This window comes from Phodopus roborovskii, unplaced genomic scaffold (assembly GCF_943737965.1).
Source record: "Phodopus roborovskii unplaced genomic scaffold, PHOROB, whole genome shotgun sequence".
Taxonomy (NCBI): Eukaryota; Metazoa; Chordata; class Mammalia; order Rodentia; family Cricetidae; genus Phodopus; species Phodopus roborovskii.
This window is the reverse complement of record NW_026126469.1, coordinates 7,985,144-8,047,627: the sequence shown is the minus strand read 5'-3', so window position 1 is coordinate 8,047,627 and position 62,484 is coordinate 7,985,144. Positions and strand designations below refer to the sequence as shown.

Below are 62,484 nucleotides of genomic sequence, written 5' to 3'. Positions count from 1 at the left end.
TCCAGTTATGCTAGCACCATTTGTAGATGTTTTCTTTCTTTCCATTTTATAGTTTTAGCTGATTTGTCAAAAATCAGGTGTTCATAGGTGTGTGGATTGATATCAAGGGTCTTGAATTCCATTGGTCTGCTTATGTTTTTTGCCAATACCAAGCTGTTTTCATCACTGTAGCTCTATAGTAGATATTGTTTTTGTTAAGATTGCCATTTTTACTATATTAATATTATCTATCCAAGAGCATGGGAGCTCTTTCCATTTTCTAAGTCCTCAACTTCTTTATTCAGTGACAAAGTTCTTGTCATGCAGGCCTTCACTTGGTTAGAGATTCCCCAAGGTATTTTGTGTTGTGGTTACTGTGAAGGGGGTGTTTCCCTGATCCTTTTTCAGCCATATATGGTAGGGCTACTAGTTTGTTTTGTTACTGAATGTGTTTATCCAATGTAGGAGTTCCCTGGTAGTATTTTGGAGGTCACTTATGTAAACTATTATATCATCTGCAAATAGTGAAAGTTTGACTTCTTCCCTTCCAATTTGTATCCAATTTATATAGTTTATCAACCTATATGGTTTGAACTATCCCTGCTTTTCAGGGATAATCCCAATTTGGTGGATAATCTTTTTAAAAATGTTTGTATTCTGTTTGGAAGTATTATTTTTGAACCTATGTTTACCAGTGATATTGGCATGTAGTTTCCTTTTTGTGTTACCTGATTTGGGTATCAGAGTAATACTGGCTCCATAGGAGTTTGGAGCACTCTTTTTTGGATGTTTTAAGGATTTCTGAATGTCTAGAATTCTTTGAATCTATCTGATCTTCGACTTTGTTTTTTGAGGCAGGGTTCCTCTGTGTAACAGCTATGGCTGTCCTAGAACTCAAGGCTGGCCTTGAATTCAAGAGATCCACCTGTCTCTGCCTCTCAAGTGCTGGGACTAGAGGCATATGCCACCACTGCCCATCAACTTTAAATTTTATTGCATTGTGGTCAGATTTGATACATGGTGTTATCCCAATTGTTTTGAATTTGTAATGATTTATGTTCTGGGTTGTGGCCTATTTCTAGAAAAGCTTCCATGTGCTGTTGAATAGAACATGTCTTCTTTGATGTTTGGATAGATTATTCTGTAGATAGTTAAATCCACTTGATGTATGATACCAATTAATTTAGATGTTTATTTTTTGTCCAGGTGGCCTATTAGAGAACATGAGCCACTGAAGTCGCCTACTATGAATGGGTTGCTGTATGGTGTGGGTGGTGTAGGCAATGCAAAGTGTCTTGGGGATGGACGAACATAGGGCAGGTCTAGAGGATGACTTCAGAAGGTGGTGGGACTGACTGGCTGTGGGACCCTGGAAGATATGGAAAGTCTGGGTATGGAGTGGGGTGGTAGCTGTAGCCAGGATTTTTATTCTTTACTTTCTATCCATACTTAATTTTCTACTATAAGTACATGTTATTATTAGAGATTATAAAATGCATCAAGTAGTTAGGAATCGCACTTTATGACTGCCATGTTTGACATATGACATGTACTGTGCCTAAGATTGTGTGTGTATTTGTAGCAGGGTGCTAGAGCTTTATATATTTGAAACACATGTCCCCAAGAATTGTATGTTGTTTTGGCAGTCTCCTGTTTCCTGTAAAGTTCCATAGGAGTCAATAGCTACATTTGAAAGATGCTAGGCATTATTAAGCTAGGAATAGTTGTATATGCCTGTGATCCCAGCACTCAGGAGGCTGAGGCAAAAGGATTGCAGTAGGCTTGAGAACAGTCCAGAACCTAGAAGAGGGTATTGGATTCCCTGGAACTAGAATTAAAGGCCATTGTAATGTGGATGCTGGAATTAAACTTTATGGTCCTCTACAAAAACATCAAGTACTCTTAACTGCTGGGCCATTCCTCCAGCCCAAAAAAGCAAATGTTGATTTCACAAAATAATTGTGTACATGTTGTCTATTGATCATAGCATAAAATATTAGTGAGTTTCAATACAAAATCTAAAAGCCACTTAAGAGATTTAGTGGTAAATAGGTAAAATTAATATCTATTCCAACACACCAAAATCATCCTTGTGTATATTAATAAAAATCAGTAAGCCGGCTCTATCTTCACCTTACAATTAAGTCCTAAAAACTTAAGATATGGCAGTCTTCTCGAAATTAGTTCACAAAGTCATTTAAACAATATGGAATTAAATACTACTGTATTTTATGTACTTGGGGTTTGTTTACTGTACCTTCAAGAAGACGCCTCATACCCACATGAGGCCCCAGCACAATGTATAACCTCTCTCAGTGTAGGTGAATACTTACTGTCCCCTTGACAGTCCCCAAGTGTGTTCAGGACTTGGGAAAGAAGGGGGGGGGGGGATGTTCTGCAGAGATGGTTAGACAGCTTTCCCCAACCTCAACCCGAGGTAAAGCACAAAGCATTAGACTGTAGAAAGAGAAGTCACCAACACTATATTTCTTAAAGTTTACACTTTTTCAGGGAGACTATGAGCTAAACAGAACAATGAATGCAACATTTTTTTCAGGCCCCAAAATTGAAATTTCACACAGACACAATCACTGGCTTTAATTTTGCTGACTGGTTACACCAATAGCTGCTTTTAGCACCTATTTTTATTTTTTTCATGTTTGACTGTAACAGTTCTGTTGCCCAAACACTTCCTAATACCAAGGGAAACATGGCAGTGCCTAAAGAACTATGCCCTGTGGTGCCTTAGCTTGGATATAGGAGTGTAGGGAGAGTAGTACAACTGTAGCTTACCATTTGTACTCACCTATTTTACTATGTTCTGTATAGATTTCTCTGCATCTGTGGTGTATGCACATGGGTGGATGTGTGTTAAGAAGGGTCAGTTGGCCTCCATTACTCCTGTTCTCTCAGAATTGGCATCATAGATGTGAGCAGCTTCTGACTTCTGGTCTTAACCGATGACCCACCTCTCTAGTTTGCTGTTCTGTACTAAGAGAGTGGCTCAAGAGCTCACCATGGCAATCTCAAGAGGATGGCCCTGGAGCACCCCATCAAGCACAGTGTCACTCACTGTGCTTGATGGGTGGAGAACGAATCACCATCCAAGAGGGACTTGGCAACACAAACGAACCTTATCCAAGGCCCTTAATTCCTTTAAGATGTACTTACTACTATTACAGCTCACCCCTGAATCACTGAACCACATGCTCTCAGGTCTGGCCAGGCCACTTGGTCTTGGTGGGTAGGCTCAACCATTTCAATCACATCACAGGACCAGCTCCCATACCAAAGCCACTTTCAAGTCTCAGAGAAAACAGGTTTCTGAAGCTACCACCTCTGACCACCACCAGGATTCCAAAGGGCAGGTATGGACTTTTCTAACAAGTGCACAGCTTTTCTAAGTTTACCCTTCTTTTTGTACCAGAACAAGTTTGGAAGGCTGAAGCTGAGGAGAGAGGAGAAATTATCAGCATATTCTAGGTTCTGCCAGACGGTCTTTTATTACATCATAAAAGCAACACTAGGCACTAGATCTTGCAAAATTTGCTCTGACCAACTTTCTGAAATTAAAAATGCATAACCACATCTGTAAGATTTTTAATGAACAAAAAAGTTAAATACAAACTTTCATATGCAAAATAGATGACTGTAAAACAGGCAACCTCAGCCAAGTACTAAATCTTTCTCAGAGGCTCAGTGGAACTGGGATAGGGCATGCTAATGAGCCAAGAACTTAATTTCAGTTATATATATATATATATATATATATATTAAAAAAAAAAAACTCTGAGGAAAAATAGGCTTAAATTGAGGAGCATCTTCTGAAATAGACAGTTCAGGCCAGCCCTTTTACCATTGTGAGGTTCATACTCAACCACACCTAGGATGAAACATTTATGGTCACAGTTACTTTGAATCCAGTTTCGAGAGGAAGCCAAGCTACTTCAGTTCTAGAAAAGAAAGTCTCTAAGATAAGCATGTGCTGTTCTGAGGATGCACAGACCTCGTTCCTTGGACATATTTCCATGAACTGTGCCTGTGTCATAGCATCAGACTCTCTAAAAGGCAGCCGGATCCCTACAACACAGCATCGTCATTTCTTCTGGCGTTTTCAAGTCTCAAAAGAGAGAACCTTAACTTCATGTTGGCAGTTCCTACTCCAGCATTAGAGAAGCTGGTGACACCCCCTCCTCTCCCTGCTGATGTGTCCCTCTGCAGCAGGAAGTGGCAGTTTGATTAACATTCTTCTCAGAAATAAATATTTCAAACAAATTATTTATAGTTAATTATAAAAGAGCAGTGAGAAAAGGGCACTGCCCAATGTTTGCAAATGAGTGAATGAATACATGTGAACAAATATACAGAAAAAACAATTCATAGAACAAATCCTGCATTTCCCACATTCATATGGAAATAACTCTTTAAAACAAAAAACATTAATTAGCATTTGTTCTTGTATGGGATGAACAGTCCAGGGCTCTGAGCAGGCACAGCCTTACAAACAGGGTTGCAAACAGCCCCTCCACACCTCAAGTCAGGGCTACTGTGGAGAGGCCTTCATGCACTCGTGATAGCTAGTACCTGTGAGAGAACAGAAATGACATGGGGACTTTTTAACCCATAATGCATGAGGTATATGGAAACATCCATTAAAGAACCACCAGCAGCAGAAGGCCCAGGTCAGGGCATTGTCACAGCAACTGCTGATGAAGGATTTCCCACACCATCTTCTTACGGAAGAGAGGCATCTGGTGCTGAAAAATATCCCACAAACAACAGTATTATACACTTCTGTGCACACTATTACAGCAGACAGCCGTTCTGTGTCATAACATAAATAACTCAGGATGCACATGTCCACCTGCTTGACCATGTTACATCACATATGGACTTCTGAAGCACAATGGGATCTATTTTTAATTAAGACGACCACCTCATCCTGATCATCCCACCTACACCTCCAGTGCTAAGATGTGTTGCCATATTTGACAAAAGTGTGTGTTTGCTTGAGAAGGTCTTGCTAAATAAACAGCCTAAGTTGACTATGGTCACAAGCTTCCCCTGCCTCAGCCTCCCCAGTTCTAGAACTACAAGTGCCCCACACCCAGTCTACATTCATATATTAGTGTATGATTACATGTGAATACATATGCACTTACAAGTTAAAAAAAACCAAAGCTGAATACAGAATTATATACTACAGGGACAATGATAAAAACAGTTTTAAAAAAAGAAAAAGTACCAAAAAGAGAATATCCGAGCAGCTGCATAGTAAACTTTTCTGCATTCTAAGTGAACGTTTTTTTTTTTTTAAAAATCACTTTTATGTTTTATGTTTAGAAAGTGATCTTAAAGCATGAAGGTAATGGTTTGCTGGTAGAGGTATTGCCTAGTAATTATGAGGCCCTGGTTTCAAAAAAACTAGGCAGTGGCAACACATATATTTAGTTCCAGCACTCAGGAGGCAGAGATAGGTGGATCTCTATAGAGATCCTGATCTCTCTACAGAGTTCCAAGACAGCCAGGGCCACACAGAGAACCCCTCTTGAAAAATCTAAATAAATAAATAATATTTAAGTTCCCACCTTTGACCTATTTGTGGTGCATTGTTATACACAGGTGGAGCTCTATTACACACTACTTAGTTTCCAGAGGATGTGTGTGTCAATAATCTTAATACATGATCACACAATTTTACTTGGGAGGAGCCGGGAGAACAAGGTCTCTTACTGTGTTGTAGTCCTGGTTGGCCTGGCACTCACTATACAAACCAGTCTGACCCAAAACTCACAGAGACCCTCAGAGGTCTTTCTCTGTCTTCCTAGTGCTGAGATTAGAGGCATGTGCCACCATGCACAGCCTTACACATGGTTCTTATGTTATTTTAAATAGTTCAAGACATCCAAGGGCTCAGTAGACTATTTACCTAATATGCACAGTGGCATGCACTTATAATCATAGCAATTAGGAAGCAGAGATAGGAGTAGTACCAAAATCATCCTAGGCTACATAATGATTTCCAGGCCAGCTCCTGTAGAACAGGAGACCTTGTGTCTCTCAAAAACACAATTCTTATAAACCTCAGTAAAGTGTTACTTTTACTCTAATAATCAATAGTGAATGTATTCTCTTAAGATCAGAAAGCTAGGAACTTCATGTTCTTCCAAAGCATTTAGTTGTACTACTCAATCAACAGTTTGCTTAGCATACAGGAGCTATCAAACAAGGGTCCATGGAAGAGAAGTCTTTCTAATTGGGGTTAACTCAAGCAGACATTTAAGCTTCCCAATGCACTTGGATTTCCTCTGTATATGACAATTTTCAGAAAGGAGAGCATCGCTCACTTGTGCTTCTATCTTAGACCTGCCTTCCCCTGGCTGTCATCTATTCTCACATGCTCCCTTTAGCTAAAACAGTTAATACATGAACCAATCAAAAAATGGACTTCAAGGATAAGCAAATTATCCCAGTGGTCATCAAGAATTCTTGACCAAGTCCAAGAATACACCCTATGATGAGCATGTGCACCACTGACTCTGAGTGGGGCCTTACCTAAAGTTCTTAGCAATAGTCTGTCTGTCTGAGCCTGAAGTGTGCCACATACTGCCAAAGTGCAATAACAAGTTAAGTGCAGGACAACAAGCTTGGACTCACCTGAGTAAATGTGATAGGTTTGTCCCTAGAAATATAATCTGCATATTTACAAGTAAACATTCCACAATCACTCCCATTCAACTGTTGAGGAATCTCCTAAAACACAAAGAAAGGGGGAAGAGGTAAAATATTACATATACATTCCTTAGTCTCTTTCTAAACATCATTGTAGATAAATGTGGTGTTGCACAAACACAGATGCACAAACACAATCACCCTTATTCTTTATGGTATAAAAACCCTAATCATAACACAGTATGAGGCCCTACAGAAACATGTCACAGAAGAAAGCAGTAAAGCACATGAGAGTCCTAGGCTAAACAGAGCCCATCTAACATGAGGGATAGGAAAAGGAACAGCATCTGATTCGTTGCAAGACTACTAGTGAGGATTATTTAAGATTACTATAAACTTTAAATATGCTGGAGATACAAGAATCTACTTCAGCACTGCAGAGGTTACATGGTCTTAGTGTTACATAGACAACTGCTTAGGATCCCTAGAGTTTCAAGTGAGATGAGAAAATGATCTCAGGTTTTAACTAACCAGGATCACTCTTTAAGCAGTCATGTTCCTGAGGCAGAAACACAACTAGGAACAAGCGGCTCTAAGAACATCAAAAGGTAAGCCCACATAGAAAAGCTGTGTGTCCAGGCCTGTATCATCCCAATCTTGGCTTGACATGACTGCGGCCATCTTGAACAGTGACCCTAACTAAACCTGAGTTGAACCTGGTCAGTTTTACCAGCATACTCTTTCCTAGAATACTCTGGCAGGTAAAGCCACTGGAGTGATATGTATGGGAGCTGTAGGACCAGACTTTGACACCGTGAATACACAGAACGTGCCTTTAGTCTCGGATATTAGCTTGAGAAAAACTAGATAAATTCTGGCTAGATGAGGTCTTTTCTACTGTGACCTACCCTTCTGAGCCAATCAGAGGTAGCCATTAGGCCTACTGCCATTTTGTGCCATGCTTCTGTCCACAAAGACCATAAGCAATAGTTTGCACAGTCATGGGTCTGCCTGCCTTTGTTCTCACAGTACTCCAGGGCCTATCTTGGTTATACTGATAGCTTTAGGTTCAGAAATAGGCAACTTAAATATAAGCCTCAAAGATTAAGGTTGTATCCACAAGACTGTAAATTCAATCTTTAGTAAGAAACACAGACAAGCATCACTTACATGTGGCTTCATGCTGTAGTGGGTCCACTCTAAGAGATTGAGATCTGTATTTCTTTTGGTCTTACTTTCATCCTGCAAATACTGACTAAAGAAAACAAAAACAAATAATGAATGTATCAATAAAGGCCTAGGAGACTACCCACTGTGATGAAAAAGGGCGGTGATATTCAGGAGGGTTGTCACATTCTCAAATCTGGATCTATTTTTAGAAATGTAATTATATCTTTTATTTTTAGGTTTTCCTTCTAGTGAAAATTTTACATGAAACAGACACTCAATTACCAAATGTGTTTTTTTTAGTTCTTTAGACCAGCTCTACTACACACAATCAAGAATTCACCCTATATTCTATGGAAAAGTACTGCTTGTGGTAGTCTTTAATGCTAGCACTCAGGAGGCTGAGGCAGGAGGAGTCCATGCTTGACTCTGGGTATGTAACAAGACTGTCTCGAAACAAGAGCTCTTTCTTACCCTGAAAGAGACAGCTCTGTAAAGGAACTCACTAAGCCAGGGAGGGCTGGATGGAGAAGCAGATGGGAAAGCTAAGTGGCAGAGCCCAGCTGGAGGCCTCTCCACAAGCATGCTGGTCTGCCTAATGAGCTGCCCAGGAGGGAGCAGCAGAAACTGCAGGGAAGGCCTGCACCAACCTGAAGCACCAGAAAAGGTCACAGTGGGGTACATCAGGCCAAGGGAACTACCAGCAAAGGGCCGGGAACTCTAGTTCCTGACAGGCCAGAGCCCCAAGTACAGTACACTCTTCCACACAGCACCACATGTAACTTTAACTAGAGCCAGCAAAATCTGAGAACTTCACCTTTCAATTCAGTATAGTGGTGAGCAATTCGCTCCAATAGCATTTATTTTACCTCTTTGTTTTCTATGATTTAATTTCAACTCTGGCATGTATGTCTGTATGAGGGTGTCAGAGCTTAGAGTTATAGACAGTTGTGAGCTGCCGTGTGGGTGCTGGGAATTGAGAGTCAATGCTCATAACTACGGAGCCATCTCTCCAGCCCCACCCCCCAAAGGCATTCTGTACTGTTCTTTTCAACTGTGTTTCGTTTACTCCCCCTCTTTTCTTAACCATATTCCCTCCTCTTTTACCTACTACAACACTCCAACACTCCCTTCCATTTTTACTTTACCCACCCTGATTTTCCCCAAGCCCATCTAGTACCCCTTCCTCACCTTACTCCTCTGCCATTAGTCTGATTGACTAAGATCTGAATACACTCCACATTATCCCCAGTTGTTTATCCTGTAAGTTATTAAATCTACAGGTCTATATTGAAGGTGAGCATGACACCTGCACAGTGGCAATACCAAGCAGCTGTGGGTGCTCTCCTAGTTAATATCCCCTGGGGATAACACAGAACTTACTCAGATCAGGCACCTGGTGCTCCCAGGCTGAGGAGCCATTTTCTGAACCACACATTCAACTCTACCACATCCAAGTCCTACCTATATAAACACTGCCAATACTTAACTGAAAGAATACAGCTGATTAAAGAGAAACCAGCTGGGTGTGATGGCGCAGGCCTTTAATCCCAGAATTTGGGAGGTAGAAGCAGGCTGATTTGTGAGTCTGATGCCATCCTAGTTCTAGGGCAGCTGGGACTATGTAGAGAGACTCTTGTTTCAAAAAAACCCAAAAACCAAAAAAACAAAGAACACACCAACAAAAACAAACAAAACAAAATTAAATTAAAAAAAAAATCAAGTAAGCAAGCAAAGGCATAACATCAGATGTGTAAATCCCAAAGCAGTACAAGGAACAGGAAAACACCAAGACAGCCTAGCTCCTCTAGAAATGACTAACCATACAGTAATGGCATGTAGTGAGAGAGAGTGAGTTAGGTGAAACCCTAGAGAACTCAAGATCATGGTTACAAATATGGTCAAGGACACAAACAAAATAAAGGCGATAGATGTTATGAAAGAGTCATAACAAAGACACTGGAGAAAGGCGACCTGAAACGCTGGACATAAGACATGGCAAGTCAAAATGTAAAACTGAAAGTGTCAGGAGAGGAAGTAGAAACAATCCAACAAGGAGAGAGATAAAATGAAAGGTGCTGGTGGGAAGTCCAAGATACACAGCACTCTGAAAAGATCCAATTCACGGTTATTACACAGAAGGACAGATCTCATTCGAAAGGCATAGAAAGCATTTCCAAAAGAATCACAACAAAGTTTCCTAGAGTTAAGAAAACAAATGCCAGCCTAGATACAGGAGGGATTTAGGATCCATAGACCAGGAAAGGCCCTCCCTGGTCATGTCACAGTTAGAATGCTAGACACAACATGAAGTAGACTGACAGTGGGAAGCAAGAGGAACACCAGTCAAAGGGCAGCCTTAATACCACTGACTAATCAACAAACGTTAAAATCCAGAAGGGCTTAGTGATGATGGATTTCAAGTTTTAAAAGTTACCTGCCAATGTGGAGTAATATATATAGGCACAGTTACCTACCATAATTCAAAGAAAAAAATTTTTAAAAACCTGATAATTTATGACCATGCCAAGCCAACTCTGCAGAAGACAGTTAAAGTGATCCCGACTAAAGAGGAAAAAAAAAAAAAAAAAAAAAAAAGAAATCTACCCATAAGGCCGCAGAACAGATGAATCATGCTAGAATTAAATACTAAGAAAGGAAAACCCCAAAAACTACAAACCTAATAAAATGACAGGAATTTGATAACCAAGTTTAGTCTTAACAAATATAGGAAAACTGAGGTAATTGCTTATATTTCATCACAATGGACTATATATACAAATGAACATCAAGAGAGACCCTAATGCATACACTCACTGATGTATGCTACTGAACGGTGAATGGGTCCTAAAGAAAATAAAAACATCCTCAGAACCGAATGACAAAGAAGATAATGTTCCCAAACCTCTGGGACACAATGAAAGCAGCCCTTTAGGGAAGTTTATAGCTCTGAATGCTGATGAAGAAATCAAAGACCTTTCAGGTAACTAACTGAATTCACCTTAAAGGTTTCTTTGGGGGGAAAAAAAGGAGTAAGTCAAACCTCAAGTAAGTAGACAGAAAGAAATCATTATGATCAGTCCAGAAATTAATGATAGAAATGAAAAGAAATACAATGATCATTGAAACAACCATCTGTAATGAGATTTGGTGCCCTCTTCTGCCTGTAGGCAGAACACTGTATACGCAATTTAAAAAAAAAAAAAAAAAAAGAGTTGGTTCTTTGAAAAAGATAAACAAAATTGACAGTCCCTTAACCAAACTAACCAAAACAGAGAAGACACTGCCAGACAGTAGTGGTGCATGTTGGTAATCCCAACACTTGGGAGGCAGAGGCAGGCAGATCTCTGTGAGTTTTAGGCCAGCCTGGTCTACAGAGTGAGTTCTAAGACAGCCAGAGAGAAACCCTGTCTAAGAGACACCAACTCAGATAATTAGAGGTGAAAAGGAGCCATCACACCAGATGCCATTGAAATTAAAAACATCAGATCTGGAGGCTACAGATGGACAGCTCAGTGGGTAAAAGCATTGGCTGCTTTTCCCTAGGACCTGGGTTCAATTCTGAACACCCACATGGCAGCTCCCAACTGTGTCTCAGTCTAATCCCAGGGACCTGAAGCCCTCTTCTGGCCTCCTTGGGTACTGCACAAACATGGTGCACATACATACATTCAGGCAAAACAACCATTCACATCAAACTAAAACAAGAAAATAAAACTTATACAAAACTCCAGGTCTTCTGTTGAAAATCTATATTCCACTAAGCTAGAAAAGCAAAAAGAAAAACGATTTTCTAGATGATATGGCTTATCAAAACTGAACCAAGATGAGATGAATAGTTTAAAAAGATCTGTACCATGCAGTAGGACATAAGTGGCAAGCAATTAAAGCTCTCCAACAAAAAGCAGTCCAGGCCCAGATAGGTCATGGTGACATTTATAAAACCTTCCAATGCTCCTCAAGCCACGCCATACAAAAGAGCACGTCCAAACCAAAGACAGATAAAGACATGGGGGTGGGGTAAGGGGACGAACAAGTTCATTTCTCTGATTAATTTAAACTAAACACTTGCAAACTGAATCCAAGAACAAATCAAAAAATCATTCATCATGATGAACTTGGTGGTGCAACTTGACCACAGATACAGAAATGCAACATGTGTCAACCAGTAAATGTTCTAAGTTACACCAATGGAACCAAGGACAGAAACCCCAAGTACATCCTGATGTAAAAAGCTCTGACAAAACCCAACACTCCTTCATGTTAAAGATTCTGAAAAACTTGGATTAGGGGGAAAAAGATCATAATACAATAAAGTCTACATAAGATAGCCTACACCCAACATGATAGAAAATGAGGAGACACACAAAGCATTCCCACCAAAATAAGGAACAAGACAGAGTGTCAAACTTTTCCACTCCTACTCAGTACTGGAAGCCTTACTGGAGCAAGACAAGGGAAACACATAAAAGGATACAAACAGCAACGGAGGATGCCAAAGGAGGCCCATCCTGCAGATGCTATGATTTTATACATAGGAGTCCCTAAAGACACCACCAGAAAATTTAGAACTGATACACATTCAGTGACAGGATACAAAAGTGACACACAAGTCCTTCCTATACATCAATGACAAAGAAATTGAAATTTTGGAAGCAATCTAATTTGTAACAGTCTCAAAAAAAAGAAAAAAGTACCTTGGAATAAACCTAACCAAGGATATGAAAGATCTCTAAAATGAAAACTTCAAAACACTCAAGAAAAAAATAAATAAAATCAAGACACTAGAAGATGTAAAGCATGGAAGCATGTTCATGGATCCGAAGAATCACTATTATGAAAATAATATCTTATAAAACCCAATATAGACAGGGCAGCGGTGGCACACATCTTTAATCCCAGCATTCAGGAGGCAGAGGCAGGTGGATCTCTGTGACTTCAAGGCCAGCCTGGTCTACAGAGTGAGTTTCAGGACAGCCAGGACTGTCACACAGAAAAACCCTGTCTTGAAAAAACCAAACTCCACCCACCTCACACCACACCAAAAAAAGCAATACTAAAGAAAAACCAAACCTTATTTGAAGTTATATTACAGATCTATACTAATAAAAACAGCATGGTACTGATGGAAAAACAGATTCAGTGACTGAATGGGATACAATAGGGAACCCATGCAACTTCAGACACTTGAGTTTTGACAGAGATGCCCAAAATACACACAATAGACAGCATCTTCAACAAATGGTATTGAGAAAACTGGCTATGTACCCACAAAAAAATGCAACTAAACCCTTCCATCTCTCACCCGCACAAAAATCAATTCCAAGTGGATTTAAGGCTACAACCTAAGACTGGAAACTCTGAAACTGTTAGCAAAGAAAGGAGTATACTGTAAGCTACAGGAATAGGTAAAGACTTACTAAACAGGAGTTGAACTGCTCAGGAAATAAGGTCAAACATCCACAAGAGTGGTCTCATGGAATTAAAAAGCTTTTGTAGAGGAAAGGAAGCTGTCGACTGAGTGAAGAAAGAGCCTACAGAATGAGAGAATAATATTCAGAGGATCTGTTTCTAGAAGATACAAGGAAATCAAGGATCTACACTCTGAGAAAAGCCAATTATTAGAATGAACTGAACAGATTGTTCTCAAAAGAAGACAAATGGTTAGTACGCACCTAAGAAGTGTTCAACATTATTAAAACTATTCTGAGACCTCACCACACTCAGAATGGCTGTGGTAAGAGACAAATGACAACAAATGTTGGTGTGTATGCAAGGAAAGCAGGCATAATCAACTGTTGGTAGAAATGTAAACTGGTATAGCCACTATGGACATGAGTGTGGAGCTTTCTCAAGCTGCTAAAAATAATACTTCCAGCTATATATACCACTCCTGGGAGGTACCCTTCAGGCTTTATGTAGAAAAGCATACTGTGTGATTTTACTAGGAAATCTCTAAGCAGGAGACAACATGTGTTTACAATTTAACATCTTTCATAATAAATACTGTAAGGATACTATAAACTATACTATATACTATAAACTATTTAGTGTCTATTAAATATTTCTCCTCTATACTTTTATCTAAGCTAACCATAAATAAAAGATCTACACTAAATTGTTAAAAGAAAAACTGAGCTTTTGTTAATAACTTCTTTTTATTAGTTTTTTGACAATTTCATACTATTTTGATCATATTTGTAGGAATTAAGACCTTGGCTAAAAATTTCCCCTGCTGCCCTCAGGGCAGGCAGCTATAACCTCAGGAAAAGAAAAAAACAGGCTTACTGAGGCAAGGTGTGCCTTTGTTCTCCGCAACCTTGAGTTGGGGCCCCCTACAAGCGCCCTAACCAGTCCTTGGAACCTGAGATGACTAACCACCCCCCTCCGCTTCCCCCTCCTCCATCTGGTGCCAGGGTATATAAGCCAGCCCCCAGAGTAAAATAAAATTAATAAGAGTCTTCTTAACATCAAGCAAGAGTCCTGTATTATCAATCTCAATACCCTCCGCAGTAGCTAGCCCTCCCCCAACCCCCTGAGCAGGCACAGCAATATTCACTTGCTTCCAGCAAGTTCTCCCAGATCCATCCTCTCTTTTCCTACTCTCCCAACTTTGTGTCCTTTTTTATTAAAATAAACAAAACCATCATACCCAGTTTGTGCTACCGATAAACTTTTGGATATATATGGCTTTCTTCTGGAACATGGTCAAGCTACTGGGGATGGGGTGGGGTGGTACTGTACCTTTAAGACAATGGACTATCTCAATAACAATTCTTTGTAAAATGAATGTAGTATGTCTGTCCATCCTTACTAAAGTTAAAAGCAGGAGTTGCATATGTAGCTGCCAAAAGTTTCAAAGACATCAACTGTAGGTTGTCACTGATGTGACAAAACACCACGAAAAAGCAGCTTGGGGAGGAAAGAGTTCATCTGGCTTACACTTCCACACTGTACTTCATCACTAAAGGAAGCCAGGACAGGAACTCAAAGAGGGCAGGAACTTGGAGGCTGATGCAGAGACCATGGAAGGATGCTGCTTACCAGCTTACTCAGCCTTCATTCTTATAGAACGCAGGACCACCACATCAGGGAAGACACCACCCACAATTGGCTGAACCCTCCCCTATCAATCACTAATCAATACACGCCCTATAGACTTGCCTACAGCCTGATCTTATGGAGGTACTTTCTTAACCAATGCTGACTGAAACACCTCACCTCAGACTGAAGACTACTGTACATTATCAACTCCGTTGCTTTTACTGTAGTTTCCTGCTCCTATAGAAACAAATTTGTCTAATTATAGAAAACAGACTTTTACTGCTTTTCTATCCAGCATAAAAGTTTCAAATGAATATATCTCTGGGTTGTATTATGTTAGGATGTCTGATTTTAAAAACTGCTGTTTGGGCTGGGTGATGCACACCCTCAATCCCAGCACTCAGGAGGCACAGACAGGTAGATCACTGTGAGTTTCAGGCCAGCCTGGTCTACAGAACGAGTTCCAAGACAGCCAAGGCTACACAGAGAAACCTTGTATTGGAAGAGGGAAAAAAAAAAAAACTGCAATCATCAAAATGGCTCAGGGAGTAAAGGTAGGAGGTGCTGCCAACCCTGACCACTTAAGTTCAATCCCCAGGACCCACTTTTTATTAGAAAATGTTTGATGGTATCCTACTTTACATACTTACGTACCTAGGAACACACAGAAATTTCCCAGATGAAAAGAGAAGTGGGGAATGTTTAGAACCCGCTCTATACCATCCATCTATATGTACTTCCTGTCCTATTAGCAGACTATAAGGATAGCAGAATATTTATGTAAAAGTAACAATTGTTTTACTTAATAATGGCCCGTAAAGACAAAAATAACAATGCAAAGGAGGTTCCTGACACATGGGAAAACATAAACTTTCATACTCTGACACAGGTTGGTTCTGTACTGCCTGTAGCTGTAGCTGCTCACGGGAAACATACTCCTGACCACAACAGGAACTACTGTATGTGGAATACTTGCTTTCACAAACCAAACACTTTATAAATTAAATATCCAAGTTCTATGAAATGAGCCCCACTCTCAGAAAATACAGAGACACAAGCTAACTTTAGGATCACAGGCCAAAACTATCTGGCTAACAGTTTAAATTTCATGGAAGTGTAATTCCAGTTAGGATTCTAGAGGATACACCTGACAATGAAATACCTGCAAAGTTGCCTTCCAGGATCTAGCAAACAGAAACTCTCAGCTGAGATCAGTTCCTAGGTTTGTTTTAGACAAAAAGGTGGATTTAACGGAAGTCCTGAAGAGAAACACTTCCTATCATGACATATTACGTCATAATTATGTGTGAAGATAGGATTAAACAGAAGAGAGATTATCCAATGGAGGAAAACAGCACTGCAGTGAGACTTTTGGACTTTACTTACAGAAGAATCTCACAGATCCTGTGGCCTTTCTGTCCCATAGAATCCAGATATTTAAGACACTTTTTTCTTAGGTCCATCACCTATATGGGAAAAGGCAAAAGTCCTTAGACAGACATCCTTTTTTGTTGTTTGAACCCAGCCTGGGTAAACACCAGCTCCTCCTCTCTCAGCTTCCTCCCTAAGTACTAGGATCACAGCATGTGCTTCCATACCAATGCCAGCAACATTGTAAACAGCAATAGTAGCATTTTAAAGATTTTTATCATGTAGCAATATTGAACAGATTTAGGAACTTTTAGTTAAAGTTATAAAATATCCCAGACTGTTTGAGATTCCTATACAAAGGCCTAGAAGCTACCCATCAGGCATCAGTGATCCTCCTGGCATGGGATTCTGCACCTGCACCTTTCCTCCTCAAAGCACGTCTGTAGCTATCAAGCTGAACCCAATGCTTAGAACTCTGCAGAGCTTGCCTCTCACACTGTTGGCCTTTCAGTCACTGGAAGAGTGACAGCCACCTATGTTGTTGAGCAGACATCTACACTAGGGGTATAATTAGAAGTAGAGTCCTTTCTTATGGGTTCAGGGATTGATCTCCCAAGACAAGAAAGGAAAGAAGTGGGGACACAGGAGGGGGGGGGGAGAAAAGGAGAAAGGAAGGAGAAGAGAAGGTCAGGGAAAGAATGGAGGTGAGGAAGGGAGAAGAAAGAAGGGGAAGGAGAGAGGAACAGAATGAGGAGTCTTTACCCAAGCTCCAGCAATTAACCCTCTCACTCACCACCAGGCTCCAATGCACCTTCCGATGAATAGGTACCAGAACAAGTTCTTGTTCAAAGAGATTTACCCCTTTGGTCCATCTTTTCACTGCCTGGTAACCCCCAGACTTTAATTTAGGGTAGAAGAATGTACTGAATGCATGAAGTGCTGGATAGCCTTGCTTCTTACTCCTTTCCACTAAAAGATTCATGTAAAAATTAATGACCTGAAAAATACCAAAAGATTAACATTTGGAACATGGCAAATACATTAAAATATGAAATTCCTACCTAAATCAGAAAGTGAGATGCTTAAAGAAAGGACAGTCCATGAAAAGGTCAGAAAACAACTGCAGTACAAATGAACACACAAAGCAAGATGAAGGCTACAGACTGAGCTCAACAGAAGTGCTTGCCTAGGACATGTAAGATTCAATACTGGATTCACTTCCCAGTACTGGGCCATCCCCATACAAGAGAACCAGCAAGTCATGTGATTATAATTTTGAAGCATATGAATCACATTTCAATGTAATAATGAAAAGGTATGTGCAACCGTTACACAGAAAAATGAACTATTCACTATAGCACTTGCATCCAAAATATACCTTAATTCAGATATATTTCCTGGAAGGAGAAATGCCAAAATATTTATGAAACTTTTGACCAATATAATTTCTTCAAATATAAAGTAGTTTTCAAAAATGTTAAGCATATTTACATTTAAATTACATTTACAAATGACAGTATTTTCATGTAACTAGGCTTGTGACATAGGAAAATGGAGTAAATGAGAAAATTCAAGAACAGAGCAGTTGGGTTAACTGAAAAAGTAGTAAGAACTAAGCCAGTTTTTGCAGAGTAAGTACTGATATAGACAGCAAATGCACATTGAGTGTAGGTTCCCATGGAGGCCAGAGAGATAAGATCCTCTGTAGCTGGAGTCAGGCTGTTAAGTCAAAGGATGTGGGTGCTGGGAACTAAACGAGGGCCTTTGGAAGAGCAGCAGGCACTCTACCTGCTGCATCATCACTGCTGTCCTCTCTCTAAACACTTATACAGGACCCTAATGCTCAAGCACCCTACCCACAGATGAGACCACTCTTATAAAGACACTGAAAGGAGAGAGACGCACTGCCCCCCCTTCCCATGTGAGGGTCCAGCCCCACTCCCCATCATTGTACCAACAGCAGACAGTGATGCTGTAGGCATTGAGGCTAGGCTTTGTAGTCATCAAAACTGTGGGCAATACCTTTTTAGGGGGCTGAGGGAGAGGACGAAGTCTCACTATATAGCTCTGGGTGGCCTAGAACTTGCTATATAGACCAGGCTGGCTTCGAACTCAAGAAATCTCCTTGCCTCTGCCTCCTGAGTTCTCCAGGTAGTAAAAAGTGTGTGCCACCACACCCACCCCAATACATTTTTAATGAGATGTTTTGCCTTACATATTACTAATCAGGTGATGCACAACTCAGTGGGAGAGTGACTGCATAAGGTCCTAGGTTCAATTTCCAGAAAGAAGAAACAACAAACAAAACAAAGAACACCTAGTGCTAGTGGGTTCAAGACCTGTCTTGATTTATGGAAGGAACATAAGGCCAGTTTGGACAACTTAGTGGAAACTTACCTCAAAATAAATAGTAAAGGAAAGACAAAGAGGGCAGAGGATATAGCTATAGCTCAGTGTAGACCACTTGCTTGTCTAATGTGGGAAACCCTTAGTTCAATCCCCGGCACTGAAGAAAAAAGGCAGCAAAACAGAAACTGAAGTTGCTTCCCCAGCCCCTCTTAACTAGGTAGAAGTCACATTGATTCTAGTCAGTAGAATGACAGTCAAAGCAGAAACAGAAGAACTGACCTCATCATTGAGCCACTGATAGTTCTTTAAGGTCTGGATATCTCCCCGAGTAATTCGCAATTTAAAAGCGCTGCTCAGGATCTCATCTGGTGGACCATGGCCGAGGGCATTACTGATCTCCTTTTCCATGTCCTGAATTAGAAGGTCCAGATGGGTTAGCATAGAACCACTATCAGGTAACATAAGCCTCAGACTGATTTCTGAGAAAATCCACTATTCAAGATCTATTACACTGCAGTGTAACAACATTTACATTTACAACTATAAAACAGCCTAAAGCTGAGCGGTGGTAGCACACACCGTTTATCCCAGCACTCAGAAGACATAGGCAGGTGGATCTCTCTGAGGTAGAGGCCAGCCTAGTCTATCTAGTGAGTTCCAGAACAGCCAGAGAAACCATCTCAGAAACAAAACAAAACAGTCTTAATAATGGCTATTTTCCTTGAATTATCTTAATGAATTATACAGTTAAATGTATATAGCTTATGAACCCAATCAAAATTATTTATTATTTTTTCCTCTTCACATAACTTTGTTATTTTATAACTTGATATCTCTACCTCTGTCACAGTTAGCTTAACAGGACCTAGAGAAAAGAATTATAGCCAAGGGTTAACATTTGGCTGCCCTGTGGGCATGTCTGTGAGGGAATTTTAAGTCAACTGATATTTGGGACCCAGAAGAATGAAGATGCACAGCTGAGTACAGGCATATGGTCATACATCTAGTCAGTGTCACTGTCTTTGCTCTGGACTGTCGATGTGACACAGCTAGCTGGAATGCATGCACTCACACCTGAAGTATGAGCTAAAGGGTAACCCTTCCCCCTGAGTCACTTTGTGTCCAGCTATGTCATCATGGCAATAGAGATGAAAACTACAAGAACTGCCTACAAGTGCACTGTAGGCACTACACAGATCTCTGCTAAGCAGACACACCACATGCACCAAAGTAACAAGGGAAGAAGATCCAGTATGAGGAATCCCTTTAAAATAAGAACCTTTAACTACTTTCATTTCCTAGTGTTTTAGTAAACTTTCACTATATTCATGTATGGTAATCAATAAAAAAGGATGTCTTAGAAAAACTGTAATTTTGCTGGGCATTGGTGGTGTACACCATTAATCCCAGAACTTGGGAGGCAGAGGCAGGCAGATCTCTGTGAGTTCAAGACCAGCCTGGTCTACACAGCAAGTTCCAAGACAGCCTCCAAAGCTACACAGAGAAACCCTGTCTCGGGGGAAAAAGAAAAAGAAAAACTTAATTTTACAAATGCACAAATGCTCAATACATTCATTCTCGATACCACATTTTAAAACTCAAAACATGTGTAGGGTAGGAAAACAATCAATTACAGGCAGACGTGACAGCACATGCTCACAATTATAGCAAGACGATTGCCATGAGTTCCAGAACACCCAGCTAAGAACCAGACCCAGTTTCAAAGAGAAAAAAACCCAAAAACCCAAAACCAAGTATACTTGGTTGTCCACCAAGAACCTTCATACAGACTACAAATGGTCAATGTAGCAATGTAAATAGACCTGGAATCCAATTTTGTTTTTGTTTTTTGAGAACTTCACATATTCACTCCTTATGTGGGGAAGAAACTCCTCAAAATGAGTTTAGAGAAACTGGCGGGCCTAAAAGAGGGTAGTGCCTTATTCTGATCCACACAGGAACTATACCTCTGTAAGTTCAAAGAGATCTGTTCTCCTCTCCTTCTCTCGGCTTGGGAAGTTCTTTTCCTTTGCCTCGAGTCCTGATACCTTCCTCCTGAGTAAGCCATTGCTCCCACTTCCAAGGCGAAGCCTGGCAGACACTTCTTCCGATAGATCAGGCTCCAACTGGTGTCCCCTTGTCTGACCAAAAAGAGTTTCAACATTGACATGCTTGACTTGCACATACATACAATACACTCTACACAGATGCTGCACACATTAGAAAAGAAGATATAAAGCTGACTTTTTCCAGTTTTAACTGTCAGATTGTCATTTTGGGTGGTAAATAAGTGCATAAAAACATATTTGGTAGTGAGAATGACAAGGCACTGTGAAGCCACACAGCCTCTATTCCAAGTGCCTTCTAACTGTATGGTTCACCGAGATGCACAGACTTTGGGTCTGCTTATTTTTCATGTATGTGATTTTTTATAATAAGGTTTACAAAATTAAGGAAAATGTCAAATTCTGGCATTAACTTGAGAGAGAGAAAGAGAGAGAGAGAGAGAGAATGTATGAGAATTAGCAACTCTCCCAACCGTAAAACAGAATCAGCCAGTTGTCTGCCCTGGCAAGGGTGAGCGGAAGCTACACAGTTAAACAAAGACCCACAGGGCATATCAATTGCAAACTGAACCACTCACCACCATTCTTCAGGGACTAGGAAGGAAAGCATTTTCAGTTCCTATCCCAATCGAAAGTGTAGTGAAAGCATGTTTGTAAAGTTTAGAAATATAAAAGATAAAAGGATGAAAATACAGCTTAACTCTCTAATGACCACTAAAAGTCTAAAAGTCAGAAATTTAGAAAAAGTCCATCAGCATGTATGTAAAAATCACCCTAGCTGCATGCAAAGCTCAGGAAAAAAAACCACATGAAATAGCTTGATCACGATGACTGGTTTCTGGATGATGATATTATTATTATTATTATTATTCATAATCACCTAGTTTCTGAAGAATGTTGTTATCCACAACAACAGTCTGGGAACTGTTATGGGTCATCCTGTCCACAAAGAAAATTAATAACTAAAAGATGGGACTCATAGCAAGAAGGGAAAGACAGAGAAAACAAGAGCCTCTGCCAATATATATAGATAACTCCCTGACTGGAAAGTACATTCTCCCAGCCGCTCAAGGACAAGGCTACTGAGCCCACTGGTTCTTGAGAAAGAAAACCCCCTAACCTTGCAGGTGTGCTAAATCTCTAACCTAGGAAACCTTACTAACCATCCAAGTTTTAAACTATCCCATGACCTTGCTTTTAGGCCTAGTGAAAGTAACAGGCTAGCTTTGAAACTGGCCTTGTTAGCTTTAATGTAAATCCTATAAAAGCTATCTCAATTCGGCCCTCGAGGTCCTCAGTCCTCTAACCCTGTGTGGCATATGACTGTGGACCCCAGTGCACTTGTAATAAAAACTCCTCATGCTATTTGCATCAAGACTGCTTCTCATGAGTGACTTTCCTGAGTGGGAGCATGAAGGTCCATGCTCTGCAGGTCTTACAAAGGTATAGCCTGCAGTGTGTCATACAGAGCAATCTACTTCTGTTCTTATTCAAAGTCAGCTGTGTTTAGTTAAACCTGCATCAATTTATTTATTCCTTTCTCTGTATTGGGGTTGGAACCTAAGATCTTTAACATGCTAGACAAACTACCACTGAACTATAGTCTAGTCTTCTATTTTACCCTAAATACTCAAAACCCACACCTTACCAAAAAAAAAAAAAAAAAAAAAAAAAAAAAGTAAGTGTATTTAGAAACAGAACTTTGGAGTAGAGCCACAGTAGTCTCAAGATACCAGTGAGCATTCTTCATTCTTGCTGACTGCCAGGTAGTCCTATCTCCTCCTCCTCCATTTTATAGAAAGAACAGCTCTCACATTACTGTCTAGACTTGGTCCTCCCCAAGTGCTAAGATTATGAGCATTCTTTGTTTTAGCTAAACAGATGATAAATGAGAATTAAACACAAAGAGTCAATCTGGAATCACTGGAAACAGAGCATTAGATAAGGGAATATTTTAAGACTTATCACTTTTGTAATCCTATGTAACTAAAATGTGAGTAATATAAACATTCAGTTGCATTTAATTAAGAAATCAATTACTGTGTGGAGTAATTTATTAATCAGGAGACAGAAGCAAGTGGATCTCTACAAGCCTGAGGCCAATCTGGTCTATATAGCAAGCTCCAGGCCAGCCAAAGCTATACAGTGAGACTGTCTCAAAAGGAAGACGGGGGGTGGGGGGTGGGTGGGGGGGGGTGGGGGGTGGGGGGTGTGGGAAATACTTCTGCCAGATACTAAGTGTTTAGCAATATACTTTATTATTAATAAGCTGAATATGGGGGGGGGTGCTAGAGAGATGGCTCAGTGGTTAAGAGCACTTATTGCTCTTCCAAAGGTCCTGGGTTCAATTTCCAGCACCCACATGGCAGCTCATAACTGTCCATAATTCCAGTTCTACCTACATACAGGCAAAACACCAATGCATATAAAAATAAATGAAGTTTAAAAAAAAATGAACTAAATGCCTGAGTATGTTTACAGAGTTCATTGAAACACTGATTCTAATACTTACACTAAAAGTAAGCCAGGCAATGGTGGCACACACCTTTAATCTTAACACTCAAGAGGCAGAGGCAGGTGGATTTCTGAGTTCAAGGTCAGCCTGGTCTACTGAGTTCCAGGACAGCCAGGACTGTTACACAGAGAAACCTTGTCTCCAAAAAACAAAACCTTCTTTGTTTCTTTACAAAAATTTACCAAGGGCTTCTACTTACACCTTCCTTTTCAAATCGGAGTCCCACCACCTTCTCCGGATCAGCTTTTCCCTTTGAGTACCTAGAAAGGAAACCATCAGAGTTGTAGACTTCTGCTGTTTAGCATGGTACATATTAGTTCTAGAAGCAAAATATTAGTGGTGCACATCTGTAATCCCAGAACTCAGGGAACTGGAGGCAGGAAGATAAGTTTCCCAAGGCTACATAATTAGTTGGAGGCTAGGCTGGATTAAATGAGTGCTGTCTCAATTTTTTTTTTTTAATTTTAAAATTAGGATTAACTAATCTCTAAATAAAAGTGGTCTTGCGAGTGCTGACCGTACCCTGTCTGTTTCCTGGCCTGCCATAAATAATCTGTACCATTCTAATGCTTTCCTCACTATGACTGACTTCTCTCTCTACTGTGAGCTAATTAAACCTTCCCTCAAGTTGTGTCTGCCAAGCACTTCAACAGCAATGGAAGGAAGTAGCATGCAGGACTGGGGCCTGAGAAGTGTGCTCCCTGTTGTGACTGAACCTCTCTGTGGACCTTACAGTGTAGAACCAGACTGAAGAATTGGGGAAATGGAGGTCCGGGTGAGAGAGAGATGCTCTAGAAGCTGAAAGAAGAGCTGAATGGGAGACTGAGGGGCTGAGAAGACCACAAAGTCCACAGAAATGCCGACACTAGACTGCGCTCACGAAGGTCAGATGGGGCCATTGGTACTGGAAGGTGAAGAATGGCTCTATTTCTTCTACAACCTGGAACCTTCCCTGAGAGTGATTTTAAAGAGGATAGAATGCAGGAAGAGGTGGTATATCCCTGTAAATCAACACTCAAGGCAGAGGCAGAAGGATCATAAGTTTGAGGTCAGCCTTACACAGTAAGACCCCCATCTCAAAAGACTGGAAGAGGGGGCTGAGGATGTGGATGAGTTGGTAAAATACTGAGTTTGAGTTCAACATCAATGTAAAAGCTGGCTGTAAAAACACATGCTTATAATCCCAACTCTAGGGAGGAGACAGGAGGCCGAGGCTTGCTGGCCAGCCAGTTTAGCCAAATCAACAAGCTCCAGGTTCAGTAAGAGCCCGTGTCTGAAACTATAGAAAACGACTGAGGAAGAAAGACGTCTAATGCCCCCACCTCTGACCCCACATGCATACACACAGACCCCTCCCTGCCCATTCTCAAAAGAGGGGGAGGGGAAGCAGTGACAAGCTAAAGTGACAAAGGAACTTTAAAGGCAGTTTAGCAGTCAGGATGTGTCATGGCTATGGCAAAAGCTTTTAGCCAAGCTTATAGTAAGACTTAAAAGGAAACCTCAGAGCCAAAGGATCAAAGTAATAGACAAGGATGATGCAATTATTCAAAAGATTAGTACTGCAAAAATCACCCCAAGTCACCCATCCCCCAAAAAAACACTCAGGTACTCTTCCCTAGAAAAAACTGGTCACAGGCTTAAAGCATAACTCTGTGACCTCGTCTTATTTACTGCTTTACTGTTAGCAGAGCAGTCTCTTTGTTTTGTGTGTTTTTGGTACTCTTACAATTACTTCACTGGAGGAAGTGGCACAAGTACAAACCCCAGGGCAGCCTCAGGAGGTTGGCTCTCTCTACCATGTGGATTCTGGAAACTAAACTCAGGTCTTTAGACTTGGTGGCAAGCTCCTGAGTCATCTTGCCAGGCCTGCAGAATCATTTTGAAGACTGCCTCAAGAAAGGTGCCCTCCTTGCAGAGTGCTGCCTGTGGTCACCCATCTAAACACTCAGAGGCAACAGCCATTGTGGTCCAAGGGAGCTCAGCTATTGTCAAGTGGTAAAAGACCTAGATATTGTCCATGTGATGAACTTGCGATAGTTAATCACAACTGGATTTAAAACTACTAGTAGAGGGCTAGAGAGATGGCTCAGAGGTTAAAGGCACTGGCTTCTCTTCCAGAGGTCCTGAGTTCAATTCCCAGCAACCATATGGTGGCTGACAACCATCTATAATTCAATCTGATGGCCTCTTCTGGCATGTAGGCAGAACACTGTATACATAATAAATAAATAAATTTAAAAAACAAACAAACAAAAAAGCACTATTATACTGGATGTGTCTGTGAGGGCTTTTTAAGAAGGAATTAACTGAAGGAACAAAGCCCACTCAGAATATGAGTGCCACCATTCCAGAGACTGGAAGCTGGGAGGAGGCTGGTTACAAACCAGCCTTCCCTTTCTTTACTTTCTTATCTACCCTTACCTTGCTATGCTTACCCTATGAAAATGGGCTGAACCCTCAGAGTCAAAATACAACCTTCCTCTATTACAGTGCATCTGTCAGGAACTCTGCTCATGGAATACAACTAACGCCTACTCAATTTATCTGAGATGGTAATACAAATAAGCCTTTTGAAAAGTGTAAACCTCAACAAACGTTGAAAATTTTCCTATAGGATTTCTGTTTGGATACTGATATACCAATTTCTTTTTGTTTGTTTGTTTTGTTTTGTTTTGTTTTTTCAAGACAGGGTTTCTCTCTGTAGCTTTGTAAACCAGGCTGGCCTCAAACACAAAGATCCTACTGCCTTTGCCTCCCAAGTGCTGGGATTAAAGGTGTAAGACACCAATGCCCAGCACCAATTTCTTTCTACTCCTAGGAATATATAAGATTCACAGCCTGTGGATGACATCCACTAACTAAACGTAGTGAATTATGCACAATAATTATCTCATTGTAAGTTCTCTGAGGATATGTTTATGCCTTCCTGAAACCCATCCAGGCACATAATTTATAAATAATAAACACTTCCATTTCCTTAAAATAAATTGAGTTTAAATAGTCCTCTAAACTAATGGTCAGCAGATCTTTCTGAAAAGGACCCAGGAATAAAATTTCAGGTTTTGTGGCTTCATTCACACTTCTTTATCTCTGAGGTTTATGTATAAAAAACAGAAGGACCAGCTTTGGACCCTCTACCAATGCTGGCAAAGTCTGCTATATATAAGGTAACAACCACCCAAAATCCTAGGACAGCAGGACAACATTCACTGTCCCTATGTCTGATGCAGTGCCCACTGGCAATGCCACCCAACCATACTCCTAAGAAGCACCTGCTTCCTCAAGTCCCAATGGCTACCAGATAAGGGCAGCTTGAAGTATCTGACTTACAACTATTTACCTACTCACAGTGCTAATTAGTTAGCAGACCGATCCACAATTCCTCAAGGTTATTCATAAATGTAGCTTGTAAGGAGACTTATTCTAAATGAAATCTTAGAAGTAAATGGGCCACGCACCTCTTCTCACTTCTCACTGAACAGAGAGGTCCCCTTGTTTCAACAACTCTGTCTGTGGGAATGGAAAGAAAGATCCTTTATTAGCCAATCACAAGTTGGAATTTCAACTGTCAGATTCAAAGAATCAGAACATTTGTTTGCACTTATGCGAATGTGAACTCCAAAGACATTGGCTGCCTCACACACAAGCATGTAAAATACATGTGACTTTCTCTTCCTTCAATATAATTTTGAGCAAACTGATACCAGATCATTTGATAAGCAAGTCATTAAATGAACAGTTATTGGAGAAATATAAAAAAGTTAATAGGAAGTAAATAATTTTAGTCTATACTACCATACAGGCATTTCACACATAATCTTAAAGCAACTTTCTTTTTTAAAATAAAATTTTCAGTACTAGATTAAGTGCTAGCCAATGCCTTGAAGCCTGACAGTATTTTACAGCCTAGTCCACCACCTTTGAGTAGTGTGCCAATTTTCAACCGCACATGCATGCTCTCACACAAACTGAGGTCAATGTCTTAAGATAGAGCTAAAGCTGGAACTCACACTGTTTTGGAACAAAGTGGGCTGTTCTGACTCCATGACTCTGCTCTTCCACCCAGCCTTTGGTCTTTAATGTGTCCATCTGGCTTCTCTGAGAACTTAGACAAAAAGATGAAGTAAGTTAAGACCCTAGTCACACAAAAGACGAAACTAACATTCCAACCCACAGCACCAAGATGACAACAAAACCCACAATATGCAATAATCAAAGATAAAACACCCAAATAAAGTTTGCTCTTTCTGCATTCAATAAGCTAGACAATCCTGTGATTCAATTTGATAGTTCTATACTTCACGGACTCTGTATTTGCAATCACTTGTTAAAATACCAGAACTGGATTCCTGAATTTATACCTTCCTGCCCATTCCTCCAGATAATCACTTCCTTTTGCTACTGTTATCTATGTCCAAATCATGGGCATATTTAATTGACAAGCAACCACATAAACAAAGTTCTTATTTCTAAGTAGAGGAAGCTAAAATTCAATCACTAGATGCCTCAGACTCTCGTGTGTGTGTGTGTGTGTGTGTGTGTGTGTGTGTGTGTGTGTGTGTGTGTGTAAGGAGGAGGAGAGGCTGTAAGGAAATAGAAAAAAAAAAGGGGGGGGAGTCAGGTGACAGGAGCAGAAGAAAAGGAGCTGGGACAAAAGCAGAGAGACAGATCCTGTGGGACATGCCTGTATTGAGCTCAGAGGCTGGGCAGTGATCTCTTTCATGCCAGGTGGTGGTGGCACACTCCTGTAATTCCAGCACTTGGTAGGGAGAGACAGTCAAATCTCTGGGAGTTCAGGACCAGCCTAGTCTACAGAGCGAGTTCCAGGATAGGCTCTAAAGCTACATAGAGAAACCCTATCTCAATAAGCAAAAACAAATACCAAAAAGGACACAACAAAGAATTCACGAGAGTTGGATGTGTTTTCCAATGGATATAATTCCACCATGTGGGAAGCTGGGGTTGAAACAAAAACAGGGATGGGGGTGGGGTGTATAGGCAAAGGACACCAAAACAGAAAATTCCATTTTGTAAACTGCCACACTACAGTGTCACACAGCTAGCTATCTTCACACCAGCACCTCTCTAGAAACAGGAGAAACAAATACATGCTAAGGATACACACTACAAACAGTACATGCTATGGATACATGTCAACAAAGGAACCATGCCAAGGATACATGCTAACAAAGGAACCATGCTAAGGCATGCTAACAATGCACTCATCTTGTCAGCTCTTACCTATGGTGTGAAGCTACAGGAGGGAGAGTGTTTCCATGACTACCTTCTTTAAGTCGTTCCAATAACTTTCGATATTTTTCTCTTTCATCCTTTTGGACACCCTGAAGAAAAAAGTATGCATGGTGAGTAGCAGAACATGAAGCCAAACCAAATCAAACCAGACTGGCCAGTGAGATGCAGCCCACAGATGGACATTATTGGGGAACACTGTTCTTTAAGTTGCTTTAATTAAATACCAACTTTATAAAGGAAAAAAATTTAAATCCCAAATCCTGACCTCTTTAGGAAAAAGTGAATCAACAACTTGGAGCTGTCCCCTTTAGGTAGGCCATTCCTTTCCACCCTACTTCACTCGTTTACGCTGTCTGCTAGATCAGTGGTCCCAACCCCTGGAGGGTTAAACAGCCCTTTCCCAGGGGTCACCTAAGACTACCTGCTTATCAGATATTTACATTACAATTCATCAGTAGTAAAATTACAGTTATGAAGTAGCAATGAAAATAATGTTATGGTTGGGGTCACCACAACATGAGGAACTGCATTAAAGGGTCACAGCATTAGGTTAACAACACACTGTGCTAGGTCTTGAAGGCATTTGCGTCTTTAACAGAACTATGTTGAACGAAATTGAGTTGACCAGAAATGAACAGAAATAATCCACTTGGTAATCAGAGTCCACATCCCCATAACCCTGCACGTAACCCTTCAGCACCTCGTCCAGCTGACCTGGCCTGGCCTGGCCTTCCTGAATAGTAAATGCTTCTCAGTCTCCACTGTTGCCTTAAATGCTGATGGCTTTGCCCACATCTCGTCTCACACTACATTCTTCCCCTGAATAATCTTATCAGCTCCCTTGAATTAAATTACATCAATATGCAGAAAATTCAGAAATGTGTCTCTAACCCTGCCTTCTTCTCAAACTTCCCATCACCTATATCCAAGAGTCTACAGGAGAGGTCTTCTTGCGTGTTTCACAGGCACTTTAAACAATGTCCAAAACTGAAGTCAGCATCTTCCCCCTAAACACACAGGGTATCTTGGTCAGTGACATATATTTATCTAGAGCTGAAATCTGGGCCTCAGGTTTTCCCTGTATGCTATGTATTATTATTCTCAATTAGCAAACGTGTCCTTGCTAAGACTGACCATTGTCCTGGATCTGTCTGCTTAGTCATGTCTCAGATCTCCTGAAACACTCAGGCTTTTTTTGGAAATGCACAGAGGGCCTCTGGCCCACTATTCCCTTGGCCTGTCTGCTGAACTATAAGTTATGTAAAACTCCTGAAGGTAGGAGCCAAATCTGGGATTCATATCCCGAATTACTATAAACTAGTGCAGTATCTGGGACCTGAATAAATATTTGATGAACAAACAGCTCCCAAACCATCTACCAAATTAAAATAATGGATGGTATTGGGAAGTGGCAGAGTCAGAAATTATCATCAACATTGCTGGAACAAATGAAGGTCTCAAGAGAGACAGGAAGGCCTATCTCCTCATTATACTATGCACATCATTTACCACCTTTACCCAATCACAGCTACTTTAGGAAGGGCGTGATGGTACATTTGCATCCCAGCACTTTGGAAGCAGAGTCAGGCACATTTCTTTGAGTTAGAGGCCAGCCTAGTCTACATAGTGAGTTACAGAACAGCCAGGACTACGCAGAGAAACCCTATCTTCAAAAACTAAAATTAAAAAGCAATCTCTTTCTAATAAGGCTCTTTCCTTCTTTTCAGTGGACCTAACATCTAAAACTGACTGCATCATGCATGTCTATATGACTCCATTATGCGTGTCTACAGTATCTCTAGGTACCTAACTGTACAGCAACAGTACTTACTGTGAGTCAAAGCAGGCTGGGGAGGCCAGAAAGGGACAGGATGCTGGGACATTTATAGTCACTGTACCCTTTTAGTACCTTTTAAATTGTATGCCATAGTACACAAATTATTACTCAATAGTCATTAAAAACATTTAGGATATCAGGCTAAAAGGGCTTACCTCCTCCACAGTACAATGGGGACGCCTCACACCCTTGCCACCCTCTTCAGAAATCATCTCTGTTACACCCTGCTCCTGAGGTTTCCATGTTAAGGAACTCTCTGGATTGCTTTTGCTATGGCGACGGCCACTTGGTCTTCTATTATAGCCTTCTGATTTCAATGTAAAACTGGAGAATAAGAGAGAGGGGGAAAAAAAAAAAAAAAAAAAAAAAAAAAAAAAAACGGTATCACTGAATTGGGATTTAGGTTCCTAGGTAATCCAATTATTCTGCTGTTCTAGTTTAAGACTGCAAGTTTTTAAACAACCAACCATCATTAGCAAAAGTTAGATATCCCAGCACTCCACTAGGGAATTTCTGTTCTGGTCACTAGAGCTGTCATATGACTGCCCTCCTCCTCATAGCTAGGTTTCCAACCCTAGCCCTAGATTTAGTTCCTTACAACACAAATCTCTCTCCCTAACAGTGTACTTTTCCTTTACTCTATGTGCACCACTGAAATTATCAGCTACATGCTAGCAAATTCTATGCTGGGACAGTACAGCATGCCTATGGTAATAGCCACTCAGATGCTGATGCTTAAAAACTGCTTTAAGCCAAGAATCTAAAACCAATTGGCCAAGGTAACAAGACTCATCTTAATTTTTTAAAAGTGTGTGTCAGGAGTATAGGTCATTGATAGATGTTCAAGGCCCTGGGTTCAATTCCTAAAAGGAAGAAAAGGGGGTGGAAGCGGGAGAGGAAAAGGGAAGGGGGGAGGAGAAAGAGAACAAAATGGAAAGGAGAAAAGGACAAAGAGGGAAGGGGTTAATGATTAATAAAAATAACCCCACTGCTGGTGACAACACCTGCATCCTCTCCTTGGTATTGCCAATGGCACAAACTGATACCATAGCTCTTGGTAAGTGCTTTGAAAGGGATATATCATGCCCATATGCTATTTTCACAAAAACACTGTACTATTTCTAAAAACATCTACTGTCTATGTTAAATTTAAATACTAATGCCATTACAAGGAAAGGTTATGGAGACATGAAGGATTAAAGCAGATTTCTTAAAAGATGAAAACCAAATAGTATACATTCCTGACCTGTATCCTGGTCCTGGATAGGGAAAATTTAAGTAAGACTTACAAAAAAAAAAAAAAAAGCCAAACTTTATAACCTATAATTATCAATATTTCCACCCTTAAGAAATAACTAAGAAAAGAAGCAGGAGTCCAAGTGCTAACTCTCAAATGGTTCAGAAAACACACACACACACACACACACACACACAGAAGAGGGAGATAAAGTGGATGTAGTAGAGCACAAGTCAAAACAACAAAAGGAAACGCTGAGCTAAATTGGCATGCATGGGGGCTGGAGAGATGGCTCAGTGGTTAAGAGCACTGGCTGCTTTTCAAGAGGACCTCAGTTCAATTCCCAGCACCCACATGGCAGCTAACAACTGTCTATAACTCCAAGATCTGACTCTCACACAGACATACATACAGACAAAAACATCAATTAAAATAAAAATAATTAAAAAAAAAAAAACCTAGTATGCATAGAAGGGAAAACGTACAGATCCAAAATTGTAGAAAACATCAACATTCTACATTCAATCAATAAAAATGAAAAGTCAGCTGGACCTAAATGGACATCTATAGGACACTTTATTCAGTAATAGTAGACTACATATTCTGTTCAAGCCAACGAGGGGCACCATCAAAATGAATAATACTGTAGGACAAAAATTGAAATGCTAAGAAACTTAAAAGTGAAATCAATGCTAAGTACAGTCTCTGACTATAAAGAGATAAACCAGAAATCACTATCAGAAAGATATCAGGAATATTCCAGTACTAAGAAATTAAACAATGTACTTTGAAACTTGTAAGTGACTAACAGAAATCAGATCACACTGTAAAGGGAAACAAGCCAGTCTTAAGTTCAGTGGCTGTCCCAATGATGACCACAGGGAAACGGACAGCATACCTAAATGCTTAGAGAATCAAGTTCATTTCTAAGTATGCATGCCTCATGCACAAGAATAGCCTTGAAATAATACAACTGTCAAGCATGCAGCACACACTTTTAACTTCTCCAATGCTACTGAAAGTTTCTTTTACAGCATTCTCCACAGAATCCAAACATCACATCTTGTTGCTGTATATCTTTGGTGTGCTTTCATCTGGTAACTCTTTGTCTTAAAGATAGAGCACAGGCCTGTGGCTTTGTAGACTGTATTTTAATTTAAGAATAAACTATTTTCACAGGTAAGTTCAGATGAACACTTTCTGCAAAAACACTACATTCAGTCATGATGTCCATCTCAGTGCAGCATACCTGGAGGCTATGGTGTCACTGTGCTACTACTAATCACTTCAACTTGATCTTTTCGTTAAGGTAGTATCAGCCACAATACTCTATAAACAGTCACCCACCTTTTATAATTAATGAGGGATTTGGGGGGAGACATTGTATGTGAATATAAGTATCCTAGGCCTTATCAAATCCTACTTTAGCTCAACCATGACTCATCCATAGTCACTATTACTACGATGGTCGCATACAGTAATCGTATACCTTCTGAGCTAACAGCCAGCATTTTCCCATAAAGATCTTCCCTTTCCAAAATACACATCCATCCACTGGTTTTTACATTACAAGCTTTATTCATTTTCATGTTTAAATTGTCCCTATTTGGCCACTGAACGCCTATCAGTTTTTTTCCCCCAAAGTCAGGCTGGCGCATTTCACCAGTTTTTGGGCCCTCCTTCATGTTCTAATACAAGAAAATTTGTATTTTCCCTCCTAGCTTTACAATTTACCTTTTACTCAAATTGAGAGGCACCTGGTTTTTAGCTACCCTCTCTCCCCCCCCCCTCTCTGAGACAGGGTCTCCCTGTGTAGCCCTGGCTAGGTTCGTGATGTAGACCAGGCTGGCCTCAACATCAAGATCTCCTGCCTCTGCCTCCCAAGTCCTGGAATTAAAGATGTATACTACCACAGCTAACTCACTTAAATTTTTTTAATAATTTATTTCATTGTTTCTGTATACATGTTTTGTCTGCAAGTGTGTTTGTGCACCATGTGCCAACAGTACTCGTGGAGGACACACAAGGGTATCAGAACCCTGGAACTTGAAAGCTACCATCTGAGTGCTGGGAACTGAATATGGATGGGTCCTCCCACAAGTGCTCCTAACAGAGTCAGCTCTCCACCCACCTTTCACTCTTTTTGTAAGTTGTTAGCCAAAGATCTCCAGATATGTTTGTATGTGTTCATAATTGTATATGTGCTTGTGCATGTGAAAGCAAGAGGCATCTACCTCAGCTGCTCTCCACCTCATTTTTTGAGGCAGGGTCTCACTGAACCTAGGAGATCATCAATTCTGCTAGACTGATTGGCCAATGAGCTCAGGCATGTGCCTGTTTCTCCAACCTGCAGCACTTGGGGTTACAGAATTTTTTTTTTCCATCTGTGGGATAGCTTTGACATGGATGATAGGAATCTAAATTTAGGTCCCTGTGTTTGTACAGCAAATACTTTACTGACTGAACTATCTCTAGGCCCAGAATTTGTTGTTGTTCGTTCATTTGTCCAGTTTCTCTATGTAGCTTTGGCTGCCCTAGAACTCGCTCTGTAGAGCAGGCTGGTCTCAAACTCACTGAGAGACCTACCTGCCTGTGCCTCCCAGGTGCTGGGATTAAAGGGTTGCACCACCACTGCCTGCTCTGGCCCAGAATTGTTAATAAAGTATTTAACTAAGAGATAGGCAGTGGGCGGACTCAAGGAAAGCTCTGGGGGCTGGGGGAATAAAAAAAGAAGAGTCAAAGAAACTTGAAAACAATAGACAGTTCTTAAGGTAAGAAAAGGCACTGCACATTTACAGTCAGAGCAAGACACTTGAAGAAAAAATTCATACAGAGTAGACAGGACTTTTACAATTTAAAAACTGTAAGAGCTTTAAAAAACCAGGAGGCTACAACAGAAAAACTCAGAGTTCAAAGCCAACCTGGACTACACAGTGAGTTCAGGACAGTCTGAGTTACCTAACAAATTCCAATTTGGTGTGGACTATGGGGTCCAGATCCTATCTCAAAAAATAGAAAAAAAAAAACAAACAAACAAACAAAAAAAAAAAACCCAAACAAAGAACAAACCCACAATAGTTGAGGCAGGGTCTCTTTATGTCCTGGAACTCACTATGTAGACCAGGCTAGTCTGGAACTCAAGATATCCCTGCCTGTCTCTTAGTGCGTGCTGGGATTAAAGATCTCAGTTATCACACCAGACAAAACATGTCTTTAAAAGGCACAAGGCAAAAGAAAAGACTATGAACTTAAGATATCCAAGCAATAGCAATTCTAGAATAAACAATAAACAAGAGGATAACCAACAGGATAGCTCAGTGGGAGGAGGTGCTTGCTGTCATGCCTGATCACCTGAATTTGACCCCTGGAGGCCATATGATGCAAAGAGAGAACCAACTTTCACAAACTATCTTTGAACTTATATACATGACTTAGTGCATAAAAAAATGAAGAAGTTGTTTATAATATTTACAGAGTTGACATGTATGTTCAGTGCACAAAATTTGCCAGGGTAAGCTGGACAGTGGTGGCCCACACCTCTAATCCCAGCACTTGGGAGGTGGAGGCAGGTGGATCTCTGAGTTCAAGGTAAGCCTAAGCTACAGGGCAGCCAGGACTAAACAGAGAAACTGTCTCACCCCCCCCCCCAAAAAACTATATCAGGTTTGTATTTAAGATTTCTGAATATTTCTGTACACAAACACACATACAACACATGTACACATACACATGCACACACACACAGTTTTTTAAAAAGTAAACATTAATTATTTTTAAAATGGTTTCCAGGGGGCTGGAGAGATTGTTTAGTGGGAGTGCACCTGCTATTCACGTAGAGGACCAGAGTTCAGTTCCTAGCACACACAAAGTGTCTGGTAACTATCTTGTAACTCAGGGATTTCAGGGATTCTAATGCCCTCTTCTGGCCTCCAAAGGCACTGCATGCACAGAAACAGGAAGACAAAACACTCATTAAATAAACAAAGATACTGTGTTTCCATTTTCACTTAATTCTAGGATGTTTTTTGTTTCCCTTTTGATTTATCCCTTAACCCAATTGTCATTCAGTAGTAGTATGCTGTGTAGTTTCCATGAGTCTGGGTACTTACTGCTATTCCTACTGTTGTTAATATCCAGCTTTATTCCTTTGTGATCAGATATGGAGCAGGATGTTATTTCAATCTTCCTACGTTTATATTGAGACTTGTTTTGTATTCTAATATGTGGTCAATTTTGGAGGAAGTCACAATAGCACTTGAGATGAAAATGCATTCCCCAACTAGACACCATACACTACCAAATAATATCCCTGGTACTAGGAATGGGCTACCTCTTTTTTGAGTTGTTGGCTAATGGGGTCCCATAGACCAACCATCTAAACATTACAGGCTATTGTCAATGCTCTTAGTTACCCTCTAGAACTTGACAGTAAGACTCTACTGCTGAAAAACACCACATACTTGAGTCCCAGAATACCGAGTAATCTAGCTGGTACTCAACTGAAAGTTTTCATAGTGCTAGAAGGTACTATGTACACCACCAGAGGAAAAGTAGTCATCAAACTCACCCAGCTATGAACTCAGCAAGCTACAATAATGCTGCAATAATAGCACAAAAGGCCAGGCAGTGGTGGCACACGCCTTTGCTCCCAGCACTCGGGAGGCAGAGGCAGGTAGATCTCTGTGAGTTCGAGACCAGCCTGGTCTACAAGAGCTAGTTCTAGCACAGGCTCCAAAACCATAGAGAAACCCTGTCTTTAAAAAAAAAAAAAAAAAAACCAAACAAACAATAGCACAAATGTTATGGGAGTAACCAACCAATTTTGATTGGATTTAGGCCTGTTTCATGAGATGGAACCCATACCTGACACTAAGGCCAAGAACCTGTGGCTGGACAGGGCACGGGCTCTAAGGGGGAAATCTACTCTATTATTCTACTAAATGGATATAGCAATAAAAATGACTTAATGACTCATGTCTATAACCATCAACCAGTGTGTTCCACAATCCTCATCAAACAAGCTTCTTCCAGTGATAGCTATTAACACGGAAACCCACAACGGTCCGGTGTGCAGAGAGTAAAAGACTTTGGAGTGAACAGTCCTCTTCCCTCAAGGCTCAGGGATCTATGCAGAAGAGCAGGAAGATTGAAAGAACCAAAGGTAGTAGATAACTTCCAGTGTTTTCCTTACACAACAGGCAGATGCACTTATGAACTCATGAGACTGTGTGACAACATGCACAAAAGCTGTGTAAGCTCAAGACACAAAATCTTAGTATGGCAGTGGGTAAAAAGTCCTATCCCTGCTTAGGAGCTACTGGTATTGACTGCTACAGGGAAAGAGAATGTCACTTTTCTTCAACAGACTGACACCAGGTCTATCTATCATATTCCAAGGCAGGTCCCATACTCACAAGTAGCTTATAACACAAAAATAAATGACCCAGAAACTGATATTGGGGTTCAAACTTCAAGCTAAAAATCAGAAAAGCAAAGCAGCTGGTCACTAGTTCTTACCACTATCCAGGCTGAATGGGCTGATCTTGCTGCCTCTCCTCAGCGTGGCTAGAGAATCCTGAGACTGAATGTCTTCCTATCCTCAGTGTAGCTGAAGAATGAATGCCTGATATTGAGACTTGTTCCTGTCTTATATTCCTCCCTAATGCTGGAATTAAAGGTGTGTGATCCCAGGTGCTGAGATCATCTTTGTTTGAGCTGTTTCTCTGTAGGCCTGGATCAATCTTGTGTAGATCTGGGTGGCACTGGACTCACAAATATTGTCTACCTCTTAATCCTGAGTCCTGGAATTAAAGGTATGTACAGCCACCTCCTAGCTTCTGGCTGCTGGAATTAAAGGTATGTGCATGGATTCTATGGCTTGTGACTGACTTTGCTTTCTGAATCCTCAGGCAAGCTTTAATAAATCATAAATAATGTATCACCACAATAGCTAGCAACACAAGCTGGATTTGACAGGAAAGCAAGGAGATGGGGGAAAAGACATGAAATTGAGTGGGCATGGAGGAGGGGAAGGAGCTGGAGAAGGGGGATAAACACAATCAAAATAAAATGGGTGAAAATTCTCAAAAAATAAAATAGGGGGCTGTAGAGATGGCTCAGTGATTAAGAATACTGGCTGCTCTTCCAGAGGACCAGGGCTGAGGACAATGCCCTCTTCAGGCCTCCTCATACACCATCTATGAACACATACAGATTATGTATTCAGGCAAAATACACATAGAATTATTAAAATAAAAATCTTAAAAATCACTTACAAAACCAAATCATAGCATGGACATGTAATACAGTTGTAAAGGAAACACTCAAATTCAAGTCCAACTAGTCATGTGATAGAAAGTTACCCTTAGAGTGCCTACTTAATATTAACAAAGGAGAAACTGTGGAGCAACAGTGAGTTCCACTTACAGAGAAGCAGAATTTATCACTTACCCAAAAGAAGGAAGGACTCTACGTGGCTGATCTCGGGTCACTGTCACTCTGATCTTTGGATAGTCACTTATTCCATTAGGAGATTTATTACCTTTGAGAACATATTTGTAATGAGAAACAGCCTACATCAGGACAGAAATTTCACACAGCAGAACTATCTTTTTAAAAGCATAGTACTCCAGCATGAAGGTTACAAAAGCATTAAAGGAAAGCAATGGTGGGCTAGAAATGTAGTTCTGTGATACATTATTACCTCACATGTATGAGACCCTAAGTTCAATTTTCACTACCACAAAGCCACAACTGATATTAGTATTAATATGAGTAAGTCAAATTCAATGTACATAAACCTTAAAAACCATGAGCTTAACCAAACCTTGCTCTTTGCATTGCTCTGTTATTTCAGTCCCAGCAATGGGGCTAACACACGGGTACATGCTTACTCATCTTTGCACTTCTGTTCCCTAACAACAGGTGTGAGGAGTGTAATTATAAAGCATCATTTCTGAGCTTCCTCCACTCTGGCTTCTAAACCTTGTATCCCTATCTTTCACTAGCTTCCACCTTTTCTCTCACTAGTCTACCTACATGGCAGACACTAAACCAAATTTTCACAATTCTGGCTCCTTCTGGCTCCCCACAATACTAGTTTGTACAATATATACAATTAAAATCGCCCTTCAGGGCCTATTGATAATATGGAAGTCTATACAGCTGCAAGAATCAGGAGCTTAGGGTTGCTCATTAAATATATGAACTCCAAGCAAGAACAAGGTCTTCTGTTAATTCTGATGATGTCAAATCAATGCCTGGAACACAGCAAGCTCTCAGGAATATTTATCTTTTCTTCCTTCTTTCTTTTTAGGAATATCTTTCTTAAGATTTGTTTTTAAATTATGTGTGAACGTACGCATGTGTGTATGTATACACACACACACACACCTGTGTGTGAGTTCAGAGAGGGTATCATATCCCACAGAGCTGCCTGATATGGGTGCTGGGACCCAAACACAGTTCCTCTACAAGAGCAGTACATGTTCTTAACCACCCAGCCATCTCTCCAGCCCTTTGTTTTTTAATCAATGAGACTTGATCTGAAGTCACACTCATATGTAACAGAAAACACAATAGTCAACTCAGACAAGAATGTTCCAGGTTGAACATCCTTCATGTGAAAACCTGAGTGCTGATGCTGAAGTTTCCCATTTCAGATTTCAGAGTGTAAATAAGGGATGCTCAACTGGTAGGGTCCATGCAAATATTCCCAAAATCTCAAAAACTGTAAAACCAAAAACATTTCTAGTCCCAAGAATTTAAGATAAAACTTATACTTGGGTTTTTGTTGTCGTTGTTGTTCTTGTTTTGTTTTTTGAGACAAGGTTTCTCTGTGTAGGCCTGGCTGACCTGGAACTCACTCTGTAGACCAGGTTGGCCTCAAACTCAAGAGATGCAGCTGCCTCTGTTTCCTGAGTGCAGGGATTAAAGGCATACGCCATTACCTGAATGGCACCCAAGGAACAACATCCACGGTTGTCCTTCAACTGAAGGACTTTATAAAATACTTTATAAGATTGAACACTTTCAAACACAATGCTCAAGACTTCTGACTTGAGGTTTAATTTTTAAAAAAACAAACAAAAACCTGAGTGCATTATTGTCCCCTTTTCCAGATAAGGAACTGAGACACACTAAAGTTAAGGAATTTTTTTAGAGTCCCATATCTGGTAAAACATACAACTCAGCCCTACTTGTTTTGATGGATAGTACAGAGACTATGCCTTTATTCTTATCCTAATCCAAATTGATGTTTTCCTTTCAGACTCTTCAGACTTAGGGGACACAGGCAGAAGCGCAGGTAAGCAAGAGCATTTTGACCACCTCACCCAGTTTCAGCATGCTGTTGCAGGATCCAGAACCCGTCAGTTCACAAGATGAAGAGTTCGAAAATACCTAAAATAAAGCAGTCACTTCTGTTAACACCCAAGCTTGCACTTTAAAAGTGTTTCTAGTATAAAGTTCACTCTATTCATGATTATTTTCAAGCTAGCACACAGAATTAAGTTGTCAAAACTGACAAAACAGTGTTACAAAGATAATTACATTTTCCCAACAAATACTGTAAAAAACAAATTTCCAGTCAGGAGGTGGTGGTGCACGCCATTAGTCCCAGCACTCAGGAGACAGAGGCAGGCAGATCTCTGTGAGTTCAAGGCCAGCCTGGTCTACAGAGCAAGTTCCAGAACAGGCTCCAAAGCTACAAAGACAAACTCTGTCTCCAAAACAAAACAAAATTTCCTTTTCAAGACAGAGACTCACTGTAAGAATCAGGTTGACCTCACATTCATTCTACTGTTTTTTGAAAGACTTCTTTATCATATACACACACTAGAAGAGGGCACCAGATCTCACTATAGACAGTTGAGAGCCACCACATGGTTGCTGGGAATTGAACTCTAGACCTCTGGAAGAACAGCAGGTGTGCTTAACCCCTCAGCCATCTCTCCAGCTCCCTGTTCTTTTGTTTTTAAGACAGTGCTTAAACTCTGTAGCCTGGGCTGGCCTGGAATTCACTAAGGAGCTAGGCTGGTCTCAAGCTCATGATTCTTCTGCCTCACCTCCTAATGATTATAGGCATTAGCCACTACACCTGGCTTCTTCTTTTTGTTTTTTAGGCAAGGGTCTCACTAGGTTGTTGCAAATGGTCCTGAATGCCCAAGATCAGCAAACTATCCCACAGCAGCATTCTGAACACTAGGATCACAAGAGTATACCATCAGGATAAGGGAGCCAATGCTCTTTCTAAAACGTATTGCATTCCTCTGAGTGATTCTGTGAGTGTGTGTGTGTGTCCATCCATGTGAGTGCACATACGGAGGTCAGAGAACAACTTGTAGGAACTAGCTCTCTACAGTGTGGGTTCTGTGGTTGAACTAAGTTCAGTAAGTCTGAGTTTGCTTTAGTCTTTACTCACTGAGCCATCTTGCTGCCCCCTAATATTCTTTATAAATATTTTTAAATATTTTTAAAACACTGCAAATTTTTTTTAATTCAATTTATAAATATCACAGTGTGTAGGGCTGAAGGTGTAACTCAGTATTAAACTAGTGCTTATTATATACAGGATCCATACCAGGCATGCCTTTAATGCCAGCACTCAAGAGACAAAGGCAGGGAGATCCCTCCAAGTTTAAAATCATCCTAGTCTAAATCTATATAGAGAATTCTAGGACACCCAGAGCTACAAAAAGAGACCCTGTCTCAAAAACAAACAAACAATGTATGCGGTCCTGGATTCCATCTCCACACAAAAATCAAAAAGGGAAAGGAAAAAGACCAGCATCCAAGCCCCATCCCCACTGACCTCTCCTGAAGGGGCCACATTCCGTGTTCCATTACAAGCAGAAGACACCATGGGTTTTGTGGTCAGCTGGAATGGCAGTCCAAATAAACTTGCAGCATTGTACAGACTGTTTTTCACTTGGTGAATGAAGCAATCTAAAAAATATCAACAAATCATAAACAGAGCATTAACTTGCAGAAGAAAAAAAAAACCTCTTAATTTTTTTCTTTTTATTTTTTTCCTCAGTTAGTTTTTAATAAAGTCTTACTTTTAAACACTGAAATAAAAATGTATCTATAACATAAAAGTATTTTGGGACCATCGAGGTGGCTGCCTGGTAACCTAAGATTGACTCCCAGAACCCATGTAAAGATAGAACAGACTCCACAAAGTTGCCCTCTGACCTCCACAGGCATTTTTGGTACAACTACACTCACGCATGTGCATCATACACACATGAATAAACTGAATAAATGGATTCTAACATGTGAAATTTGTTTTAATCAACTATCACAGCTGCTACAAAAACATTAAACTATTACTTTAGTAAGCCACAAACTGATTCACCAAGAAATTATCTGAAATAGCATCTTCTAAGCAGTAACCTTTGTAGAATACATAAAATGAAACCACAGAGCTGAAGGATAAATGAACAAGAAACATGCATACTGCTAGGAATGGAAAATGCACAGAGAGCACTGACATTTACTGTTTGCCTTTTCTTCCCAGGCTGGTGACAACACAATTATCTTAACCATCTACAAAGCCCTTAATAAATCTTGACTGAGTGAAGTATAAAACACACATTTCTTAAGGATCTGTGACAAAGAAAAACTATCCCACTACTGAACAAGATGCACTGGCCAATCTCTAGTTCACTTCCTCCTGGTACCAAAGATTACAAAATAGAGAAGTAAACAAATGGGGGTGTGTTTCAGTGTTCCTCCACTTCCTTCTTTTATAGTATTACCTCCTCACTTCCTGCACCTCTTTCCTGCAGTTTCCTTTGTACTCACTAATTAATTATAAAGAACTATTTTCTGCTTTAGAGAAAAATAGTCTAAAATGGTGGCTTTAAAGCAACAGAGTTCCAATATAGATAAAACACAAAATAAATACTCTCTAGAAAAGGGAATGGCTCCAATAATCAAGAAAATGTGTTGGTTAGGTGGAGCAGAATCCAAACTGGAAGTAATTTACTTGTTTGCTGACTACGCTGGTGCATATGTTGTAATTCCAACATAAAGGAGGCTGAAGCATCCTGTCTTGGTTAGGGTTAGTATTACTATGATGAAATACCATAACCAAAGCTACTTGGAGAGGAAAGGGTTAATTTGGCTTCAGCTCTATCATTGGTTCTTCTTCAAAGGAAGTCAGGGCAGGAGCTCAACAGGGAAGGAAGGGATCTATAGGCAGCAGGTGGTGCAGAGGCCATGGAGGAGTGCTGCCTACTGGCTTGCTCCACCTGCTTTCTTAAAGAACCCAGGACCACCAAGCCAGTGGGATCACAATGGCTGGGGCCTCCCACATCAGTCACTCATTAACAAAATATCCTACAAGCCTGCTTGCAGCCAGATCTTATACGGTTTCTCAACTTAGGCTCCTTCTCCAATGACTTTAGCTTGAGTCAAGTTGGCATAAAAATAGCAATCATACATGCCAAGTTAAGAGGCCAGCCTTGGCAACACAGTGAGCTTAAAGGTAACCTGTGCTACACATGGGGACCATGTCTCAAAAAGGAGGAGTTCTAATTTATCAAATTAGTTGTTTTTCATTTCAGGAATTGGGAGACAATTTCAGGCTATTCCTACAATATGTTGAAGGACCATTTCTTCTCCAATCATACTTCTTGATAAGAGTAATAGTAGTCACTAAGTATTGGAATGTTTTATTTCCTCACAAATTTTATCAAAAAATGGGTCTATCCTAACACTGTGTTAACTTATTCCCTGAACTCTCACAAAGGAAGGTCTTACCTGTAAGAGATTCAGACTACACGGTGTTCTGAGACTCTGGCTTTCACTGTAAAATCATGGGTCTGCTATGATGAGGTCCTCCCTCCCTCCCTCCCTCCCTTCAACTCTGCTGTTTCTTCTACCCAAAGCTACCCAATGTGAAAGCCAGAAGCCAGGTGGGGCTGCCTAGCAATTTAGTTTAAATGAGTGGAAAGTGAAAGTTCAGTTCTTTATTGAGGTGTGATAGCTCATACCTGTACTCCAGAACTTGGGAGTCTGAGGAACAAAGAATTGAGACCAATTTGGATTCCTCAGACACAAACACACACACAATTTAAAAAATTAAAACCCTTCATTTCTTTGAGTTAACCTAGCCATATTTCCAGTACTCAACAGTCATCAGAACAGAGATATGCTGTGCTACCCAGCTTCATCTCCAGTTCAGATTACTTTCTGCTGTTTGCAGTAAGGAAATCAACCTCTGCATTCAACAGAAATGAAAGAGTGGGGTGATTCTTAGGCCAGAAGTAGATGATTATCATATGCAACCAACCCAGGAACCTTCTCTAACACCACCAAAGTTTTATCTTGTTTGTAGTTCTAGGGACTGAATTTTGGCTGCTGAATGTATCAATCACTGAACTTATTCCTACCCTCTTACTACTTTACTTTCAAACAGGTCTCATTAAACTGTCCAAGCAGGCTTTGAACTTCTCATCTGCCTGCTTCAACATCCTCAGTAGATCACAGGCCTGTGTTAATCAGGCCCTAGGAAGCCCCCCAGTTGTTTTTTGTTTCTGGATTTTTTGTTTGGTGGTTGGTTGGTTTTTTGTTTTCTGGGGTTTTTTTTGTTTGTTTGTTTTTTTTGTTTTTTTTTTTGGTCATGTTACTTCATTCAAGTACAAGCTAATATTTATTTAGATTTATTTTTTAAAAGGAGCTCATTTTTTTCTTAGTTATTAAAAATGTTTATAGATAGACCTAGTATTCATTTTTTTTATTTCCTGTAATTGTGCAAAATCAAGACCTACTCAGTATTTACTGATGGATTTAAATGAAATATCAATATCCACAGCAATATATCTGGAATAAACCCAAATTCATGATCAGGTTGAGAAAAGGGAACATACTATAGTATTCTACTGTGCCTTGTCCTTTAATCTGCTTTTATTCTCTTCTACCAGTGAGATAAAAGAAAGTAGATTTGAGACAACAAATTAAATTGGTTCAGCCAGATGAGTCTGATCAGTCAGCAGATGAGTCTGGTCAGTCAGTAGATGAGTCTGATCAGTCAGTCTGAACTGGCTTCTCCTCAAAAATAAAGAAAAACTAACTTTTTTTTTTAATAGAAGACTTTAGAAGTTTAAACACATTCAATGCACGTATTTGAAACACACAGTCATCTCCAGGAAGGACAATGGCACAGGGAAGGGCAGGAAAGAGACAACTTTTCATTGTCTCAACTTTTTACCTTTTGAACTTTGTTCCATGCATGTATTTTTCCTACTAAAAGAAATAAATTCTTTGCCAGGCAATGGCGCACACCTTTAATCCCAGCACTTGGAAGGCAGAGGCAGGTGGATCTCAGTGAGTTCAAGGCCAGCCTACTCTACAAAATAAGCTCCATGACAGCCAGGACTGTCCCACAGGGAAACCCTGTCTCCAAATACAAGCATGTTTGTTAACCAAAAAAAAAAAAAAAAAGAAAGAAAGAAAGAAAATTTAAAATGTAGTACCTAATCTTGGTCTTTTAGCTGGGATTTCATCAGTGTCCACTGTAGTAGAAAACAGAGCGCTGTAAAGAAAGGAAAAGAAGTACATATATACATATGTAACACATGTATTTCTATAAATAAACTACTCAGAGATGGAGATGTGACTAAGTTGTACAATATGTATTTAGCATGTAAAAGACCCTGGGTTCAACACCTAGCATCAAAACAAAAACTTCAAACCACACAATTCTTTCATTTACTAGTCATAAAATGAGATGAAATGTGTAAAACAGAATGCTATTTCCATATCTTAAGACCCAACACTCCCTACTATGGAATGATGTATCATCTAGTCAAATTGAACCAATAAATCATTTGTTTCTGAAACAATGACCTCAGAGACAGCCATTTTTTACTTCAAGGGGCAATATTAGCAGTCATAACAGGTTATTGGGGGCGCCTTTGGGAAGAGAGTGCTTAACTGCCCCATCTCACCCCTACCCCAGTGGGGGGGGGGGAACTGAAGACAGGACAGGCACGATAGACAAGCACTCTACCACTAAGGCACCCCGCTAATCCCTAAAATGAGTTGTTTCATAAGGACAGGTGTCAGGCAGCTAGAATTCAAGGCACTGAATGACTCTGAGGGACTATGAAAGAGAATAATTGTGAGATTAACAATCCCCATTCAATAAAATATACACCAGATCCAGCATAAAACACTGTCTGCCCTTACATAGTAAACGAAACATCACTCTAGGAACTTTACAACACCTTAAATGATCCTCTCTCTCTGGAATACGTGCTACAGTTTAGCTAACAATCAATTCCATCAGTGACCTACATTCCTAGAATCATCTATGAACCATTTTGTTCTACTTCCCCTAAACCCATCTTTTGTCCACTTTTCTTGACCTGAAAAAACACAAAAATCATCATCATCATCATCATCATTACAAATGAAGCAGACACATAAAAGTAAGAAAAGGAAGGAAGGGTGGGAGAGACTTTTGGGGAATCCAGAATTTGCATAGACTGTAAAAAAAAAAAAAAAGTAAAGGAGTAGATGCTAAGTAATAGCATTTCTAATTTCCCTCTAATTTTAACCAAGTCTTGGAGTGTGGTACCTACTTTCTTTCTGCCTCTTACACCGATGTTAAAGAACAGAACCATTCTCCTCCCCTCTAGCCCAACACTGACACAGCTGCTGTAAAACAAGACGACTGCTGTTCCTTGGTGCGAAGAGAACAGTACTGGCAGTCAAACTCCTAACCTACTGACTTGTCCCTGCACTGCCCGCCCGCGATGACACCGGGCGACCGGAGCTGTATCGGGCGAGCAGCACAGCGTCGGCCTCCCACTCCCCTTCCGCTCACTGCCAGAGGGGCGGACTCGCCCCAGGCCTCCGCGGTCCCGGAGCCGCCGGTTCCCACAGGCCCGCGGCGCCCAACGCCAGCGCGGGGGAGGGGACCGGCGCGCGGCCGCCTTACCTGCTCGAGCGCCGCCTCTTGAGCAGGGCGCGGGCCCCGGGCGCGGGCCGCTCGCACAAGCGGAGAATGGTGCCGAGAACCCTAGCCAGCCATCTGTACATTCCAGGCCTGAGCAGCAGCGGCGGCCGACACACCCCGAGACGCGAACCCCAGAGCTGTCGCCGCCGCCGCCGCCGCCGCCGCCGCCGCCGCCGCTGCTGCTGCCGCCTTCGCTGCTTCGGCCGGAGCCAGGTTCAGGCGCGGACTTGTGACGCCGTCAGAGGGCCCACAGATTCAACGTTCCCCGGGCTATGGGAGGATCCTCTCCGCGCCGCCGACGTCACCTCCTTCCGCCCAACGGGAAAGCGGCCTCCTGAATCTGCGCACGCGCAGCCTGCCCCCTGCTCCTTATAAGCCTAGCAACAGGAAGCCGCCGGACCCAGAGGCCTTAGTGAAGACCTGATTGGCAGGCAGGTGGGCGGGGCTTTCTCTTTGGCGAAGCCAGTCAGGAATCGGCCTCGGGACAAGGCCCACAGACCCAGACCACGTGTACCGCTGCTAAGTGGTGAGAGCTACCTGAGCAACGCAATTGTGGGGCTTTGTAGAAGAGTGCAAATAGATCAAGTTAGCTAACAAGTGTTTAACGTTTTTCTCTTTATTGGTCTCTTTATTTGTCTCCTACTTTACGCGGATTGCCGTCGTGTCCACAGCAACCGAAAGTAATAGGGAAGAAGTCTTCTGTCTGTCATAAAAACCAAAGGTATGTAGCATTAAATCATGTACCTAAGATAATAAAGTTATCTGCCAGCATTTGAATAAGAGTCTAAGTAGTAGGGTCCATTCTGCAATCTTAAGGTCAAGCCAACTGGGAGAGACATTTTCACAGATAATTATACATTAGAATACAAGATAATTAGCTGCTGTGAGGAAGAAGGGTGCAAAGTGCAATGGAGCTACAGAAAGTAAAGTTACATAATTGGGAGTGGGTAGGGCAGAAGGACACAAGTCCTTAGGAAAATGTTGTGGGATATTTGTGGAGATGTATTGCTGTGATTGGTGTAATAAAGAGCTAAATGGCCAATATCTAGGCAGGAGGTTAGGCAGGATTTTGGAAGAGAGGAAGAGCAGTAGGAATCGAGGCTTGTGAATTAATTATGTGAGAGAGAAGCCAACGATACACGGAGGGAGTCAGACATGTAGAATGAAAGATAAAAAGCCACACGGTGAAATGTAGATTAATAGAAACAGGTTAATTTAAGTTATAAAAGCTAGTACCATAAGGTTCTCTTGGATCACTCGGTAGGATCAGCTGCAGCGCCTTTAAGAGGCCCTGCTGTGCAGCTGAAGACTTGAGCAGCCTGCACTAAGTACAAAAGCCTGCAACTTCCCAGAGCTGGGAAAGTAAACTGATCCAGGCCAGTCACAGGCATGAGGTTAGGCTCCTCCAACTGGAGAGGGAAAGGGGTAAAGAGCCTGCTGTCAGAGCTACATGGTGGTACCCTAATCATTCAAGGTTTGGTTTACATGGTCAGAGAAAGCTACGGAGGTACAAGACCACCTCTGAAATGTGCTTATATAAGCCAGGCAATGTTGATGCCAACATAACCACCACCAGGTTGTTACTGAGAGTTTTTAAAGGGAAATTACAATAGATTCTTTTCCCTCTGAAGACTTGATAATTTTAGTCTGTGTAATATAATCATAGAAATAACCAAAAAGGAGGGGAAAAAAACCCAATAAATTTCTTAATATGAGAGCACAGGCACCACAAAGAATTAAGATAGAATTGAGTTTAGAGCTAACCGAAAGAAAGAGAACTCGAGCTTCTAGAAGAAGGAAAAGTACAGAAAGGAGTGTTATTACATTTTATTTTATTATTTATTTTAACAATAATTATTATTTCATACAACATATTTGATCAATTCACCTCCCCAAATCTTTAGATTCACCCCTTTCTGTACTCACACAATTTTGTGTTCTTTTTCTGTTTTTCTTTCTTTTCTTTTTTTTTTTTTTTTTTTTTTTTTTTTTTTTTTTTTTTTTTTTTTTTGCTTCCATCAAGTCCAATTTGTGCTGCCCGTATATGGCCTTTCACTGGAGTGTTCACCTCCCCTGGCCCTCATGCCCTTTCCATCCTAACTTCCACAATGGTCCTAGAGCCCTCAGAAGGGAATGCAAGATATAAGCGATGGTGCAGAGAAACTACCTGGCTATATAGCTCTATAGGTAGAAAGAAAGGTTTATTGAGGATCAAACCACCAAGGCCGTCTGGGGGTGGGGTGGGGTGGGGAGGGAGGCAGACTGGCAGAAAAGCAAGCAAATTTTGTGACAATCAGTAGGGTGAGGATCTGAGCTGATCACACTGTGTGGATTGCCTGATTGCTCTTTGGGGGAGGTTTTAGGGAGTCTCCAGGGAGGTGGGGGCCCCTTTAGAGTTAACATCCCAACCTTTTGTTGAGAAGGATGATGAGTCCTCTGGATACTTCCTGCTGGTTGGGAGCTTGAGAAGAGGAGCAGATCTGGGAGGAACATTGCTCCAAACCAGCGGCCCAAGCTGATGGACGATGGTAGGAGACCTGAGAACACCCCATGGGAAGCATCTTATTTACTGACCCTTGGATGATTTCACTAATTCTCCCAAAGGAACCTGAAGAGATAAGGGGAATCCATTATGAGAAAGAAAGAGATCAGTGAACCTAGGAGGGGTAGAACCAGATCCAGAGAGGACTGTAGTGGGGATCTAGAATTGCAGTCAATCCCCAGAGGCCAAAGTTTATGAGCCACTTTGTGTAAGTTTTTAATCCTCTCTTCTACTTGATACTAACAACACTGTTCACTGAAAGAAAACCAAGTGCCCCCCCTACTAGATAGTTAGCAAGTCCAGGGCTCTTCAGGAGCACCAAGGCCAGAGAAGTGAGCTGGTTCTGGAGTAGATTCAGGGATGAGGTTTATTTCTTTACAGAATATCAGTCTTGTGTGGCTCGCTTTATCCAATTAGCTAAAGGCTAACAAAATAAGCAGAGACAAAGAGGCTAAAGATACACCTTCAAGTCAGCATTTTCTGCTCTTCTGCCTGAGCCTCTCCCAACCCCTCTTGGGTCTGCTTCTGGAGATGTCTCTTTCCTGCTTACTCTCAGCTCACCCCTAGAATTTGCTCCTGTCTCTAACCATGGGCTCTTATTAAACTCATTGACCCCTCACCTACCTTCTCTAATCACTTTCCTGCTCAGACCCAGATTTTATTAAAGCTTCTGTCTTACTGAAAATGACTAAGTCTCAGAGAAAAACTAGATCACCAGTGTCAGTGTGAGGGAGTCCCCAAGTGGACTGACAGACTTGCCAGAGACACGTGCAGGATCAGTGGAAGGACACCCCTCCTCTGTGTGATGGGGTGCCCAAAAGGTTGTAGGGAGGCTGCCTGATACACTGACGTGATTTTGTAGTAGTAGTAGTAGTAGTAGGTAGCTCCAGGAGCCAAGAGAGATGATGAGACACATTCCAGTGAGCCAACAAAAGAGAAACAAACAGCAAACAGCTCCAAGGCATTACTTACCAGAATAGACAAGGAGAGACAAGTGGTTAGAGCTGGTGGAGGAGAAGCAGCTGAAGAAATGGACTCTAATACTTAGAGTCTGATATGATTGGGGGGGAGGGAGTGGCAGGAGCCAGCATAAACAAGTGATCTGCACCCAGGAGAGGCAAAAATTAGCAGTTTGGTTCCATTAGGTGTGACTGTGGGTATTTTGCTCCTTAAAGAGATGTTTTGAGTATTCTTTGTATCATGGGAAAAAAGGGTCTTTTGCCCTCCCCTTTGACTTGGAGTATAAAAGACTCTGAAAAATAAACTTGAGGCTGATTCAGTATTCACTGGAATGCCCTCCCAAACCTGTTCTGTGTCTCTGTCTTCTTATTATCTTTAATTTTTTATCTACCATTTCTCAATCCATACATTTCTCTCCAGAAAAGGACCAAATGTATAAACTGGGCAGGACTGGGCTATTGTGGTCTTCTGGACACAGAACACTACAGGTCGTGGCTTCATTAAGTACTTTGGAAGACCAGCTTGAATGGGGAGGAGGTAGAAATGGAAGGAAGTAAAGTTTCCTTGCATTGGTAGCCCTTGGGCAAGAAGGGGGCTTTGGGGCTCCTCACTCTCAAAACCCCACACCAATGCCACATTGATAGGTGTTTAAAGAGTTAAGAGGAAATAATGGAACAGAAAGGGTTAAACTGAGGTTGGAGGAGTGGAGGGCAGGGTAGAAAAGGGAGTTTGGGGAGGAATAAATAACACGATGACCTTTTGAAAAAGTCATAAGAGGAACCTAGTATTATAGGAGCTTCCTAACACACACACACACACACACACACACACACACACACCTCCCTCAGAGTTAAAATGCAGTTGCTCTACAACAGTACCCCAACTAGAGACCATGCACTACCAAATAGAAAACCCAATGTCAGGAATGGTTATTTCTTTTGGAGATTTTGGCCCCATCGAGGTTCCACAAATTAGCAAATATAGGCCAATGCTCTTGGTTACCCTCCAGAACTTGATGGCAAGACTATTGCTAATAACACCATGTGCTTAAGCCACAGAATACGGGAATATTAAGCAGGTACTAACCTAGAAGTTTCATCCCCACTTGTCAGCTTTCATGGCTTCGAGTAGGAAGGCACTATACATGCTACTGGAGGAGAAAGGAAACCATCAGTCCTTCCCAGCCTTGAACCTTGCAAGCTACAATAATGCCCAACCTAGCACGTCACGCCCACTGACGAATAGTGGCATGAGCATCATGGGGGTGAACAATTACTTTTTTAGGCTAAATGTCCTGTTAAAGTAAGATACCCATTGGTTACTTCTTAGGCCAAACATTCTGTTTGACCTTGAAAGAATGAAAATGGCCTTGAACTCTCTAACCTTATGTCAAGGTGAAGTGAAGCTATTTCTCTGGGCCCCAGCAAAGACCCTGAAAGACAACATGCCTGGATGGTCAGTGAGACTTGGTCTTTGCTGTTGGCAAAATTACAACCTCATTAAGTGCTGGGTATCTCCAAAGGGAAAGAGCAGCTTTCATTCAAATAAACCATATATTTGCAAGCTGCTTTTGAATAAGAGCCCATCTCACTCAAGGCAAGTGGCAGGAGTAAGGAACTCAGGATGAAGTCTCATGGGACTATCACAGCACTGCCATTCTTTCTTCGTTGTTTCAGTAACACAAACTCAAATGCAGTGTTGAATGCTAGGCGGCACATGCCTGTGATCCCAGGCAGGAGGATCACAAGTTCCAGACCAGCCTGGTCTATATAAGGAAAACGAATCCTGGACTCAGCTATTAAAGGGTAAGCTTATAACCAAAAATATTAAGAAACAGTATTCTGCTTGAAAAAGATCTCAATCCAAAACACAACTGTCACCTGAAAGGGGATAAAATACAGTTTGACCTGGCACCAAATATGACTATGGCTCAGAAACAGACTCATGTTGACCCAAAGTCCATGGTTCAGTGTCTCAAGATTTTTATAGTAACAGAACAAGGAAAATTACAAATCAGGGCACTTTTAAAAATATATTGGTGGAACCCTTATGTAGGCAGTTCACAAAAGACCAGGAAAATCTCAACTATAGGCTTCAGATGTTATCTGATAGCATTCTTAGCTTTTCGATTGGTGAACACTAGGGGGCTGTTTGGATACTTTAAAGGATTTACTTAGTGGTAACAAACATGTTAGGTCACATATAGAAGAAGGCAATAAATAATAGTAATTATGTTAAATATAATTAATTATATTTCGTATATATAATATAATATATTTCAAAACAGGATTTTTCTGTGTAATAGCCCAAAAGGTCCAGGAACTCAGTTTATGGACCAGGCTTGAACTCACAGAGATCCACCTGCTTCTGCCTCCCAAGCACTAAGATTAAAGGTATGCACCACCTCTCTCTCTCTCTCTCTGTTTTTTGAGACAGCATTTCTCTGTGTAGCTTTGGAGCCTGTCCTGGCATTGAGCCAGGCTGGCCACAAACTACCTGCCTCTACCTCCCTAGTGCTGGGATTAAAGGCATGTGCCACCACTACCCAGTTGACTTGCAACCTTCTAATCAGTCAGATAGCCTTTGTAGTCACAGCTTCCTTCCAAAAATTCTTTTTCACAAACCAAAAACTGAAATAAGATAGTAAAAACAGTTTTAAAACATTAATTATGCATGTGAAAAGTTCCAGAGCGTTGAGATTATAGGTCTCATTCAGGATCCCAAAACCTCATCAACAAATAATGCCACTTAGCCTGTCCCCCATCCTTAGTTTCTGTAATGGCTATTCTTGGTAGTCAGCTTGACTTTATCTTGAATGAACTACAATCCAGAAATGGAGGGCACACTTGTGATCCAGATCTTGAGGCTAGATGACACACCTTTAATCTGGGCCACGCCTTCTTCTGGAAGAAGGAAGGGATTGTTTGTTCTTAGCCTGCTTGCCCTTGCCTTGCCAGCACACCCGTTCCTTCACTGGCATTGGAGCCTACTTCTCCAGGATTCCAACATATACTGAATACCAGCTGAAACAACCAGCCTTGTAGGACTAAGCAGCTACTAGATTGTTGGACTTTCCACTCACAACTAGCCATTGTTGGACTGCAGCCTGTAAGTCATTCCAATAAATCCCCATGCATGCATGTATACATACATACATACATACATACATACATACATACATACATGAGAGAAAGAGGTATTCATTCCATAAATTCTGTGACTAGATAATCCAGACTAATACAGTTACCCTCAGGAACCAAGAAAAGAGACTTCATTCTTATATTAGTTCCTGCCTTTAATCTGTCTGCCAGTTGGCACCTTCAATGTCCTGTGGACTATAGAACAGACTGTGGCCACTGTGTGTTCACTGGCCAAAGAATGGAATTACCTTAATAACAACCTCACCATTGCCACAGCCATTTTTGGCCTGGAAGCTTATCAGAGAGCTAGCTAGAGGAGAATCCCAAGGCCTTGTGTAGTGACAAGGAAGAACATTGGGTCTTCTCCCCTTGGCTTGGCTAATCTGGAGCCTTGTCCCATAGGAAAGGTACTTTTCATTGCCTAAGTTTCACCATATCCAGGTGTTCTGCTCTTTAAAACACACATTCACTCTCATACACAAAATCTCTATTTTATATATGGATTACCATAGGATTTCTCCATGTATTCTTAGTTTTGGCTAACCAACCCCTACCCTCTCCTCTCTACAACCCCACTAATGTCACTTAATCCATCAGTCTCTAATTAGTCTACTTTTCATTTTATGTCATCTGTGTTTCATCCCCCAAATGAATTTTTTCCCTAGGGTTATGTCTTAGTTACTTTTCTATTGCTGTGATAAAACATCATAGCCAAAGGAACTTATAGAAGAAAGTATTTATTTGGGGTTTACACTTTCAGAGGGTTAGAGTCCATGACCATCATGGTGGGAAGCATGGCAGCAGGCAGACATGGCACTGGAGCAGAAGCTGAGAACTTATATCTTGATCCATAAGCACAAGACAGAGAGAGCTAACTGGAAATGGTGGGCTTTTGAAATCTCAAAGCCAACTCCCAGTGACACATCTCTTCCAACAAGGCCAAACCTAATCCTTTCCAAATAGTTCAACCAACTATGGGTAAAGTGTTCAAATACTTGAGCCTATGAGAGACAGTCTTACTCAAACCACCACATTCCTCTCCCTGGCCCACACAGACTCCTACCACTATCATAATGCAAAGTGCATTTAGTCCATTGTCAAAAGTCCCCATATTCTATCCCAGTCTCAACACTATTTAAAAGTCCAAAGTGTCTTCTGAGATTCAAATAACCCCCTGTAAAACCAAAAAGCAAATTACAGACCCTCAACATACAATGGCACAGAATATCCATTACCATTTCAAAAGGGAGGAAAGGGGGTCCATAGTGAGAAAATACTAGGCCCAAACAATACCAAAACCGAGCAGGGCAAACTCCAAATCCTGTAGCTCCATGTCTAATGTTAAAGGACTTAGGTGGCTCTTCAGGTCTCCAACTCCTTCTAGCTTTGTTGGCTCTCTCTCTCTCTCTCTCTCTCTCTCTCTCTCTCTCTCTCTCTCTCTCTCTCTCTCTCTCTCTCTCTCTCTGGTTCTACTGCCTGTCTGCAGCTCTCCTTGGCAGATATCCCACAGCTCTGGGACCTCTAACACCTTGGAGTCTCCAATACAATCCAGGCACCACTTTTATAGTTTCACACAATGATCTCTGGGGGACTATGTGTAGGGTCTCCCCTGCCACATGTCTGGCCTCAGTGGCTCTCAACTTAAGAGGAAGATTCCACAACCCCTTTACTCCTATACCTTTAATAACTGCCACCTGGCTGACACTGCCAAATTCAGCCCTCTGCTTGGGATGGAGCCTGGCTTCCTCCTTGAATTACAATTGCATAAGCTTTTCTTTGTTGCCTAAGATATCAGTAACAGGCTTTCTGTAGGGCCACCAACCAGCTTCCAAATCATGACACAGAGATGTATTAGTTATGAATGCTAGGCCCAATCTTATGCTAGTCCCACTAGCTCTTATAACTTAAATTAACCTGCTTCTCTTCATCTATGCTTTGCCTTGGAGCTTTTTACCTTTCTTTTATTCTGTGTCCTACTTTCACTGCTTGCTCTGTGTGTGTCTGTCTGACCTCAGGTCTCTTCCTCTCTTTCTCACTTGCCTCTCCTTTCTCCTCTTCTCTCCTACTTATTCTCTCTTCCCATCACTCCCTGTAACATGGAAAATAAAAGATCCAGAGACTGGTGTTGGGGTTTAAGTTTCAAGCTGAAGATCAGAAAAGCAAAGCAGTTGGCCACTAGCTCTTACCTCTAACTTAGGCTGAAAAGTGACCCTGGCTCCACCAAACCTCAGACTGAAATCCCAGACTTCTATGTTCTCCTCAGCATTGCTGGAGAATCCTGGGACTTCAATGTCTTCCTATCCCCCAATATGGCTGAAGAATGAATGCCTGCTCTGAGACTCTGTTCCTGTCTTAAATACCTCTCATGAGTTCTAGGATTAAAGGCTTGTGATCCCAAGAGATGAGAGCATCTTTGTGTGAGCTGTTTCTCTTTAGTACTGGATATTTTTTGTATAGCTCAGTGTGGCCTTGAACTCAGAGGGAATCTGTCTACCTCCAAAGTGGTGGGATTAAACGTATGCAGTACCACTGCCTGGCTTCTATAACTTGTGGCTAACTTTGCTTTCTGAATCCTCAGGCAAGCTTTAATAAATCATAAATAATAGATCACCATGAGCCCCACCTATCCCACTACTGCCTAGCTATTGGCCATTCAGCTTTTTATTACACCCATCAGGTGGTAGGCACAGTGAAACAGCAACACATCTTTACATAATTAAACAAATGTAACACACATTTACACAGTTATAGTAATATTCTGCAACATAAACAAATGTAACCCATCTTTGCCTAAAGTATTATTCCACAGTGAATATCCTTTGTTTCAGGAGCTGAGAATTAAAATTCTTCAGGCCCTTTCTTTTTACAGTTGGAAGCTCAGCTCAGTGGGGTTGTGCCCTGAGAGTGCCCTGAGGGTGCCCTTCCCTTTATTTATTCCATTTCCAGTCAGTCCTGTCCTTATGCCTTTCATCTCTTTCATTACATTTCCTGGTGCTATTTTTCTCCTGACTACATTTTGTATTTCTTTTGGGCCCACTTGGTCATTTTACATTGTAGACCTGCATAGGAACAATTATTAATAACCACACAACAGAGTCAATACTAGGCTGTCTTGACATCTCCTCTGCCAAAAGTATAAATTCAATACTTTTCAATTTAGCCTCAGGAAACTTTTTAGAATGTGAGGAAAAAGATAGCCACATTCTTTGCCAACATATCACAAAAACGTTCTCTAGTTGCTAATACCACTCCCCTCTGAACCCTCTTATGCTGGGACTCCAAAGTCCACATTGCTCTGAGCACTATTGTCTTCCATGCTACTACTACAAAGATGTCCATTTAAGCCCAGCTTATAGCATTCAACCTCCTTGATAGTCCAGAGTCTTCCACGTTCTCCCCAAAAATGGCATGGTCTGGCCTGTCATAGCAATAGTCCACTTCTGTCTTTGATGCTTTTCTGTTTTGATAAAACACTATGATCAAGATAACTTACAGAAGAATTCAGCAGTGGATCTCAACCTTCCTAATGCAGCAATCCTCTAATATGGTTGTAATGATCCCAACCATAAAATTATTTTTGTTACTATTTCATAACTGCAATTTTGTTACTGTTATAAATTGTAATGTAAATATTACATGACCCCTGTGAAGGGGTCATTCATCCCCCAAAAGTGGTATGACCCACAGGTTGAGAATCGGTGATCTAGGGCTTACAGTTTCAGAGAGTAAGAATCCATGACCATCATGATGGTGAGCATGGCAGCAGGCAGGCAGGTATGGTGTGAGGCCAGTAGCTGAGAGTTCATGTCCATAGAAAAAAATCCTCAGCTGGCCTCTTCTCTAAATAAAAAGGAAGGTTTTAACTTCAACATAGTAAAATTATATATAACAAAACAGCTATCAAGCAAAAATTACAGTTACAATACTTAGTTAATTAACATTTGGCAAAATTTAAAGAAAATATTCTATCACCTGTCCTATCTTTGTGAGTCTAAAGTTTTAAGTGTAACTTATCATTTACCATAACTAAAGAAAACCATAACTATCTGTCTTCAACTCCATCAAAGACCCAAAAAAGATAGTATATAAACTCTAGAATTGACAGAGACATCTTGCTGACTGGACAGTCAGTCATCCAAAGTTCCTCTGTAACGTTGGGGCATCCATCTTCAACCCATAGGCCATAGTTTCTGGCAAACTTTTTAATAAAGTAGGAAATTTGAAGATGTGTTTTGTCTTATATTCAAAAAAAAGTTCATCTGTTGCTTTCTTCTGTAAAGCAGGAAGCCTGAAGGACCATTCATTCTATGTCTTATAAAGTTCAGCAGTCACTTTCCTTTGTAACCTGCTTGTCTTGTTTGGACAGTGTGTTTACTTACTGTCAGCAGTTGAGGCAGGGGCAGTTCTTTGCCCAATAGGACAGTTTTGTCACATTGAAGGCAAACTCCATAATGAGTTTCTTTGATACCTGTCTGCATTTCTGACAAGAGCAGTTGTGTCTCAATTTAAATGACATATTCTATAGGTCTTTGAAAGGTTTTGAAGAATACCTATCCATATGAAATATATCTCTGTCTGTCTAGAAAACCTAACATAAGTTTTGACTATTATAGGTGACTATCTATGATATGTATTTAAATATACATTACATTTTTTTAAAAGCTATATAAACATAATAACTAAACAAGAGTAGAAATATATAACAAAATTGACCTTAAATTTGTATCATTAAACTAAAATCCATATCAATGTATTCATTTCTATATCATATTCCCTTTATTTCTTTAGAAAAAAAATGACTATTATCATTAACCATTTATGAACAATCCCATTAAAACGAAAACAAACATTTATAAACAATATTTGGGAATTTGGGTGTAGTTCATTCCAAACTGCTTCCTGCTCTTTGGGGGCACTGTCAGTACCATGGGATTCCATGAGAAAACCCAGAAACCTGGTCAAATCTAGGCTGTAGTAGTCTGTGAGGCTGTACTTCTCAGTTGTTTTGGATCATTTGGGCCACTGCTTCAGGGGTTCTTGCTTGATCAAACCATATTAGCTGGAAAGAATTCACAGCTTTTTATATTCCATGGAAGCAAAAGCAGAACCTCTTTTCCAAAATAACATATCCTTTTATTTAAATTTTGAAGTCAAGGCATTTTTTAAAATATAGAGGTTGGATTAGTCATAATTATAATCAAATGTCTCCTAGCAGCTATTGTTCCTTCCTCAGAAGTCAAACAATTTAAAGGCAACACAATAACAGACAGTATCCAGACTCGCTGTGTATTTTTTATTTTTTTATGTGCTTTTTTTTATTATTACTCTCTTTTAGTTTTGTGGGGTTTTTTTGTTGTTGTTTTGCTTTTTTTGTTTGTTTGTTTTGTTTTTGAGACAGGGTTTCTCTGTATATCTTTGGCTGTCCTGGGATGCACTCTGTAGACCAGGCTGGCCTTGAAGTCACACAAGTCTTGCTGCCTCTGCCTCCCCAGTGCTGGGGTAAAAGGTGTGTACTACCACACCCCACTACTCTATTTCTTTTAAGGACTTTTTCTATCCTTTTTCTTTTCTTCCCCAAGCCTATATATTTTTAACATACTGTAAACCGTTTAGAAGTTTTTCCCCCTCCGAATATGTCTTTATTGTATGTCTCTTATTTTTCTGACCACATGTGTCTTTAATCTGCTAAGCAGCATGGGCAGGATAAATGTGGCGTCTGCCCCACCCCCCACCCCATTCCTTGGCTTTTTGAGAGTCTAGCTTCATGGTGGAGTTTCTAGGCCCATGCCTCCTCCAGGAAGCATGCTCATAAACACCATTTAATTGTTTGATAGCAGGACCTCTTCAAAGAGGCTACTAAGGCTGAGTCAGGAAGCAGCCTCTTAAAGGGAGCCCTACCTCTGCTTGCCTCTAGCAAAAAGAGCCCACCTGAGAAAATGCTGTTACCAAGAAGCCATGCTTGATTCTGTCCTTTTTTCTCTTTTCAGAATCCTCCTTCCCCTCCCGCAAAGGGTTTCTCTGTCCTGGAACTTGCTCTGTAGACCAGGCTGGACTCGAACTACAGAGATCTGCCTGCCTTTGTCTTCTGGGTGCTGGGATTAAAGGTATGTGTCACCAACACCCAGCTTTACATGGAAATTCTTGTCAAAAGTTTGGGCTTGAAGGAAGTTTCTGTCCCAACCTGGTCCTGCTGCTGTTTAGTCCCCAATACAGAGACCCTTGTATTTCTTTAGTTTGAATGGGAACATATCATTGCAACAACTCAAACACAGAATAGTTGGGCAAGTTGGTCATCTGGATAAGGAACCAACCAATCAGGAAGGCAGAGCCACCTTCAGTCATGCTAAAAAGGAAGAATAATCATCTCTTCAATGAGACAATGTACATTCACCTTCCCAGAATTCCTACTCCCTAGTGCAGTCCCTACGAGCTGCCTTGGAGTTCTGGAGGGCTCTCCCGCCTCAGAACACAGAAGGCATAACTTTTCCTTCTCTTCTGTCTCTTTTGGATGCTGCTGGATGGAGCCCAACTTTACTTTTCCTGGAACTCTGTGATTCCCTATTGTCTCTGAAGCACCCCAACTCCACCCCCACACTGCACTTTTGACACTTGTGACTAGTCTTTCGTAGCATGGTTGAAGCATGAATCTAATTAAAAACTCCACCCTCAAATGGCTCTCTGCCCCCCTCTTAAATCTATGCCTATAAATCTATAATAAACTTCTTTATAAACCCACCTTTTGTGGTCCATGAGTTTCATTCTTCAAATTCATGAGACAAGAACCTGGAAGTCACTGGCTCAGTGTGGTTTTGATCAAGTTTTAGGACCCTACCTCCCTGAATGGACTCTGACAAGCTACAGTGTGGTTAGCATGGCTCTAACAGGCCTTGCCGTTCTCCATACTCTCTACCTAGCTAAAAATAGTTAGATTACATTCCTAAAGTTAGCTCCCAAGGTCTATTCCCTTGTTTTATCAATCCCTCCTACAAAGACTGATTACCAAGGTCCAGCAATCAAAATATTCAAGTCCAGCAATCAATCCCCACCTAGCTATCCTAATTAACACCTCATCCTAACATGGGGTTTCTCCTTTTACCTTTCTAAATAGTCATTTGCCTATTGGCCATGTCTATCTCTTCTCTATCCCTCCTCCCTCTCCCTTGTTCCTCTTCCCTCCTTCCTCATCCTCTATCTCCTGTCTTTGTCCCTCTGTCCCTCTGGGGCAAATAAACCTTCTTTGTGCTGAGAACTTGATACTGATTCTTTCACTCCCCATGAAAGACTGTGTTGTTCTCAAAGTCATCTCAATATCACCATACCGTTTCTATAACGGCTAGGAAATACAAACAACCTAGATGCCTAGATGGATGGATTAGGAAAATGTGGTACCTATTCACAATGGAATATCACTCAGCTGTAATGAAACTTGCAGGTAAATGGGTAGAACTGAAAAAATTTATATTGAGTGAGGTCATCTAGGCACAGGAAGACAAATGTCACATTTCTCTAATATGTAGATCTTTGTTTCCAATCTTGTTTTGCATGTTTAACCTGGAGTACTATAGAAGACAGAAAACTAGAAATGGGCTACTAGGGGTGGACAATTAAGGGAGAGAGACTAGTAAAACAGGTAAAAGATAGAGAGGGGAATCCAGCTGGCAGAGATTCAGCATGAAGGAGGTGGGAGGGAGGTACGCAAATGCAGGGTGGGCAGTAGTCGTAACCAAAATGTAACCTAGGATCTTCCAATACTAGAGAGAAATGACAGTGAGGAGGACAGAACACAGATGCCATGAAAGGAGAGGGAATACAGCAGGAGTTAAAGGTCTAATGGGGTTAGCGGGATTGAGAAGAAGGAGGAGAGGAGAGAGGGTTAGTTAGCCCACACTTAGTCTATCAAGAAGAATCCCTGTAGAAACCCACTAACTTATAAGTCATTAAAAACATGCAATGCTATTAGAAAGGGAGTTTGAACAGATACTTTTAAAAAGGCCTCCTTAATCCCTGCCTTTGCCCTCCCCTCTAGTGAGTAGTGTAGGACCGCCCCCCCCCCCCTACTCTAGTCCATTCTTTAGCTTTACAAATGTTTGCTTTTGGTGCCTCTACAGATTGTCAAATAGATGTCAGGAGGAGCCCTTTGGTGAAATTTAATTGCTTTTGGTTAATCTATCTGTATACTTGACTTTCTGAATATTAATTTTCTTCTAGGAACAATTTTTTCTGGTACTTAAGTAAAACTTCAAGGGTTGGAGAGATGGCTCAGAGATTAAGAGCATTGATTGCTCTTCCAGAGGTCCTGAGTTCAGTTCCCAGCAACCACATGGTTGCTCACAACCATCTGTAATGAGATCTGATGCCCTCTTCTGGCAAGTAGACATATATGCCCATAGACTACTGTATAAATGATAAATAAATCTTTAAAAAAGAAAACTTCTCTTTGTTCCATGGCTTTGTTCTCATTCAGTCTACTATGCCAAAGGAGTTGATGTCTTTCTTACCCTGGATTTCATTACAGAACTTACCCTTTAAATGGAAAAAAAAAAAAAAAAGGGAGACTTAGTCAGAGGCAGGGGCATCTAGGAGAGTCCAGAGCTGACATGACCAGACTGAGCTGGACCATGTGGAGAAAGCAGGAAAGGAAGGGAGAGGGAAGAGGGAGAACCAGGCACAACGGCCAAGAGGTCAGAGACACAAAAGAACCTGTTGGGTTCTTATAGAATGGTTGGATTATATAGGGAAAAGCAACCCAGCCTTCTTGGATGGAGAGTTTAGAGTAGAGTCAGGGCATGTTGGTCAGGAAGGCTCTGTAACAGATAGGGACTGAGGAATGCTGGGAGAACTGGCAGTCGGGTCCTCTTTGATATGTTAAATAGGCATCTCAGACATTTGTCCCAGATTTGAAACATAATACCCATGATCCCTGAGGATAGCTCACCCTCCCTTCTGTGGAGAAATAATAGCTGGCCATATATCATCAGCTCCTAGTGTCTCAGATCTGAGAGCTGATCAAATATTTATGAAGTAAAGGGCCTATGCTGTGACTGGATGAGCACTTGATGTTTCTGTTTTCCTCTCTTCCCTTCTCAGGGCTAACTCATCCTTTATCCATCCTGCATATTCATTTACAAAACTATCAGAAGTATTGCCATGTAGGAGCCAGTCATTTCTCACATCACTGGGAGCCTCTCTTCTTTGCCCTCTCTCTCTTCTGCCATTTTCAGGATGGTTGCCTTTTCTTATCCTTTATTTCTTGCTGTTTTTATTTTGCTGCTATAAATTTTTATTGTTGACCCTATTATTGTGCAAGATAAACTCATAAATTAAGTTTCTGGGTTTTTGTTTTTCACTTTTTGATATTTTGCAACACTATCATGGAGCTAAAAC

General features: G+C 41.0%; 1 protein-coding gene across 4 annotated transcripts; it reads right to left on the bottom strand.

The window, feature by feature from the left end:
- Positions 1-3,456: 3,456 nt before the first annotated feature.
- Senp2 (SUMO specific peptidase 2) lies at positions 3,457-46,623 on the bottom strand. 4 transcript variants are annotated; one of them, XM_051191195.1, is made up of 17 exons: positions 46,441-46,623; positions 44,972-45,030; positions 41,302-41,435; positions 39,824-39,890; positions 37,941-38,031; positions 30,409-30,577; positions 28,405-28,505; positions 27,174-27,268; positions 26,622-26,673; positions 23,363-23,423; positions 20,550-20,723; positions 18,862-18,993; positions 17,027-17,230; positions 16,249-16,328; positions 7,822-7,906; positions 6,637-6,732; positions 3,457-4,736 (listed from the first exon to the last, which is right to left on the bottom strand). In XM_051191195.1, exons 1-17 carry the CDS (start codon positions 46,539-46,541, stop codon positions 4,674-4,676), a joined length of 1,764 nt encoding a protein of 587 aa, XP_051047152.1. In that variant the 5' UTR covers positions 46,542-46,623; the 3' UTR covers positions 3,457-4,673. The 4 variants fall into 4 exon arrangements, with proteins under 4 accessions (XP_051047152.1, XP_051047153.1, XP_051047154.1 ...); XM_051191196.1 differs by lacking the exon at positions 46,441-46,623 and adding an exon at positions 46,224-46,393; XM_051191197.1 differs by lacking the exon at positions 46,441-46,623 and adding an exon at positions 46,232-46,393.
- Positions 46,624-62,484: the final 15,861 nt, after the last annotated feature.

Coding starts and splice junctions, on each gene's coding strand:
- Senp2 (XM_051191195.1), bottom strand. CDS start 46,541: ATGTACAGATGGCTGGCTAGGGTTCTCGGCACCATTCTCCGCTTGTGC. Junction 45,031..46,440: donor AAGAGGCGGCGCTCGAGCAG/GTAAGGCGGCCG, acceptor CTTTCTTTACAG/CGCTCTGTTTTCTACTACAG. Junction 39,891..41,301: donor ATGTGGCCCCTTCAGGAGAG/GTCAGTGGGGAT, acceptor GCTTTATTTTAG/GTATTTTCGAACTCTTCATC.